Source organism: Tiliqua scincoides, chromosome 15 (genome assembly GCF_035046505.1).
Source record: "Tiliqua scincoides isolate rTilSci1 chromosome 15, rTilSci1.hap2, whole genome shotgun sequence".
NCBI lineage: Eukaryota > Metazoa > Chordata > Lepidosauria > Squamata > Scincidae > Tiliqua > Tiliqua scincoides.
The window spans coordinates 2,689,379-2,744,388 of NC_089835.1; the positions used below are offsets into that span (position 1 = coordinate 2,689,379).

At 48.5% G+C, this 55,010-nt stretch overlaps 2 protein-coding genes, 1 long non-coding RNA gene and 1 pseudogene across 5 annotated transcripts; 2 read left to right on the forward strand and 2 right to left on the reverse strand.

The window, feature by feature from the left end:
* Nucleotides 1-1,603: 1,603 nt before the first annotated feature.
* On the forward strand, nucleotides 1,604-18,552 carry NAA40 (N-alpha-acetyltransferase 40, NatD catalytic subunit). 3 transcript variants are annotated; one of them, XM_066610183.1, is made up of 8 exons: nucleotides 1,604-1,761; nucleotides 8,205-8,300; nucleotides 10,897-10,949; nucleotides 11,238-11,333; nucleotides 13,616-13,774; nucleotides 14,119-14,202; nucleotides 14,849-14,926; nucleotides 16,352-18,551. In XM_066610183.1, exons 1-8 carry the CDS (start codon nucleotides 1,756-1,758, stop codon nucleotides 16,491-16,493), a joined length of 714 nt encoding a protein of 237 aa, XP_066466280.1. In that variant the 5' UTR covers nucleotides 1,604-1,755; the 3' UTR covers nucleotides 16,494-18,551. The 3 variants fall into 3 exon arrangements, with proteins under 3 accessions (XP_066466280.1, XP_066466281.1, XP_066466279.1); XM_066610184.1 differs by lacking the exon at nucleotides 14,119-14,202 and having other exon boundaries at nucleotides 16,352-18,552; XM_066610182.1 differs by lacking the exons at nucleotides 14,849-14,926; nucleotides 16,352-18,551 and adding an exon at nucleotides 14,967-15,354.
* On the reverse strand, nucleotides 9,097-9,216 carry LOC136635372 (5S ribosomal RNA; annotated as a pseudogene).
* Nucleotides 18,553-22,301: 3,749 nt separating the features above from the next.
* Nucleotides 22,302-39,590, reverse strand: LOC136635080 (actin, alpha cardiac muscle 1-like). The gene is made up of 7 exons (XM_066610180.1): nucleotides 39,461-39,590; nucleotides 37,758-37,898; nucleotides 32,202-32,526; nucleotides 30,467-30,628; nucleotides 29,338-29,529; nucleotides 25,474-25,655; nucleotides 22,302-22,804 (listed from the first exon to the last, which is right to left on the reverse strand). Exons 2-7 carry the CDS (start codon nucleotides 37,884-37,886, stop codon nucleotides 22,661-22,663), a joined length of 1,134 nt encoding a protein of 377 aa, XP_066466277.1. The 5' UTR covers nucleotides 37,887-37,898; nucleotides 39,461-39,590; the 3' UTR covers nucleotides 22,302-22,660.
* A 6,477-nt stretch (nucleotides 39,591-46,067) lies between these two features.
* LOC136635084 (uncharacterized) lies at nucleotides 46,068-49,309 on the forward strand. Its single transcript, XR_010793376.1, has 2 exons — nucleotides 46,068-46,262; nucleotides 48,964-49,309. It is a non-coding gene; the product is annotated as an uncharacterized lncRNA (long non-coding RNA).
* The last annotated feature ends 5,701 nt before the right edge of the window (nucleotides 49,310-55,010 follow it).

The window sequence follows — 55,010 nt, forward strand, 5'->3', positions numbered from 1 at the left end:
ACTGTGCTAATGGGGCATGCACTGCATCTTGTAGTAGGGCAGCAGTCACAGAGGCATCCTTAAGGTATGGGAACATTTGTTCCCTTACCATGGGGCTGCATTGTGATCGCACTGGGGTGGGAAAATTGGATAGGTTTGGGCCCTTATTTATTTCAGGTGCTGAAACTTTTGGGGATGGAGAACCACTTTTTTTTTTGCTCATTTTGCCATGCAACTGCTCTGCAAACTATTATTATTGAAGGTCTATGTTGTTGTTGTTGTTGTTGTTGTTATTATTATTAGAGGGTGGCCAAACTGTGACTTGCAAGCAACATGCAGCTCTTTGATGTATAAAGTGCGGCTTGCAGAAATATGTTGGCTGAGCTACTTTTTGCATCACAATTAATAGTAAAAGGTAAATAAGAATTTTTTTGAGCGTTATAATTATTACCAGGTATAAACTGGGAGTCTACTGGATTATAGCCCAATCCTATCCACACTTTCCTGGGAGTAAGCCCCATTGACTCTAATGGGACTTACTTCTGAGTAGACATGCATAGGATTGGGCTGTGCATATGCATATTAGTTCATGGTAAATAAATATTTTTAAGAATTTAAAGGTGTCTTGAATATGGCAGCTCTCAAACACCTGAAGTTTACTGTATCTAACTCTTACGTTACACAAGTTTGGCCACCCTGTACGTATGATATATAATTATTAATGGTACATGTTATTATTACTAATAATATTACTAATACTGTTATATTATATTAATAATACTAATTATTATTATGACTAATAAATTTGGTATTAATGATAATATATAACACTATATGTGGTATTGTTGTATCTTGAAGTAGAATTATTATATTTTTGAGGCAAAATTTTTGAGGTATTATATTTTAGAGGTGAAACATTATTCTATTTTTACCTCACAATCTATGAAATGGTAATAATAATGCCACATATATTATGATACATTATTGTCATATATATAATATATGTGAGGAAGATGAAGGAGTGCAGAATAATGTGCGGTATTTATAGGTATTTATATGTAACAATATATGTGGTGTTGTTGTTGTTGTTGTGTATTCTGAGGTAAAACTAAAATTTCTGAGGTCTTCTACTGAAGGAAAAACACCTCAGACACGCAGTGACGCGACACACATTATGCCGCCCGCACTGCTCGCAGCGCCGCCTGCCCACTGTCCTGGGAGCGCCCCGCCCACTTCTGGCGCCGTGTGTTTGAGGCACATCACAGCGTGTTGCGGCCTTCGAGGGCCCCGCCTGTGCTCTGCACCTGCGCTGGGGGCGGGGCAGAGACCCGCTCAGGCTCAGGCAGGCACCGCCCCTTCTCAGCCGCCTCGACCAGCGCTGAGGGGGAGGGCGGGACGGGGCCAATCAGCGCGTAGACCAACGGCGCCGCCAACGGCCGCAGCGCGCGCCGCTCTCCCGGCGGCCCCCCTTTCGCGCCCTTTTTCCGCCCCTCCCCTCGGCGGCCGCGCGCCGCCCCCTCCTGCGCGTGCGCTCCGGGAGACGCGTCCGGCGCCCCTTCCGCCCTCTTCCCTGCCCGCAGTGCGCGGTGCGCATGCGCGAGCAGCCCCGCCCTCCCTCCACCTCCACGCCGTGCGTCAGGTGCTCCTCGGCGCTCCCCGCCCTCCCGCGGCGCTGGGCTCCCGCGCAGGCGCAGTAGCGGTACGCCGCCCCCTCCCCTCTCGCTGCGCCCCCCCCGGAACGGGCTTGCGAGGAGGCTTGGGGGGGTCGTGGTCGCCATGGGGGTGAGTCAGGCCTAGGCTGGCAGGGCGGGGGGCCCCTGGGAAGTGGGGGTGGGGGCTGCTTGGGGGGCAGGCCTTGGGGGCCTGCGGAGGGGGCCCTGGGATATGGGGCGGGGGGCTGCCTGGGGGTCCTGGGAAATGGGGCAGGGGCTGCTTGGGGGCAGGGTTTGGGGGGCCTGCGGAGGAGGCCCTGGGAAATGGGGCAGGGGCTGCTTGGGGGGCAGGTTTGGGGGCCTGTGGAGGGGGCCCTGGGAAATGGGGCAGGGGATTGCTTGGGGGGCCAGGGTATGGGGGGCATGTGGGGGAAGAAAAGTTTGGAACTGCTGATCAGCATGGACGTCTATGAGGTTGGAATATGGGGGGCTTTGGCTTAATATGGGGGGTGGGAAATTTGGAGTTGGAGGAAGGAAAGTGGCCGGAAATTGGGGGGGAGCAGATATGGAGGTATTATGTGGGGGTCCCACTTAGGACTGATATGATCCCAGAATCTGGTGGGGGGGTGGGATCATGGAGAGGGGGGCATGTGGAGGGGCTGATATTGGGGGATGGAAAATTATGTTAGAAGGAGAGAAATGGCGGGTAATGGGGTGGCGGAGTTAATATTAGGGGTGGTAAATATTGGGGGAATTAAGTGAATTGCAGTGGGAATGGGGACTTGGAGTAGGGGGCTACTACTTAGAGTAGTAATTTGGTGAGGGTGGTAGGAAGTTTGGGTGTTGGAGGGAGAGGAATAAGTGGGGGTAGCAAATCTGGGGGTATTAGGGTAATTATGTGGGGGGACCCACTTCCGACTGATACAACCCCAGAATCTGATGGGGGATCATGGAGAGGGGGAACGTGGGGGGGCTAATATTGGGGGGATGGAAAGTTACATTGAAAGGCGGGTGGAAGGGTTAATTTTGGGTGGTCACTAAGTAAATTGTGATGGGGACTTGGAATAGGAGGAGGGACTAGAACAGCCATTTTCAACCACTGTGCCGCGGCACACTGGTGTGCCGCGAATGGTCCCCAGGTGTGCCGTGGGAATTTGTTCATTTATTAATAGGGCCATTGGGGGATGTGAGTCCCCCACCAACAGCATGGTATGCCATGTCAGTGGTCAAAATACTGATGGTGTACCTTGACCATTTTAGTGCCCTTTTGGTGTGCTGCGAGATGAAAAAGGTTGGAAATCACTGGGCTAGAAGTTAATGTGGGGTGGTGGGAAGTTTGTGTGTTGGAGGAATAATTGTGAGATATCTGGGGTCAATTTCAGGGAGCAGTCATGATCATTATGAGGTGAGTGGAAATTAAGGGGGAAATCTGGGGTGGGGGAAAGAGTTGGGGTGGTGAAAAGGTGGGGGGTGGAAGGGGAGAGATAAGGTGGGGGAAACTCAGATTGTTGGGTTGATATTGATGGGTTGTAAAGTAACTGTGGGATGGGGAGAAACTTTGAGCTGGGAAAAGGAAAGATGTGTATAGGGTGAAAAGGTTGGTATTGGATGAAAGTTGAAAAATGGGGGGGATAGTATGAGGGGTTGATGTAGGGAGGAGAAGATTCAGGGGTCTCATGGAGGATGTGGTTGTGCTTGAGATTAGTTTCAAGGGTGGACAGTTTAGTGTTGGTTGGGAGGTGTGGAGCAGTTTGGTCTTGGCATGTATTGAGGTAACTATATTTTTACTATATTTTATACTTTATGTACTATATTTTAACTACGTATATTTTTAAACCTACTGTAGAAAAACATGCCAGGAAGCCTAGAGCCATGGTGTTAATAAAGCCGCCTGGGTCCCTTTGGGGAGAAGGGCGGGATAGAAATACAGTTTTATTATTATTAATTATTATTAATAAAGGGAATATGTGGAAGTGGGGCTCACTGAGGGTGGAATCAAGGTGGAATTTGGAGGGGGGAAAGGGATGGACTTGTTGGAGTTACTTTGTAGTTATTTGGCAGAGAAGACTTTTGTGTTTCAAGCTGCACAGCAGCGGAAGGCTGGGCTTGCAATGGTAAATATGTATTTGAGAAGGATTTTATGTATCAATAACTTTTTCAGGCTCTTATTACTTGACATATAGTTCTTTGTAACACCTGTAAGTACACCAATTCCTTCCTGCCCACAGAACTATAATGCACTTTATTTAGCAGAACTGTGTGCCCTTGTGTGATGTGCGCGTTTGTCCACATGGATGAAATTGCTCCTTTCTGTCAATTGTATGCTTGTCTTGCACATTTAACACCATTTATTAATTGTCTGACTTTATACTTGACCTTTATACTTTATACTTTGGAGGCCCCTGGGTGGATAGCGGTCAGTTATTTATCGCATGCAATTATACCACAGTTTTATAAATACAAGGTTTCCAAGTACACAGTTTGGGTTAGGGCAGTGGTGCTGACACCCCAGCCTGAGAGCCTCTGCCCCCTTAAGGGGAGGGGAAAGGCAGTGACGCAATCCCCAGGAACGCACCACTGCAGGAGGGCTTTTTTCTAACACATCTAACCTACTGGGGGTCAAGGGGGTGCAGGGAGTTCCATGGAGCACTCTGCAGGGCTCCCCACGTATTGTAAAAAGTGAAAATAGCAATTGTGACCCACTTGCGATCGGGTTGCGATCGCTGTCTTTTCCCGTCCCTGCAAAGACTTATCTCTGGAGGTTTGCTCCTGTGACATTTGAGAACCCGCTGGGTTAGGGTGTGTGTGCTTAGAAACCCATAAAGCTTCCTGGTTCACCTTCCTGGTCAGTCACTCTCTCTCAGCCTCACCTACCTCACAGGATTGTTGTGAGGACAAAAAGGAGGGGAGGAGCCATGTACACCATCCTGATTTCCTTGGAGGAAGGGTGCTATAAAAATGTTTTATTACAGTGTTTCTCAGTGTTTGTCCTCCACCCTACCAGGAATGGTCCACCTAATCTAAGTATCTCTGGAAGTAACTGGTGATGACATCATCCCTAGTTACTTCTGGGTTGGGAAACAAGATGTGACATGACAAACACCAGTAAGAGGCTCAGGGTGGAAGGGGAAAGCATGTTTGGAGCTCTGCTCACCAAACCTCCTCCTGCTGTTTCTTAATGCCAGGCAGTAGGTTTCCAGGGGTCCTACAAGTACCACCAGACACCACCTCAAGTACCGCTGGTTAAGAAACACTGTTTTGTTATATACAGTTTATTTTGTTATATAGTTTTTGTTTTGTTTACATATTTTGTTTATATAGTTCTAAACAAATAGTTTATTTTGCATCATTTACTAGTTATTTGTTTACTGGTTATATTGCTACCTGGCCTGTCTTCTGTTCATTGTGGCATATGTGAGCCTCCATATATAACCTCACAACAGCCCTGTGAGGTAGGTTATGCTGGTCTCTTATTTTATAGGCTCTGTTCTGCTTGAAGTCTTCCTTCTAATTTTTTATATAAAAACATTGAATTGGAGAAAAGTAATCAAGAGAAGGAGATTAGTGGAGGTAAGGAGGAGGTGATGGCTTGACCCACAGACGATAACCCCAACTTCCATCTCATTTGATGGTGGGGCCTGTGGCCCACTGGGAGATCTTGCCATTACTCTGGTTTTCCTCAGGTGTCTCTCCCTTTGCTCGCATGCTTTCAAGGTTTGGATGTTGATGTTGGATGTTTGGAAGTTGAAACCTTGAAAAGGCCTGAAGTTAGCAGCAATCATGCGGTTGTTTTATATAAGAGTTGGATGTTTCTAACTCGTGGATAGAAATTATTTCCCTTTGCTTTCAGTTAGCTGGGTGACATTTAGGGGTCTGGTATCCAGAATCAAGGTTGTGGGGGACACAGACGGCCATAGAATTCAAAAGCATCAAAGTGAATTTTCTCTTAAGAGACTGAATCCTATTCAACTTTCCAGTGCGGCTGCAGCCACAATGCAGCCCTGAGGAAAAGGACCAAACCTGACCTTACCTGGAGGAAGCCTCAATGACTGCCCCCCTACCAGAGGATGCAGCTTATGCCCCATGAGCACAGCTGCACCAGTGCTGGAAACTTGAATAGGATTTGGCCCTGAGTCAGTCTTTTTGTTCTGGCAGATGCCATTAGTTATGCCGAAATGAGGGTATACCCTTCTGGGACATGGCCCCTTAAAGGAAGGGTGGGGGAAGCCCTGCCTGCTTTTGAAACATGCTGCACATTAGGCTTGTCAGTTGCCACTTTCCTCTTCGTCCGCAGGGGCAGGTCTAAAGGGGCAGGTGCAGCCGCTTTTGCTGGAGCTTGGCAGATCTGGGCACTGGCCTGGATGGGAGCCCGCCTGAGTGTCTTGTATCCACTGCCCTGAGTTCCGTGTTAGGAGAAAGGTGTTAGGGTAGAACGCATTAACTGATTATCAGTAGACCTGTGACCAGGTGGTGCAGCAGGAAGACCTGAGATCCAATTACCATTCATCTGCAAAGCTCATTGAGTTATTTTGGGCAAGGTGTGCATGTGTGCACCTACCTCGAAGGGTTGTTAGGACAATAACATGGGGGGAGGGAGAGAGACCTTTTTAGGCTACCCTGAACAATTTGGAGGAAGTGCAAATAAAAATTGCCTCTCACTATGGTGCACAGGGGTTGCTTTCAGATCCCCGGGGCAAGGAAATTCCTAGAAACCAGAAGAGATTTGGTTCTGGTTTCTCCCCTCTCTGGTGGGTGATGTTCCCCCAATGACTGGCACAGTGTAAGCTGGTGTGTTGATTTGAAGCTCACAAGGGACAATTAAGAGTTGCAGTGATTGAAAGCTTTTCCAAGCTAATTGAAATCCTCCTTTCTTTGTCTTTGGGTGGTGGTGTGTGTGTGTTTTTAAAGTTCTTACTGTGCCTTGCTATAAGTTAGCAAGTAGTTTCTCCCCACCCCCCTTTTTGGAAAGTGGCTTTGGGCCCTGCCTGAGCCAGGCTGTTGCAGACAACAGCATCGCCAGCTGCCTGGCAGTCTTCCTGTCCAGATTTCCCCTTGCTCTGCTTGGCTTCTGAACTTTCCAGTCAACCATGCATTGGGGAGAAAAAAAACTGGTGTCCTCGACTGAACTTTAGTGTGGGTGGAAGGGTTGTGTAGAGGTTAAGCACGTCCTTTTGGCTCTCAACCACCATAACTCAGTGACTCACCAGCCTGGCAGGACTTTACAGCTCTTCAGAAATAAGTCTCTTTTTTTTTAGCAGCAATATTTCCAAGTTGGATTTTTCTTGGCTCGCAATGCTGCAGGTGGGGGGGGGGGGACTTGTGCAATGTAGGATGCAGTTCCACTAAGTGGGAGCCCTGGATTCTGTTCCATGTGGATTTGGTTCCCTGTAGCTCTTAGAGGGCCACATCATGCTTTTTTCTTCCACTCAGCAGAAGCATAGTCCCTGTGTAGCGAAAACGGAACCGCCAAAGGAGCCCAGTCACACGTGAACTGAGGCTTCTCGGCATGGCCTCCCGTTTCTTAATGTCAGTTGTGAGGTTGGTGGGTTGTGTGACCACATTCAGAGGCTTGCCATGAAATGCTCAGTGGTGGTGGTGTTTTTCTTTTAAAGACACAGAGTTTAATAGTTAATAAGCTTTTATTAAAAGGCAGTTTATTAAAAGTCAGTTGGGTGGAGTGGACCAGCTTCAGTCAGTGGGGCTGTGAGTTCAAGCAGTTCTTGCCTGTCCGGCTGTGGTGTTTAAACAGGGGGCCACTATCCCCTATTAGAACAACAATCCCTTTTTTTGTCTCCCTGCCCCCATGTCGGCATTATCCATGAGTACCTTGATTGAGATTGAGAGTACCTCTGTTGTGGGAGAGCCTGGTAGTGGTTAGAGCAATGTAGTAGTTAGAGCAATGTGTTTCCCAGCCAGGGTCCCATGTACATTCTTACAGCCTCCCACCTCTGGCACATCACTTTTCCTCTCTCTTGCACCAGCCAGCCATTCTGACTGCAAACTTAGGAGTATCCTTGGATAACTCACCACCTGGTTTTGTTGTGCAATACATCTTGCGGCCATCCATGCTGAATGTTTTTTAAAAAACGATCTTTATTTGTGAGGGGTGGTATACTGTGTACAGCATTTTGGTTTTTGATCTTGCAGGGAGAGGGGATTGGGGCCTCAGCCAAAAAGGAACTGGAAAGCACTGTGTTAGAATCCTGTCTTAAACCGGGAAGACCTGGGTTCAACTACTGGGTGACCTTGGGGCAGTCACTCTCTCAGCCCGGGCAATCACATGCAGGTATTGTCAGGATAAAATGTAGGTGGGAAGGAGTAGATAAAACACTGTGCTACCATGAGGAAAGATGAGAGGAAGGATGAGAAGAAGTCCTAAGTGTAGACCGTTCACCATTGTCAGCACCTTCAGCCCCTAATGTCAGTTGGGGCATCCAGGTAACACTGTGTGCTTCATAAAGCATGTAGTCTCTATGGGGGGGGTAGTGAAATACCGAGTGCTGTTCACCTGTGTTGCACATGGTTGACCCTGGACAAGATCTTGCATTCACCTCTCTCCCCTTCTCGTTCCAGAGGAAGTCGAGCAAAGGCAAAGAGAAAAAGCAGAAACGGTTGGAGGAACGGGCAGCTATGGACGCCGTCTGCGCCAAGGTGGAGGCCGCTAATAAAGTGAGCTGTGTTTTTCTCCCTTGCCCCCCTTTCTCATGGAGACAGTGCGATAAAGCAGGGTGGTGGTTGGCAACCTTCAGTCTGGAAAGACTATGGTATAAGCCTACAGCACCCAGTATTCCCAGGTGGTCTCCCATCCAAGTACTAACCAGGCCTGACCCTGCTTAGCTTCCGAGATCATGGTATAAGCCTACAGCACCCAGTATTCCCAGGCGGTCTCCCAGCCAAGTGCTAACCAGGCCTGACCCTGCTTAGCTTCCCAGATCATGGTATAAGCCTACAGCACCCAGTATTCCCAGGCGGTCTCCCAGCCAAGTGCTAACCAGGCCTGACCCTGCTTAGCTTCCGAGATCATGGTATAAGCCTACAGTGCCCGGTATTCCCAGGCGGTCTCCCATCCAAGAACTAACCAGGCCTGACCCTGCTTAGCTTCCGAGATCATGGGATAAGCCTGCAGCACCAGGTATTCCCAGGCAGTCTCCCATCCAAGTACTAACCAGGCCTGACCCTGCTTAGCTTCCCAGATCATGGTATAAGCCTACAGCACCTGGTATTCCCAGGCGGTCTCCCATCCAAGAACTAACCAGGCCTGACCCTGCTTAGCTTCCCAGATCATGGTATAAGCCTACAATGCCCGGTATTCCCAGGCGGTCTCCCATCTGAGTACTAACCAGGCCTGACCCTGCTTAGCTTCCGAGATCATGGTATAAGCCTACAGTGCCCGGTATTCCCAGGCAGTCTCCCATCCAAGTACCAACCAGGCCTGACCCTGCTTACCTTCCAAGATCATGGTATAAGCCTACAGCACCCGGTATTCCTAGGCGGTCTCCCATCCAAGTACTAACCAGGCCTGACCCTGCTTAGCTTCCGAGATCAGACGAGATCGGGCATGTGCAAGGTAACAGTGACCCATATCAGAATCCCTGCTCAGTCTCAAAGCTAATGGGGGTGACCTTGATCCAGTCACTCCCTCTCACCATGTTACTTCGAGGGTTAAAACAGAGGAGACCCTGATGTTTTTTATGTGGTTCAGAGCTGTGTCAATGAACTAAATTCCTCTTTGCCTCAACAATGAAAAAGTAAGAAACAGACAGGTGGGTGGGGGAGCACAGCTGCTCTACAGCTAAGAAAGCCATAATGAATAAGAGGGGGGAACCCTCATTCCAAAGTTAATTTATGTTTCAGCTTCCTCTTTTCTTCAGTGTGCGCTGTGGTGGTGGTTGAAAAGCAGTCTATTAATGTTTTAAAGAAAAATGGTAATAAAAACACTGAAGAAAAGGGGAGCTGTTGTGAGCTGCCTTTTTGCATGCAAGGCTGAGATCCTACATATGTTGACCTGAGAGTCAGTCCTGTTGAACACAGTGGGGTTGCTTGTAATTGTGCTGTTAGATAAGGCAGTGGACCTTCTTGGAATGACTTGAGAAGTGGTGACTGACTGAAAGAGGCTGCAAGCGTTCTTTTTTTAAAAACGTTTTCTAAATTTAAAAGGATATTTCTTAGCTGAGATTTAACTCATAAAACCTCAAAGTCAGTTATAATATTTGTAAAGATCCTCTAAGCCATGCGTGACACACGACCAGGGACGCACTGGCAACCCATATCAGGACATCATTCACCTGCTTTCAGTGGCTCCTGCGGGTTAGGGATAGATGAGAACCAACAGGTCAGATCTACAGGGAAGTAGATTTAGGCTAGATGTGAGAGAGAATTTCCTAACTGTAAGAGATGTCAGGCTCTGGCAGGTTCTCCCTTGTTGGAGGTGTGCCAAGCAGAGCCTGTCAGGTACAGAGCCTATGCACACAGAGTGTGGTTCTCCAGGACTTTTGGTCATTTGGCACCAGCTGCCCATAGAGCATATGTCCCCTGTTGTGCTTCCTAAGTTGATGCCAGTTGGCTCCCTGTCTGGTATTTTAGCTCCTCAGGTAGGTCCAGAGAGGTGTTCCAACTCTTTCTCTAGTAGTCACAAAATCCTTGCACCCTGCTTGAGTTTGGGGAGTGCCCACCTTTGGAATGAGAAGGCTTTAATTTGATCTGACAGTGCTGGGGGAAGTGAATTACTGAGGTACTTCCAAGCCTTTGAACTTCAGCAGGGTTAGGGAGATAAACGCTCACCATTTTCCGATGTGGCAACATGCTTTTCTCTTTGGCCCTTATTCTCTTGCCTGCCATCTGCTCCACACATGCATGAGAGCTAAAAACTTTCTCTTCCTCCTTTCAATGGTTTCAGTGGGGCAAAAAAAGGGATTTTTTTCTTCAAAAAAGTTGGGGAAGCAAGAAGAAACTGTAAACTCCTGAAGGGGTCTTCTTTGTAGACACCAAGAGACCTCTAAGACACCTTTGTAGCTCTCTAAGAGAGCTGAGGTTGCATAATTCAGGTGTTGCATCTTCTGTGAACTCAGTGGTAACCTTTTGGCAACTCTCTCAGCCTCAGTTTTGCCTATCTGCAAAATGGGCAGAAGACGACGTGCCTGACAGGGCTGTTCTCAAGGAGTACCTCACAGTAATGCGTGTCAAGTGCTTGAAAGAGGTACCAAAATGCTAATTGCTGCTTTATTTATGTCTCTGACTTTCTGTGGGTTTTTTCCCTTCCTCACAGCTGGGGGACCCCTTAGAAGCCTTCCCAGTTTTCAAGAAATACGACAGGAATGGGTGAGTACAAGCTAGCTCTTTTGTGGGGTCAGTGGTATTTGAATCCTGATCCCAACTCCCACATATTGGAGCCGTGACCCTCTGTGGTAGTGAATACTGAACATGTCTCTCAATTTGCACCCACAGCTGGTTGCAATCTTTATATGCTCTTTTCTCCCTCCACCCACAGACTGTACCTGCCATCTTATGCCTTGCAGTCAACAGATTTTGGCTGCAAAGTGGCACACTTGCTGCACCCCACCCCATCTCTAACTGTGTCTCTTTTCTGTCGTTCTTGTCTTCTTGCAGGTTAAACATCACCATCGAGTGCAAGCGAGTCTCCAGCTTGGATGCGGCCACACTCGACTGGGCTTTTGAGCTAACCAAAATGAACATGCAGACTTTGTAAGGCTGGAGGAAGACTTAGGGTGGAGGGAGGCAGTGGGCAGCCATGGGCAGAAGGGAAAGTATGTCTGTTTCTCTAGTGGAGGACTGTAACTCAGTGATAGAACACCTACTTTGCATGCAGGAGACTCCAGTTTGAAATCTGGCAGCATCTTCAGGTAGGGAAGTCTCTGGGAAAGACCACCCAAAATCTGGGGGTGGGGGGCTGCCACCTGTCAGCGTGGACAGGACTGAAATGCACCAAGGGTCTGACTCCATTGGTGGAGCAGCTTCCTCACAACTCAGTGGTACATCACGTGTACCACCTTCCTTATGAGGAAAGGCTACGGCGTTTGGGCCTCTTCAGCCTAGAAAAGAGACGCTTGAGGGGGGACATGATTGAGACATACAAAATTATGCAGGGGATGGACAGAGTGGATAGGGAGATGCTCTTTACACTCTCACATAATACCAGAACCAGGGGACATCCACTAAAATTGAGTGTTGGGCGGGTTAGGACAGACAAAAGAAAATATTTCTTTACTCAGCGCGTGGTCGGTCTGTGGAACTCCTTGCCACAGGATGTGGTGCTGGCGTCTAGCCTAGACGCCTTTAAAAGGGGATTGGACGAGTTTCTGGAGGAAAAATCCATTATGGGGTACAAGCCATGATGTGTATGCGCAACCTCCTGATTTTAGGAATGGGTTAAGTCAGAATGCCAGATGTAGGGGAGAGCACCAGGATGAGGTCTCTTGTTATCTGGTGTGCTCCCTGGGGCATTTGGTGGGCCGCTGTGAGATACAGGAAGCTGGACTAGATGGGCCTATGGCCTGATCCAGTGGGGCTGTTCTTATGTTCTTATGTTCTTATGTACGTGCTTTGCTTACGGAAGACGCCAAACTATCTCCCAGTTTAAAAGGATCAACATCTTGGAGAGAGCCACTGGTAGTTAGAATAGACAGGACACAGCTAGAGAGACACATGGTCCAACTTTACTTCATTTTTGTTTCCACAAACATTTATATACAGGTGGCCCCCCCATTACCATGGATCTGGTATCTACAATTTCACTTCTCTGTGGATCTGAGGGTCCCCCACATACACCTGTACCTTTTCTCCTTTAGTAAGGTTTGCAGCATGTGTGTCCTGCTTCCTGTTAACATTTGGTAATCTCCATGTCATGTGGAGGCTGGTAGCCGGCGTGCCACATCTTCAGTTAAGCAGGAATGTTCCTTGGTTAAGTAAGCAGGAAATGTCCAAGCTATAGTCCCTACTAAAGAAAAATAAAGGTGATGGCTGTGGAAGCGGGCAGAATGGCTATTGTATTTATACAGGGTCCACTTTTATCCACAGTTTCCATATCCATGGGGGTGGGAGAAACGGAACCACCATGGATATGGGGCGATGCCTATACCTCTTTTCAGCAAAGAAGTTCACAAAGTGGTTTATGTAGTAATAATTAAACAGGCCCCTTGCCCTGTCAGTAAAAAGAAACTGAAGACAAGCTAGCAAAGAGAAGGTGGACAGCTGTTCTTCCCCTGCTAAATGTAAGAGATCCCCCTCTTGGAAAAAGATACCTCTTTGTCCAGTGAGTTGGGCAATATATCTTTTGTTTGGAGTTCTCTCACTAGTGAGGCAGAGGAACCCTTCCCGACTATTTAGAGGAGATGCAGGTGAGAGGGACAGACTGCAGTGTGGAAGGAGATCTGCTCAGACCCTTTGTGGCCTTGGTGAAAGAGAGAAAGAACCAGATGCGACCCAATAGGCATAGCTTTCAATTTGGATAAGCAGCAGACTTGCGCTCCCTGTGGATGTGAAGCAGAGGAGGTGAGTCGCTTCTCTTTCTAGTTTGCTGTTGGCTCTCTCAAAGGCTCAAACTAGGATCTCAGACCATATCAGAAATTTCTAGTCTGAAATTTCAGCAGAAATTTCTAGTCTGTATGCTGGGGAAAAGGTGAGGAAGGGAGCACCTGAGACTCACAACTTTTCATAAGCCAAAGTAGTGAATGATTCAAGCAGCTTTCTCATGAGGAAGCCTACACCATGGTTTCATCACAAGGAAGCTGCTTGAACTCGTTACTATGTCATATCTTTGAAACTAGATGTGATAGGGCAAAACCGATGCCATTTTTTTTGAATCAGCACCCCATATTTGTATAAAACCACCATAAATTTTCAGAAAAAGTTTTTCTGACCCTCAGTTTTGCAGGTATATAATGTTATAGCAAGTACTTGCTGTTTGTTCCCAAAGAGAAAGGGAGTTACTGCCTTATTTTTCTTCTTGTGTTTTTGCTGCCCCAAAGATATGAGCAGAGCGAGTGGGGCTGGAAGGACCGGGAGAAACGGGACGAGATGACGGATGACCGTGCTTGGTACCTAATCGCTCTGGAAGACGGCTCTGTCCCCGTAGCATTCTCACACTTCCGCTTCGATGTGGAATGCGGGGACGAGGTTCTCTATTGGTATGTATTGTGCCTGGCATGTTATTTCTCCTGCCACTTTGGGCTGCCTGGCATCTCCACAGTCAAGTCATGTGTGAATGAACCGAATGAGGGGAGCTTCATTTTTTTGCGCAAACCCACTGTATTTTTTTCCAGGTACAGAACAGAACTTGTGTGTGTGTGTCTTTTAATCCAAATGTTGAAATGATTCTCCAGCAAGGAAGGCCTGAATGAGAGAGCGTTCCAGCATTGTCATGTTTTAAACTCTGAATTACAAAATGTCAAACATCCATGGGCAAGTTTAAAGCCTTTGGCCAACTTGCCTGGTCCCTTAATGTTCGCCCTTCCCCTCCCTCTCTTTCCAGCTACGAAGTGCAGCTGGAAAGCAAAGTGAGACGGAAAGGACTGGGCAAATTCCTCATACAGATACTGCAGCTGGTGGCAAATAGGTAAGTTTGGTGCTGTCTGGCCTGCACCTCCCTTTTGGCCTGTCCAGTTCAGAGTGGCTGCATTCTGCACTTGCAGGGTACATGCAAAGGGAATGCATTTGTACAGCGCTTTTTTGAGGGTTGAACTTTGACCATAAGAGGCTTACACCCCATACAAGGGCTCAAGTGATGTTGGACCATAACTGTTTCTGAATATGCAAAGCACTTCAGTTATCTTTGATGAATTCCTTGCAACCACTCTTAAGCAAGAGGTGTTAAGCCCATATCGCAGATTGGGAAGACTGAAGTCGAGAAGTAGTGCCTTGCCTAGGTCACCTTTGTCTGCAGGTGGGCTGAGGAAAGATTTCAACCAGGGAGAAGTCCAGGTTTGCTGTGCCATCCCTTGTCCCCACTACGCTACACTTGAAAGGGGCGGCCTTATAAACTTCCCAATGGCATAGAATTAGGCATTTGTTTAAATGATTTTTTAAAATGGAGACATGCAAGAAGCTTTGCTGACATCAGCCTCTCCCTCGTATTTACTTAAAGTTTTTGCACCCTGTTCTTCAGCTGCAAGGCTTCCCCAGATTGGCTAAAAGAAAAGCATCCTATGGGAAAATACACATTGGAAAAGTGAGTTGGTGGGTTTTTTCTTTTTTTTCCTTAGCACACAGATGAAGAAAGTCATGCTAACAGTATTTAAACACAATCACGGAGCGTACCAGTTCTTCAGAGAAGGCTTACAGTAAGGAGCTGGTATAATTCTTTCCCTCTTTTGAATGTAGGAACCCAGGCGGAGTGGGACGGACATTCCTTTCCCATCGGTCTTGGCTACTCTTCAGGCAGAGGGTGGGTCACACCATGGCTCAGATCAAATGCAACAGGACAAAACTAAGGCTTGTGGGCTTGTCCCCGCCCTTTCCCCTATATATGCAAGAGGAAAGACCAAGGGAACTGTTACTTGTTTGTGTGTGGGGGGATGGTAATAAGGACCTTTTGTGTAGCCCGGGAGTGGGCAAACATTTTGGCAAGGAGGAGCACATCATCTCTCTGATGCTGTGACGGGCCAGGAAAAAAAAAAAGAATTTACATTTCAAATTTGAAATTAATTTACGTAAATGAATACATTAGTGACAGCGCTTATATGAATGAATTTTACTGAGCTCATAACACTTATAATACAGGCATGTAAAACCACATGTGAGAGATGAACTGTTTGCCACACACCTCTTGCTCAGTGAAAACATGCAGACCAAGCCAGAAACACATGGGTAGGCAGTGGGTGGGCTTAAAATAGTGTCCAAGGGAAAGCAGAAAACACATGGAGACATGAATTGATGTGCCTGGGCTCCAACAGTCTCTGATGGGCCAGAGGCTTATTGGAGACTGGGGGCTCCCTGCTGGCCAGGTTGGGGGTCCCTGAGGACCAGGGTTTGCCCATCCCTGGGCAAACTTCACATGTTTCTGAGCACTTTCTGAGCAAGCTTCACATGTAATGATGGAATCCTTTGCAGCAGAAAGAATTTGTTATCCTCTTACTGCTGATGGGGAAAATTGAGTAAGAGGGAGTGTCTTGCTTCAGGTCACTTGGCAAGCTCATTTGAAGTAAGGAGAAATTTGAGCTGGGGAAGCTTTAACTTGCAGCACCATCTCTTAACCACACGCACAAACACACACTCACGTGAGTGGTCACGTGGGATAAGCCAGCTCCAGTATGGGCCATACTGGCTTCAGTCAGGTAGCCCCACATAGTGTCTAACATGACTACAGTGAAGACTGCATGTGTATTTTTATAAAATATGTACTGTGACTTCTGTCACAATTTGAGTGGCTTACAAAAATATTTTAAAATCAGATTTTAACAATAAAAGACAGGGATTAAGGTTTCAGCGTACAATGGTTTTAAATTTCCTGAGCAAATAAATGTCTTTGCCTGTCATCCAAAAGACGGTAAGAATGGTGCCAGGCAGGCTTCCTCAGGGAGTTTTCATGAATGGAGCGCCACAGTCAAGAAGGCCCTATTCCTAGTTGCCACCTAACTTGCCCAAAATGGCAGGGATGAGGGGGATGTGAAGTAAGGCCTCCAATATGAGCAGAGTCTGAGTCGGTTCACGTAGAGCATATTTTGGGTGGCGGTTCCGCCTTCCTTTTTCCTTTTCTCGCCCGGCAGGTTTGAAATCGATGATACCTCGCCCAGCATGTCTGGCTGCTGTGGGGACGACTGCTCCTATGAAATCCTCAGTCGAAGAACAAAGTTTGGCGAGAGTCAACATGCCCACCCCGGCGGTCACTGCGGAGGCTGCTGCCACTAAGGCTGCCCTTTCCTGCTTGCTGCCTCCAAAAGAGCCCGGTTCTCCACATCAGCCTGCCTTTCTCTTTGGTTTCCTGTGCCTGATCCTGCCCCCTCCTCCTTCCCCATCCCACTTCTCACTCCGTGCCCCAAGACAGGACACACCGAACTCTGCTATCGCATCCTGAGTCCCAGGGTGAAAGACCTTCCTCCATTCAGGAGGTTTTAGAAACTGAAGTCATACCTCACTGTCAGGCCCAGCGTCGGATCCTGCTTCTCCTGACCTTAACTGAAGGCACGAATCCAGACAGCAGGTTTCTTGCGTCCACTTCCAGCAATAAGGAAGTGGTGATCGCCTAGGGTGAGCGGTAGGGATAATTCACTTTCCGGGCTTAAGGGTGGAGGAAGAATGGGCTTTTAAAACTGAATTCCATAGAACCATTATTGGACTGGGTGATCTTGAGAACGCGACTTCCCTTCACCTGTCTTGAACTTTGCCTCTGCACCTGCTCTTTCGCTCCTTTCTTGATTGTCGTAAAGTTTGGGACTGCTGTTTTGCTGCAGAACTATGACCTGTAGCAAGTTGAATGTGACCTCCACCTCCTTCCCCTAGAGTTTGCTGGGATAATCTTGTCTCCTCCTGTCCTGTTGTTGTGTTTTGAGACTAGCTCTTGCAGTAAAGGGACTCGGTGCAGACCTCCATCACAGAGAAGCCTCCATGTCATGCGGTAGCTCCTGGAGCCGTTTCTCCTCCCTGTGCGCAAATGGTATTGGGGATGGGGACACAATATTGGCCTGAACAAATTGCCTGTTCAGCTTATTCTCGGCGAGTCTCTGAGGGTGTACCCTTGCTTTGTTGAGCTCCTCTGTTGGTGAGCTGCACGGCCAGGCCTGCCTTCCTTGTGACACTACTTTCAAAAATTGGTCTGCACACTTTTTTTAAAAAAAAGAAGTTGCATTCAAACCTTTCTGTTTTTGTTGACCGAAAGATCCAGGTGAAGATGGTCCACAAGAGCATTTTGCTTTCATGTTGGCCCTTTCTCACCTCTTCCAGGTCTGACATGGCACTTACAAGTCTTGAAGCACAATCCTATGCTTGTCTACTTGGGAGTAAGTCCCATGGTCCTCAGTGGGGCTTACTCTCAGGAAAGTGTGCATAGAATTGCAACCTTAGTATTGTTGGTCAAGAGGGTTGCTTGAAGACATTCCCCAAAGTCTTTGTGGTGATCACAGCTTTATTGTCGGTGAGGTAGTTGGAGGTGGTAGTTAAGTTGCCACCCTTCACAGGGTGTGATGATGCATTCAGTATAGAAGATCCATTTTGGGGCCCAGTCACTCAAGCCTGGGAATAAGTCCTCACAGCAGGGGGGGGGTTGGTTCTTTCCCCCTCCTGTTGGCGTGCACACAACTGTCCCTTTGCTTGAATGTTTCCTGGTTGTGTGTACTTATTGTGGCTTTCCTAGCCATTCTGCGTTCCCGGCTCTGGTGTGGGAGCATCTTGGTTACTTGAGAACCACCAGTTGCTTTCTTACCTCAGTGGCTTGCTGGGGACTTTGGTTTGTCTCTGATCCCCTGACACCTGCCCAGATCACAGCTACAGGTGTCGCCCCCTCCTCGCTCTGCTGGCAGCTAGAATGACAGTCTTCCAGGACTCCTTTCCACAAAAAAAAGTGCATTCCCGCAGCCACAACCTCAGGGCCTCACTTCTATCTCAGGGTGCGTGTTGTTGCCTTTGCCCTCCGTCAGCAGGAATGGCCAAAACGGGGGCTCCCAATCACAGCTTTGACTTGAGTCTTCACTGTGTTTGGGGCTGCGGCCCCTGCGCTCTGAATGGCATCTTGGCAAGCAGTCCCGTCGTGTGGGAAGTGGAGCGTCGCCTTTTCAGACTTGGGGATCTTTTAGTAGAGGTGTTTGACAAAGGTGTTGCTTACCTTACTCAGAAGTAAGTCCATTTTGTTTAGTAAGGCTGTAATCCTGTCTTACCAGAAACAAACTCCTCTATCAAGTGTGCCCCTCTAAGGGAGAGTGTGCCAGGCTTGGATGGGGTGGGGGGGAGCAGCAAAGATGGCCAGCTTCTTGAACCAGGGGGGAGGGGCAAAGTCTCTTCCGCCATCATGATGCTGCTGTCTTGTTTTTCACCGTCTTGGCCCAGGAGAATCCCATGCAAGATGAAGAAGGGGCCAGGAGAGAGTCGTTGCCGCCTTGTGTGAATCCCTTCGCTAAGAAACAAGGTGACTCCCTGCTGTCAGCAAATGCTGACCTGGCTCACAGTAGGACAGAAAAGGGTCACATGCTGCTTTTGATTGGGCAGGAGCCCCTCAGGATGCAAAAGTTGTCTGGGAGACAGCAACATTGTCCCAGAGGCCTCTGGGGCAACCTGCCACTTCACAAAGGAAGCTGTGTGGGATCGGCTGCATTGCTGGCTGTTTGCAGGTAGTGTGGACTGGATCCCTGCTTCCAGGAAAGGAGAACCACCTCGCCAGGTATGAAATGGGGGTCAGAGAGATTGGAGCCAGGTTGCCACCCCTGAACGAGACCCTCTGGGCAGCCACTGTTGGAGCAGTACTGTTTGCTGTGTTTGGGTACTCTTGCCGCTGAAACTTGGAGCCCAGCTCTGCAGAGCTGCAAGGAATGTGGTGTGAGTAGGACCAGGTTGAGGTCAAGGCAGGATTTCTGCTTGCCTGGAACCATTTTGCCTGGAACACAGGAAGATGCAAGGCTGTGCATCTTCCTCTCTTTGTTGCTCTTCCTCTCTTCCCTTTTGAGATCAGAGGACGTTGAATCCTACAAGCCTTGCTTAACTGCGGGCAGTGGGTTCAACTGTCATGTGCAATTTCATTTCCCTCCCTCCCTCCCTGCCACCTCTTTTTGGCCCCAAGTCTCCGTGTTCTTGTTTTCACTGCCATCCCTAATTATGGGTTTCTGGTCTGCTTAAAAGAAAGGTATGGATTGTAATCTGTTTTCCCAGGAGACTATTCCTTTTTTTCCCCTTTTTTCTAAATATATTATTGGACTTTTTAAGAGTCTCTAAAATAAACCAGTTTTGGTTGTGTGTTTTTGTGGGTTTGTTTTACAAAAGAAATACCATGGTTTGATTTGTATGGCAGGGGCCATTGTCACAGCTTCAGTAATGCCTTTTTTAAACTATGGGTAAACTCATTTTCCCCATAATGAATGTCCATTTGATTAACTTGCTACATGAACATTTTACATCCTTTCTCAATCTCCTGATACCTGGATTTCTCCTCCAATCAACATCAAGGGAAAATTAATGGTTTGTTCACTCCTGCTTATGTTTTTTGGGTTTAGTTCTTATGTTCTCCCAATCTGGCATGCTTTAGTGCTTTATATCTTCCCCCCCCCCTCCCCGGGGCTTGTCTCCTTCTCTTCATTTCTCTGCCCTCTTGTGTGTTTGTTTTCTAGGACGAAGTTTAAGGTAATTTCATTTCTTAGCAAACATTTTCATTTGAATCAAAGGGAACAATCTGACTTTCTTTCGGGGTGTTATGTTTTATTTGTATGTTTTTAAAAAAATAAACACTTCTGTCCAATCTCCAAAGGGGTGCTGTGTGCACGTGTGAATGAGTGTGCTGTGACTTTTCACCTGCCTTTGATGATATTGGCTGCAGTTTGGCCTCTGTTTCTTGCATCATAAATTTTGCCTACTCTTCGCATCATCCCAGAAAAAAGTTGTATATAAACTGCATTGAACTCCGTATTCTTAGTGCTTTGACAAAGACTATAGATTTACAAATATGTATTTTTCTTCCAAGTCTTTAAGCAGCTTCCAGCCCGTCATAGTGAGAGCAATACAGAATGCATTCTCCTTCAAAAGACACTTTCAGATTCCATAAACAGTGCCCATCTTCCAGGGCTGGCCTAGATGATACACTGGCTTTGGGGCTCCCACACCTCTCTGCTCAGTCACCGCCATTTCCCACTTCCTGGTTTGGAAGAGGAAGGAGAGGTGGAAGTGCACTTTCTCCTCCATTTTCCCGCTATTTCTCCCTTTTCCAAACTAGGGAGTGGAAGGAAACAGAGGCTGGCTCATCGCCAGGGAAGGGTGTGGAGCATTTGGCATGCTGCCTCAAAGGATGGCAGGTCTTGGGCCAGGCCTCCCCATCCAAGTTTCTCTAAACCAGGGGGTCTCCAAACCCCGGCCCGGGGGCCAGATGTGGTCCGTGGCCAGCCTCTGATCCCCTGAGAGCCTCTGACCCAGTTGACCAAACGCAACCAGAGTTGTGCTTGTGGGGTGGGGAAATGGAGGTCCATTTAAGTGTGCTTTATTTCTTGGGCTGTGTTGGTGCTTAGAGAAATCCAGGGCATTTGAGTCCATTCTTTCATTCATCTAAATTCCATCTCTAATGCATTTATTTAAATTTTATATTTAATTTTTTTCCCGGCCCTTGACACTGTGCCAGATATTTGATGTGGCCCTTCGGTCGAAAAGTTTAGAGACCCCTGTGACTCAAGGAAACCAGTTCTCCCTCTTTCTCAGTCTGCCTCCCCAACCTTTGTTGTGTTTCCTCTCCTACTGGCACAGTCAGTACTGTCTCATGTCATACTTGTTCTCGAGGCGGTGCAGTGATTTTCTTTTAATTTCTTAACCTCGTGTACTTCTGCACACCTGGGGAGTCTTCCCATTGATGTAGAGACCTCTACCTGGCTTACAGGTAGCCCCATCTTTGCTTTCAGTCTGAGAGCGATGGCTGAGTCTGCCACCTCATAGATTGATACTGATGCCAAGATCTGCTCTTGTGCTGCTTGCGTGCAAGTTTGCCTGCTTCATGTGTAACTTTTGAGTAATTGATTCTGCAGTGTTTCTCATGTGTCATCCTTGTTGTGTGAAGAGGCAAAGAGCTCTGCAGGCCACAGCAGCCTCATCCTGTGGCAGTTTGCCTGCCCTACTGCTCTGAAACGTATTTCTAAAAAGAAGATTTATGCCTCCCCCCCTTTTGACCTCAAACCATCTTCAAGGTGGCTTACAGCAGATTGAAACAATGTGAGATGCCCGACACCTTCTCTGTCAGTAGTGGGGTGATCAGGGAGCTCGTGGGCAGGGAGACAGTATTTACAGGCCTTGACATTTTAGCAGCCATGAGCACTACACACTTGAATGGCAGACACATGGGGTGCTCTCTGTTAGCACCTTAAATTGGAACTCCCTACTGCCGAAGACTTGCAATACCCCACTTTCTCCTAACCTTTAAGTAGATGCTCCCAAGTAACACTTGTTTCAGCAGGTCTTTGAGGGATGGAGGAGGGCTAGGAGTGTTCAGCCCCCCAGAGACTTGGTAAATTGTATTGTATTGGCAACCTTCAGTCTCGAAAGACTATGGTATCGCACTCTGAAAGGTGGTTCTGGAACCATGGGTCTAGTGTGGCTGAAAAGGCCAATCCGGGAGTGACAATCCCTTCCACACCGGGAGCAACTGCAGTCTGTCCCTGGTCTGTCTCCCTGGCTATGGGCCTTCCTTCCTTGCCTCTTTGCCTCAGACTGTTGGCCAAGTGTCTCTTCAAACTGGGAAAGGCCATGCTGCACAGCCTGCCTCCAAGCGGGCCGCTCAGAGGCCAGGGTTTCCCACCTGTTGAGGTCCACTCCTAAGGCCTTCAGATCCCTCTTGCAGATGTCCTTGTATCGCAGCTGTGGTCTACCTGTAGGGCGCTTTCCTTGCACGAGTTCTCCATAGAGGAGATCCTTTGGGATTCGGCCATCATCCATTCTCACGACATGACTGAGCCAACGCAGGCGTCTCTGTTTCAGAAGTGCATACATGCACTTGGTAAAAGGTGGACTCAAAAAGGATCAGTCTTCCATCATGTTTCCACTGTAAAAAGTTTTTTATTTCTTTAAGGCTTTGGAGGGGTGTGGGAGAAGTTAGTGTGTTTGTGTTTCATTCTTAATCAATAAAAACCTGTTTCTAAAGATGAAAAAGTGTGGGACTTGAGCTCTGATGCTTGAGCTCAAGGTGACGGCTGTCTTGCAGTAGAGAAGGCACACAGTGGAAGGAGAGTCCGAGGTGCCAAAAAGTCTTCTACAACCTTTCCCCCATTTTATACTTGTGAGTAAACTTCCTGACAGTGGGTGGTATCTGGGGGGCAAAGGAGGAGCAAAAGGCATTTTGGGCTGGGATGGGGGGATGGTAGTCTGGGCATGAAATGAGAAGCAAGGAGGGGAGAGAGGGGTGTTCAGAAGCACTTCCTGTGGACGATAGAAGGGCCTGCTTCATCATATTCCTGTTTGCTGATCCACATCTGCTGGAAGGTGGAGAGTGAAGCCAAGATGGAACCGCCAATCCACACAGAATATTTGCGCTCAGGTGGGGCGATGATCTAGAGCAGAAGACAAATTGCATCAGGTTGATTATGTTCTCACCTAGAGGGAAGGACCCCGTTAGCCCCACGTAATCCCCTGGGTCAGGGGTGCCCAAACCCCAGCCCTGGGGCCACTTGCGGCCCTCAAGGACTCCCAATGTGGCCTCAGGGAGCCCCCAGTGTCTAATGAGCATCTGGCCCTCTGGAGATTTGTTGGAGCCTGCACTGGCCTGACACAACTGCTTTCAGCGTGAGGGCAACTGTTTGACCTCTTGCATGAGCTGTGGGATGAGGGCTCCCTCCCCTGCTTGCTGTTTCACATCTGTGATGCAGTAGCAGCAGCAAAGGAAAGGCTGGCCTTGCTTTGTGCAAGGCCTTTTATAGGTCTTGAGCTATTGCAAGACCTTCATTCATTCATATAAGTTCATCTTTAATATATTCATTTATGTAAACTTATGTAAATTTATTCAAATTTTAAATGTAAATTAATTTTTTTTTAATCCGATCCCCGACACAGTGTCAGAGAGATGATGTGGCCCTCCTGCCAAAAACTTTGGGCAGCCCTGCCTTAGGTCATTGGTTCTCAAACTTCTTAGCACTGGGACCCACTTTTTAGAACGGCAATCTGTTGGAAGTGGTGATATTAACCTGGAAGTGATGTCATGGCTGGAAGTGACACCATCAAGGAAAATTTTTAACACCCTGATACGACATAATCAAAGCAGTCAATTAAAGTTTACATTAAGTTAAGTTTAACTATTTATTTAAAGTAAAGAAGAACTCTCCTAACCCTTCTAAGCCATTGCTGGTCTCTTTAAAAAGCATTCTCCAAACATGCCAAGAGCTGCAATCCTATCCACACTTACTGAGGAGTAAGCCCCATTGATTGTCATTGTAAAAGGTATATACATAATCACCTATTAAAAGTACAGATCTGTAACACTTCCCCAAATGCAGTCACATACCATGGTAGCATCAACTTGGATAGAATACAAATAAAATACCAAAACGAATGGGGACCCACCTGAAATTGACTCGTGACCAACCTAGTGGGTCCCAACCCCACAGTATGGGAAACACTGCCCTAGGTTGTCTTTTAAATTTTTACATCCCACTTTTTCAGGACAGCTGACTCTGCCTGAAGCTATTCCTGGAGGTATTCCCCCTGCCTTTTATGCTGTATGTTGGAAATTCATTTCCCACCTTGAGTTTTCAACCCCCCTCCCCAGCTACAAGCCCTTGGCTGCATCATTCTTGGTTCACACTAGGCTTTCCAACACAGCATTAATCGTTGCAGAACCCAGAGCTCAGAGCTAAACTGTATATGGACAATAGGGGACTGGAGTGATTGCTGAATTTACATTGTCTCTTTGACCTGCTGCATTTCTCTTCCAGCAAATTTGGGCTAATGGCTGTTTGCATTTGTGATCTGCTCTGGTCCTCTCTCAAAAGCATACTTTTTGCTGGAGAAAGGCAGGAGCCAGAAATGCCCTTGGGCCACGCACTCTGCCAAATCAAAACTGGCTTATCTTTTGCAAGAGGGGGCAAGGAGTCAAATAGGCCAGTGTTTCTCAAACTGTGGGTAAGAACCCACTAGGTGGGTCGCGAGCCAATTTCAAGTGGGTCCCCATTCATTTCAATATTTTATTTTTCATGTATTCGACTTGATGCTCCCATGGTATGTGACTGCATTTGGGGAAATGTGACAGGCCTGTACTTTTAACAAGCTACTCTGTATATTCTTTTAACAATTATCGTCAGTGGAACTTACTCCTGGGTAATTGTGGGTAGGATTGCAGCCTAGGATTGGTAAAAATCTTCCCGCTTGATGACGTCACTTCTGGTCATGACATCTGGTGGGTCCTGACAGACTCTCATTCTAAAAAGTGGGTCCCGGTTCTAAATGGGTGAGAACCTCTGATATAGGCTGTTGAAACCCAGCCTCCAGCAACAGGATATCTTATTCCACCCCCTTACTGGCTTGTGGGGCTCCAGCAGGCTTTGTCTACCAGCTTCAAGTAACTTATAACCACAACTAGAAACTTGCTCACTTTTAAAAAAATAAAGCTGACCTTATTTGCCAAATTCTTCAGCCAACTGTCATGTTCTGTGGCCTTTCTGTGCTTCTGCAGCATTGTACTGGGGTGGGGCTGTAGCTAGGGCTACATTCCTATGCAGACTTCCTGGGAGTAGGCCCCATTGAACACAATAGGAGTTCTGAGTAAACCTGCATAGGACTGGGCTGTAAGTGGTATATATAGCCTTGCTTTGCATGCAAACTGTCCTGGGTAAAATCCCTGGCAGGATTTCCACGTTAAACCAGGAAACCTTGAAGAGCTGCTGCCAGTCAGTGCTAGACAATGCTGAGCTAAAGGGAGCAAAGGCCTGACTCAGTATGGCAGCTGTCTACCTAGTTCAATGTGGAGGCATGAGTTTCCCTAGGAAGAGATTGGCAGGGCTGGCATCTTCACCAAATTGAGCCCACCTCAGAACAGAGTTGTTGGGTTTTAAGCACATCCACCTTGCGGAGGGGATTCAAGGTGCCCCAGAGAGAGAAAGCACCGAGCAAAAAGTTGCCTTTGCGGAAGGAGGGGCCCATTGAACGTAGAGTAGCTTCTCCTTCCTGTACCGTGTTTGGGCCTCTCTCAGAATGTTGGGATTTACAGCCACCCACATGCAGCTCTCACCTTGATCTTCATGGTGCTGGGGGCCAAGGCAGTAATCTCTTTCTGCATCCGGTCAGCAATGCCAGGGTACATGGTAGTGCCACCAGAGAGGACGTTGTTGGCATACAGGTCCTTGCGGATGTCTATGTCGCATTTCATGATGGAGTTGTAGGTGGTCTCATGGATGCCTGCAGACTCCATGCCTGGGCAGAAGGTCAGATGGTGAAATTGGACTCCCTCCCTCCCTCTGTGTGTGTGTGTGTGTGTGTGTGTCTGTCCTGTGCATGGTGACATGATTGTGTCTGTTTCCAGGGCTGGCCCTCAGAGGAGCCCCTGTGAGGTCTGCTACTCTGTCCTGCTTTTGCACTTTCCAGAGAGGCAGCTGGGAGGAAGCGGGTCACTGGATCAGGTGCTTGACCTGATCCAGATGTTCTTATTACAGCGATGTGTCCTTGGCAGCACATGGGGGGGGGGATCTGGCTGCCATTTTCTGGTGGCAATTAAGGAACCCCAGTCATACTGCTGTCACTGCCCCCCTCCTCCATGCTCCCTCCCACGTAGAGAGGCAGGGAAGGGAGAAAGGAGGATACATACTCCCCCCCCCATATGTATTACTTCAGAGAATCTTGTCTGGGAATCGACATCCCAAAGGGCCATGGCGTCTTTTGGATGCAGTAGCCACATTTACTGCGTTGCCATCCTCTGTTTTGCCCTTCACCGACTGACCAGTTAAGCAGGGACTTGACTCTGAACCAGCTTGCTGGACCGGGGAGCCCACTGGACTCCCAAGAGTGGGGAAACACAAAGGGCTCAGGTGACCATAAGTGATCACTCCAACAGTGACAACCAGAGGAGTACCTATAAAAAGCCAGGTCATGCTCCCCCCATAAACTTGCCTTGCACTCTCCAATAGCACCCTAAACGCTTGACCAAAGTCGAGCATTCACACATCTTTCTGGAGGGATTCCTCACGAGCCCTGTGTGGTCCTGCCATGCACAGAGGAGCTTAGAGAAAGGAGGGTGTGTGTGTGTGTGTGTGTGTGTTTCAAAGGGTGGGAGAGCTTTTAAGGAACGACATCCACAGAAAAGAATTCTTCTCCAAGGCCAAAAGTCAAAGGGTTTTGCCATGGCCTATGCAGCAGCTGGCAACAGGAGAAGGTGCTTATCTCAAATAGGAGGTGCTCTCCTAGAATTCCTGGCCTATTTTGGGTGGGAAAAGACCAACCAGGAGCCCTGCCCTGGAGAGGCCAGCTGTCCTCTCTGCCCACCGCCAAAGCCCCAGGGCCTTTTCAGAAGTGGAATGTGTACCCGATCAGTTTACTGTCTGTTTACCCGATCAGCCTCGGTCAGTTTAATCAAGCCGCCCTCTCTCTGCTTGTTTCCCCCACAATTCCTGATGCGTCTCCAGTAAGGTTTAGCATTCGTGACATCCTGTGATATTTTTCCCCCAGTCTTGAAGGAACAGCTTGACCTTTTGGCCACTGAAGCACTGTGCGCCCTCCCTCCCTGACACCTCTTTTAAGTGCCACCCTGCCTGGCAATCGTCTGTGTCTTGATGGTTCCGTAAGCAACAGCATCCCTTTCTAAAGAAACCAGCTGGGGTGATTGTCTTTCATACTGATCAAGGCATAAAGGGTGGCAGAAGGGAGCTAGCTTGCGAGGGGGCTTGGAGAAGGGAGAGGGGTTCAAACTTCATGAGTGGTGTGGGCAGAGCAAGTGGGAGGTACAAATGTTACAACATTTGTACAACAAATGTTCTCTTCGTGAGTACAAAAAGAGTGAGTTTTTGGAAATGATAGGCTAAGGCCACAATCCTAACCAATTTTCCAACATTGTCATACGCAGCAACTGTTACCCTGCACATGCCTGATTTTGTCTGATCTTGGAAGCTAAGCAGGGTCAGGCCTGGTTAGTACTTGGATGGGAGACCGCCTGGGAATACCGGGCGCTGTAGGCTTATGCCATGATCTTGGAAGCTAAGCAGGGTCAGGCCTGGTTAGTACTTGGATGGGAGACTGCCTGGGAATACCGGGGGCTGTAGGCTTATGCCATGATCTTGGAAGCTAAGCAGGGTCAGGCCTGGTTAGTACTTGGATGGGAGACCGCCTGGGAATACCGGGCGCTGTAGGCTTATACCATGATCTGGGAAGCTAAGCACGGTCAGGCCTGGTTAGTACTTGGATGGGAGACCGCCTGGAAATACTGGGTGCTGTAGGCTTATACCATGATCTGGGAAGCTAAGCAGGGTCAGGCCTGGTTAGTACTTGGATGGGAGACCGCTTGGGAATACCGGGTGCTGTAGGCTTATACCATAGTCTTTCCAGACTGAAGGTTGCCAACCATAACTGCAATGCAACTCCGAGGTAAGGGAACAAACATTGCCTTAGCTTGAGGAGGCCTCCGTGACTGCCCCCCAACTGCAGGATGCAGCCGATGCCCCACTGTCACAGCTATGCCAGTGCTGGAAGGTTGGTGAGGATTGCACCCTTAGTGCGATTTCATGTGAAATCCAGGGTACATATCTGTGTGCTTGTCATTATAGCTGAGATTTGGCGCTCTGCATGACAAGCTCCTTAACTTCAAAATGTACCACTGTGTCCTGGGTTGGCCCCCAGTCATGTCTCTTATCTGATGAGATTGCCAGCTGCCTCTTCCCACTCCCTGGACTGGAGAAAAAAGTGGGGGATGGAGTGGACACTGTAGCCCACCTCCCTTCCACTCTGTCCCAGTGTTTCTTTTCCACTCCAGGGAGTGAGGAGGAGGGGCAAGTAGACAGAAGCAGGTGCATGACCTTGCCTCCTTCTGCTTCCGGGGCTGTAGCCTCAGCTGGCTTCACAAATGCGCCACTCTAATGACACTAGGCATCCTGATGGCCAAGAATTGGAAACATCTTTGGTCAATGCTGCAACGGGGAGTAGTGAGCCCCGTTGCAGCAGATGCCAGAAAAGGAAACCTTACAGGTAGATTCTTGTGTTGCACACGTTGGGGAAACTGAGCCCACTCGAGATTGAATGCCGCATCTCAAAAAAGACATAGTGGAAATGGAAAAGGTGCAAAAGAGAGCGACTAAGATGATTATGGGGCTGGGGCACCTTCCTTATGAGGAAAGGCTACGGCGTTTGGGCCTCTTCAGCCTAGAAAAGAGACGCCTGAGGGGGGACATGATTGAGACATACAAAATTATGCAGGGGATGGACAGAGTGGATAGAGAGATGCTCTTTACACTCTCACATAACACCAGAACCACTGGTGTTAGGGGACATCCACTAAAATTGAGTGTTGGGAGAGTTAGACGAAAGAATTTCTTTACGCAGCGTGTGGTTGGTCTGTGGAACTCTTTGCCACAGGATGTGGTGCTGGCGACTGGCCTCAACGCCTTTAAAAGGGGATTGGACAAGTTTCTGGAGGAAAAATCCATTATGGGTTACAAGCCATGATGTGTATGCGCAACCTCCTGATTTTAGAAATGGGCTATGTCAGAAGGCCAGTGCAAGGGAGGGCACCAGGATGAGGTCTCTTGTTATCTGGTGTGCTCCCTGGGGCATTTGGTGGGCCGCTGTGAGATACAGGAAGCTGGAGATACAGGAAGATGGGCCTATGGCCTGATCCAGTGGGGCTGTTCTTATGTTCTTATGTCACATTCATTCCTGCAGTAGGCAGGAGGCCTCTCCAGGTGTGCCTGCCTCCCTTGCGCTCTGTGCCTCCCTTTCTCAACCCAGGCCTCTCCTGGAAGTGCTGGTCTGGACAGAGCAGGAGCAGCACCTCCTGCAGCAGCAGGACCAAGTACCCCTCTCAACCTGTGACATCACCAGTTGGAAAGCACTGCTCGAAATCCCCTCGCCAGACCTGCCCCCAGCTTGCACTGCAGGCCTTCTGCTGCCTTACCAATAAAAGAGGGCTGGAACAGGGTCTCTGGGCAGCGGAAGCGCTCGTTGCCAATGGTGATGACCTGCCCATCGGGGAGCTCGTAGCTCTTCTCCAGGGACGAGGAGGAGGCGGCCGTGGCCATCTCGTTCTCAAAGTCCAGCGCCACGTAGCCCAGCTTCTCCTTGATGTCACGCACAATCTCCCGCTCGGCTGTGGGAAGGGGGAAGGGGTTCGTTCAGCCAGTTGGAGTGCGGCCCGCTCTGTGGAAGACGGACCTCATCCTTCTGGGACAGTAGCTGAGCTGAAGCACGTCTCAGCTGCGTGAATCAACCGCACTTGGAATTGCGGGGGAGATTGGAACACACGTAAGCTGCGCTTGGAAGAGCAGGCGCGACCCTCGGGTGTTTGGAGCCGTGTAATTCTTTGTAAGGGTGAGAGCTCTAATTCAGTTCTTCGATACCCTAATCTCCCTATCACACCAGCTCTTTTGAGACAGGTGTGGGGCAGTGCTGATGCTAGGGGGGAAGCCCTGTGCTGAGGTTCCTGCTGCTGTCACATGGGGTGCTGCCAACAGTGAGTGTTCAGAGCTTCAGACCAGCTAAGTGGACCCTCTGGATGTAGCTACTCAGCCTGTTCCCCACCTGGTTGACTCCGACACCACCCCTGCCGCTGCGGAAGGTAGTTCAGCTCAATCCGAGTGACTCTACTTGTGCTGTTGGCCCTGCTGTGCATGGTTCCACCCCCCTGTGAATATGGGGTGGGGGGGGTCCCAATCAGGACTGAGGAGGGTTTAAACCCAGTTCCCTGCTGCAGTCCCAATTTGGGTGCTTGATGTGGGGAAGAGAGTCCATTCTGTTGTTCTAATTGGAGCATCTCTTTTTCCAGGGCAAATTGCACAGCTATAGGTCCTGATCTCGACTGGGACCACAGGCCTCAGCGTCCTGATCCAGATTATGGGGCTCTCCACCCCCCCCCAACCCAAAAGCAAGGTGGTCAATGACGTGATGGAAGTGTGGTGTATTTTGGAGTTGCCTCATCCGGTGACGCCTGCTCTCCTCCACCCCGCAGAGCGTCCTCTCTTTCCTCCTGGCCTTCTGGCGCCCTCCCTTGCCGGCCAGTTCTGCCAGCCCTGTGCCAGCTCCCTTACCTGTTGTGACAAAGGAATAGCCACGCTCAGTGAGGATCTTCATCAAGTAGTCGGTGAGGTCGCGGCCGGCCAGGTCCAAGCGCTGGATGGCGTGGGGCAAGGCGTAGCCCTCATAAATGGGGACGTTGTGGGTGACGCCGTCCCCGGAATCCAGCACAATTCCTGCAGAAGGGGAAACCTGGGTCGGGAGAGAGCTAGGGCAGGAAGGGAGGTTGGAGCACTACAACAATTTTAGAGGCGGTGGAAAGGCTAGGGGGTGTAGCTCCACTGCCTGCCTGTCTCTGGTTCCCTCTTCCACTCTCCCTCTCCTTTCCCCTGCCTTTTCCAGGTCAGGCTGAAGAGGAAGAACATGGTGCTTCTCAGTTACGTGGAAGGGTGTTGGCTGGCAAATCATCTTCCCAAGTATTTCTCCTGCAGATGTGTGCGTGCAAAGCGTGCACACTGAATATGCCAGGGGAGCATGTATACAAAGTCCCTTGACTTCCTCTCCATAATCTGCAGAAACCTTAGTCAACATGAGCCCATTTTTTACAGCTTAAGCTTGCACAAGCTAGCCTGCTACTCAGGGGCACTTGCAACCCAGGAGTCTGCTTCATGCAGAGTCCAGGCCTTGGTCTGTCTGGTTCAGTATTGCTAAACATAAGAACATAAGAACATAAGAACAGCCCCACTGGATCAGGCCATAGGCCCATCTAGTCCAGCTTCCTGTATCTCACAGCGGCCCACCAAATGCCCCAGGGAGCACACCAGATAACAAGAGACCTCGTCCTGGTGCTCTCCCCTACATCTGGCATTCTGACTTAACCCATTCCTAAAATCAGGAGGTTGCGCATACACATCATGGCTTGTACCCCATAATGGATTTTTCCTCCAGAAACTCGTCCAATCCCCTTTTAAAGGCGTCTAGGCTAGACACCATCACCACATCCTGTGGCAAGGAGTTCCACAGACTGACCACACGCTGAGTAAAGAAATATTTTCTTTTGTCTGTCCTAACCCGCCCAACACTCAATTTTAGTGGATGTCCCCTGGTTCTGGTATTATGTGAGAGTGTAAAGAGCATCTCCCTATCTACTCTGTCCATCCCCTCTCCCTATCTACTCTGTCCATCCCCTGACCAGCAGCAGCTCTCACCAGGGTTTTCTGCAGAGGGTCTTTCCCAGCCCTAAACCACAGCTGCGATACAAGGACATCTGCAAGAGGGATCTGAAGGCCTTAGGAGTGGACCTCAACAAGTGGGAAACCCTGGCCTCTGAGCGGCCCGCTTGGAGGCAGGCTGTGCAGCATGGCCTTTCCCAGTTTGAAGAGACACTTGGCCAACAGTCTGAGGCTAAGAGGCAAAGAAGGAAGGCCCATAGCCAGGGAGACAGACCAGGGACAGACTGCACTTGCTCCTGGTGTGGAAGGGATTGTCGCTCCCGAATTGGCCTTTTCAGCCACACTAGACGCTGTTCCAGAACCACCTTTCAGAGCGCGATACCATAGTCTTTTGAGACTGAAGGTTGCCAACACACACTTTCCCAGCCCTACTTGCCAGGGATGGAACCTGACCCTTTACAAAGCAGCTGCTTTAACCAGGACGCTTTCAGAGTAATGCACCAAGTCCAGTCCTTGGAGCACCTCCAACTACAGCAGAGAAATTCCTGCCTGGAGAACGGCTGCCTGCCAGAGTTGGAGCCTGAACTGAACTGAACTGACCAACGGCCTGACTCTTTTAAGGCAGTTCCTCTCTTACCGGTGGTTCGGCCAGAGGCATAGAGTGACAGCACAGCCTGGATGGCGACATACATGGCGGGCACGTTGAAGGTCTCAAACATGATCTGGGTCATCTTTTCCCGGTTGGCCTTGGGGTTGAGGGGGGCCTCGGTGAGCAGGGTGGGGTGCTCCTCGGGGGCCACCCGCAGCTCGTTGTAGAAGGTATGGTGCCAGATCTTCTCCATGTCATCCCAGTTGGTGATGATGCCGTGCTCAATAGGATATTTCAGGGTCAGAATGCCTCGCTTGCTCTGGGCCTCGTCTCCCACATAGGAGTCTTTCTGCCCCATGCCCACCATGACGCCCTAGGAAGAAGTGGGGAGAGGGCTTGAGCTGATCAGAGGGATGGCCTCCTCTGCGTGCAGGAGGTATCGAACTCAGTCCCTACACCACCTCCAGCTGGGAAAGGACCTTTTCTGAAACCCTGGGAAGATGCTGCTGGCCAGTGCTTGACTCAGCCAGTTCCCCACCTGGCTGAATCCACCCCCCCCCCTTGTGTGGAAGGTGGTTCTGCCTGACAATGCTGAGCTGTACACACCGAGGGTGAGAAGGCAGCTTCATACGATGCCACTTGGTGCTTAATTTCTGGGGGGGAGGGGGAGAAAAGAGCTCTGTTTTGAATTGACTCTGTCCTTCCCATAAGAACATAAGAACCTAAGAACAGCCCCACTGGATCAGGCCATAGGCCCATCTAGTCCAGCTTCCTGGATCTCACAGCAGCCCACCAAATGCCCCAGGAAGCACACCAGGTAACAAGAGACCTCATCCCAGTGCCCTCCCTTGCATCTAGCATTCTGACATAGCCCATTTCTAAAATCAAGAGGTTGCGCATACACATCATGGCTTGTACCCCATAATGGATTTTTCCTCCAGAAACTTGTCCAATCCCCTTTTAAAGGTGTCCAGGCTAGACGCCATCACCACATCCTGTGGCAAGGAGTTCTACAGACCGACCACACGCTGAGTGAAGAAATGTTTTCTTTTGTCTGTTCTAACTCTCCCAACACTCAATTTTAGTGGATGTCCCCTCAAAAGTAAGGACTACTCAAAAGTAAGTCCTGTTGTGTTCAATGGGGCTTACGACCAGGTAAGTGTGTGTAGGACTGCAGCTTGAGCCACTATGCTATATCAGCTCTCATCAAATCCTTGCACTGAGTCAGGCCATTGGCCTGGTATTGTCTATCCTGCTTTTCCAACTCAGGCAAAGGGCCTTCCCAGCACCTGCTGCAGCTATTCCGTTTCCATTTGGACTGGAGATACCAGGAGGTGACCTTGGACCCTAGTGCATGATGAGCCACCAACGTGCAATCTTAACATACTTCTCTTGGGCTTTATTTGAACAGAGGCAGTAGCTGCAAAAATTGTCCTCCACTCTCCGTGCATTGACTCTGCCCTTCTTTTCATTCATTGCATCTGTTGTATTATCTTACTGCTGTTTAGTGTGGTTCAGGACTGGCCCATACATGAGAGTAGCAGACAGTTCCTTTGGACAGCAGAGTGACAGGGGCATCTGCCTGCACCCTCCCCTCTCCACCATAAGAACATAAGAAGAGCCCCACTGGATCAGGCCATAGGCCCATCTAGTCCAGCTTCCTGTATCTCACAGCGGCCCACCAAATGCCCCAGGGAGCACACCAGGTAACAAGAGACCTGCATCCTGGTGCCCTCCCTTGCATCTGACGTAGCCCATTTCTAAAATCAGGAGATTGCACATACACATCATGGCTTGTAACCCGTAATGGATTTTTCCTCCAGAAACTTGTCCAATCCCCTTTTAAAGGCATCCAGGCCAGTCGCCATCACCACATCCTGTGGCAAAGAGTTCCACAGACCAACCACACGCTGAGTAAAGAAATATTTCTTTTGTCTGTCCTAACCCTCCCTACACTAAATTTTAGTGGATGTCCCCTGGTTCTGGTGTTATGTGAGAGTGTAAAGAGCATCTCTCTATCCATTCTGTCCATTCTCTTTTTCCTAGTTCCTGGATTCGAGGAGAGGGAATGGACCCAATGCAAGGGAGGGCACCAGGATGCAAGTCTCTTGTTATCTGGTGTGCTCCCTGGGCATTTGGTGGACCACTGTGAGATGCAAGAAGCTGGACTAGATGGGCCTATGGCCTGATCCAGTGGGGCTCTTCTTATGATCAGAAGGGGAAGTGTGGAGGAAGAGAGTGGCAGACTAGAGTGTCTCTGATAGCTGATCACTCTTCTCCACATTTCCTGTTCTGCTCTGTTCCTCTTTCTTTTGGAGGCCAGGGACCAGGAAGAGGAAGACTGGGGGAGGGGGGATTTGTGTGTTTGATTTCTGTGAAGATTTTGGAACTTTCTGCCTGAGGCTTAAAAATCTCTTAAAGCCCTGGGGCCACCTACGGCCCTCAAGGACTCCCAGTCTGGCCCACTGGGAGCCCCCAGTCTCCAATGAGCTCTGGCCCTCCGGAGACTTGCTGCAGCCCACATTGGCCCAACGCAACTGTTCTCAGTGCAATGACCAACTATTCAACCTCTCATGTGAGCTGTGGGAGCCCTCTCCCTCCATTGCTTTGTTGTTTCATATCTGTGATGCAGCAGTGGCAGCAAAGGAAAGGTCAGCCTTGCTTTGTGCAAGGTCTTTTATAGGCCATGAACTATTGCAAGACTATTCATAAGAACATAAGAACAGCCCCACTGGATCAGGCCATAGGCCCATCTAGTCCAGCTTCCTGTATCTCACAGCGCCCACCAAATGCCCCAGGGAGCACACCAGATAACAAGAGACCTCATCCTGGTGCCCTCCCTTGCATCTGGCATTTGACATAACCCATTTCTAAAATCAGGAGGTTGCGCATACACATCATGGCTTGTACCCCGTAATGGATTTTTCCTCCAGAAACTTGTCCAATCCCCTTTTAAAGGCGTCTAGGCTAGACACCATCACCACATCCTGTGGCAAGGAGTTCCACAGACCGACCACACGCTGAGTAAAGAAATATTTTCTTTTGTCTGTCCTAACCCGCCCAACACTCAATTTTAGTGGATGTCCCCTGGTTCTGGTATTATGTGAGAGTGTAAAGAGCATCTCCCTATCCACTCTGTCCATCCCCTGCATAATTTTGTATGTCTCAATCATGTCCCCCCTCAGGTGTCTCTTTTCTAGGCTAAAGAGGCCCAAACACCATAGCCTTTCCTCATAAGGAAGGTGCCCCAGCCCCATAATCATCTTAGTCGCTCTCTTTTGCACCTTTTCCATTTCCACTATGTCTTTTTTGAGATGCGGCGACCAGAACTGGACACAATACTCCAGGTGTGGCCTTACCATCGATTTGTACAACGGCATTATAATACTAGCCGTTTTGTTCTCAATACCCTACCTAATGATCCCAAGCATAGAATTGGCCTTCTTCACTGCCGCCGCACATTGGGTCGACACTTTCATCGACCTGTCCACCACCACCCCGAGATCTCTCTCCTGATCTGTCACAGACAGCTCAGAACCCATCAGCCTATATCTAAAGTTTTGATTTTTTGCCCCAATGTACATGACTTTACACTTACTGACATTGAAGCGCATCTGCCATTTTGCTGCCCATTCTGCCAGTCTGGAGAGATCCTTCTGGAGCTCCTCACAATCACTTCTGGTCTTCACCACTCGGAAAAGTTTGGTGTCGTCTGCAAACTTAGCCACTTCACTGCTCAACCCTGTCTCCAGGTCATTTATGAAGAGGTTGAAAAGCACCGGTCCCAGGACAGATCCTTGGGGCACACCGCTTTTCACCTCTCTCCATTGTGAAAATTGCCCATTGACACCCACTCTCTGCTTCCTGGCCTCCAACCAGTTCTCAATCCACGAGAGGACCTGTCCTCTAATTCCCTGACTGTGGAGTTTTTTCAGTAGTCTTTGGTGAGGGACCGTGTCGAACGCCTTCTGAAAGTCCAGATATATAATGTCCACGGGTTCTCCCGCATCCACATGCCTGTTGACCTTTTCAAAGAATTCTATAAGGTTTGTGAGGCAAGACTTACCCTTACAGAAGCCATGCTGACTCTCCCTCAGCAAGGCCTGTTCGTCTATGTGTTTTGAGATCCTATCTTTGATGAGGCATTCCACCATCTTACCCGGTATGGATGTTAGGCTGACCGGCCTATAGTTTCCCGGGTCCCCCCTCTTTCCCTTTTTAAAAATAGGCGTGACAGTTGCTATCCTCCAATCTTTTTAGAATCTTTTATATTCATCCATATAAGTTCCATCTCTAATGTATTCATTTATCTAAATTTATTCAAATTTGAAATGTAAATTAACTCATTATTTCCCAGCCCCCTGCAGTGTCAGAGAGATGATGTGGCCCTCTTGCCAAAAAGTTTGGACACCCCTGTCTTAAAATACACGATTGGCTGGAGCAAAATTTTGATTCTGCAACTTGTGTCTTTTGAGAACAAGGCAGGTGATGGTCATCTCAAGTAAAATCATTTTTTGCTGTGGACATCATTGCAGGACTGTCCAGCTGCGGCTTGGGGAGGGTCACAAGAGCAGTGGGCAAAGCCTCTGGAAGTCAGGGAGTGGTGGGTGGGAACTATTCCTGTGTTGGGATGTCTCATCTGAAGCCATAGCCAAGCAGCTGTCTCAAAGGTGTAACTTCACCCAAGGGAAACCTGACCCTCTTGGAACTCCAAGAGGCAAATTATCTCTCAATTATCTCTTGATAATTCCTGGCTGGAATTTGTCAGGGACTTCCTCCCCCCCCTCCCCTCTGTGGGAATGATCTTTGATTACCTCTCCTGCTCTTCCAGGTCAGACTTTTTTGGCTTGGGGAGAAAGGGCAAACAATCCACACCCACTCTTCTCCCAGTCCTGGGCTAAGCTGAAGAAGGGGCTTCATAGCTTTGGAGAAGGCAAATCCCAGCTATCACCTAATGTCAAGCCCATCATCACATAGCTTGTGTGATGCGTGCCACTAAAATTCCAGGCCATGGTGGCCACCACCAGGGAAAGCTCTCCCTAAATCTTGGAGAGGACTACTTTAGCCAAGGGCTGACTCCAAACATAGGTTCTCGAATCGCAGGACTGTTCTGTCCCATTGATGGACAGTTGCTAAAGACCACCTCATAAGTAGCCAATCGCTGCCTCCTCTTTCAATGTGTTACAGTGGCTGTTTAATGTTTTGATGATTGAATTTGGTTCAGAAGAAGAAACCAGTTTTTCTTGTCTCAGGGTTGGCTGCCAAGGTGGCCTTTTGAATGGGGAAAGTGTCTTCCACTCATGGAAGGGGTACAAAGCTGGATGGGCCCATTGGAAAATTGAAACTGTATGGAGGGCCATTGAGTATTTCACTTTTTATCTTTCCCCAGCCTTTGTTTTTGAGTCAGAGAAATTCTGGGCCCGGGGTGGGGGCCCCCGGAGAGAGGGGACGTTTGCTTTCCTTGTGTTTTCTCTTACAGCCAGTTCTCTTGGGACACATAAGCTTGCTCATGCTCCATCAGAGCATAGATGCTCAGTCACCATGTGCCTGGGTCTTTTCCCTGGTTGCCGTATGCAGGATGGATACTTGGTTATCTTATGTTACCTGGTGTCTTGGGCGTCCAACGATGGAAGGAAAGACGGCCCGGGGGGCATCATCGCCAGCAAAGCCAGCCTTCACCAAACCAGACCCATTGTCACACACCAAGGCGGTAATCTCCTCATCATCGCACATGGCGTTGGCTCACTGGGGAAAAAATGGATGGTTAGGGTGAGATCCTAGAAGCAACCTGAGCTGACTTTGTTTCCTTCTGGACAGAGCACTCTGCCGACCGCATCTCCTGCACCAATTCAGGAGGCACAGAGAAGAAGGGCACTCCTGTGGATTTAATCTGGTTTCCCTTCCCAGTGTGATTCAATCAGGATTTGAGTAGGTCATTTGAGGTTCATCAGTAGCTGCTCTCGGCAGAGTCAGGCCCTTGATCCATCTAGCGCAGTATTGTCGAGCACTGACTGGCAGCAGCGCTCCATAGTTACAGACATGGGTTTTTCCCACCCCTGCTTGGGGATGACAACAGTGATTGAACCCAAGACATTCTCTGTGCACCTTAGACACGTGACTACTGAGCTGCCTTTCCTCCTTTTCTGTTTTGCTTGCCCTAGAATCGACAAACCCAAATTGTTGGGTGGAATTGCTATGAATCCTATCCAGTCTACCTTGTTTTTGTCCCCAGCCACAAACATAACCCAGGGCCCAATTCTATCCAGCTTTGCAGTGCTGATACAAATGGGGTATGTGCTACATCCTGCAGCTTGGGAACAATCACAGAGGCCTCCTCAAGGAAAGGGAACATTTGTTCCCTTACAAAGGGGCTGCATTGGCACTGGGAAGTTGGCTAGGATTGGGCCCACAGTGTCTCATGGCAACAGAAAAATGAGCAGGTGCGCTGCAGCTGAAGCTCTCGTGGGCTTCATCGATGCCATCAAAGATGCTTGGAAACTGTTAACAATGACATAATATTGTATGATTATTTTAATGCCCTTTGTTTCTAAAATATGGTGGTTGTTCATTGCATCAGCATGAAAAAAGGCTCAAGTACACAACAGTTTCTGCTACAGTAAATGTCTGAGACTCCAACAGTGCAATCCTATGCATGTCTACTCAGAAGTAAGCTCCATTGAGTTTAGTGGGACTTACTTCCAGGTAAGTGGGTATAGGATTGCTGCCCAAGTGTCACAAGACTTTTTCCCATTCAATGAGAGAGTTGAATTTTCCCCTGAAAAGCATTCATAGCTTTAATAGGAAGAATGAATGCATTAAGACTGCAATTCAATGCCTTTTTGTTTTCTTGGGAGTAAGCCCCATTAACCCATTTCTGCCCAGCCCACAGGTGCACACATTTGATCCCTGTTGGGCAGAAATGGCTTAAGCCTTAATGCATTATCTTCTGCTAAAAGACAGCACAGGAACTTGACCTTACAACCCCTCACTCCTTTTTTGTTAATCACCGCACTACAATGGCCAGACTGCTCTCTCCATCTCCTTCTAGCAGATGGGCAAAGATGAAATGAAATATTTTGATAGTGCAGACCCACCCCCAACATGGCAATTAAGTAATTAAGTCATTTCTGCCCATATACGCAACAAGGATCCAATGTATACACCTGTGGGCTGGGCAGAAATGGGTTCAATACGGAGTGTAAGAGAGGGGTCGGTTTTGATGCATGTTGGTTTTCTTTTGTTTCCCCAAGTGTAGGGCTCTGCCCCAAAGAGCTTACAATCAAAAACTGACTCCCAAAAGTACTCACCCGCTCCTGCAGCAGAGAGAGAGAAGCAGCAAGGAAGGGAAGAAAAGGAAGCAGAAGGAAGGGTAGCTGTGCTTAGGCTTGTTTTCCAGAGATTTATAGCCCTCACCTCCCAACTCTTTGGCCCTCCCCAACACCCGGCAGCCTCTCTCACATCCTGCCTGCCCCTGCAGAGGTTGGGGACTTTTCACGCATTCCATATTTGGGCAAGTTCCAGGCCACCTGTCACTTGGGCCTTTCATGGACATTCATGGCTTGAGTTGCTGGAGAAGGCAGGAGGATCTACCCACGTGCCCCCAGCACTGTTGCTTCTCTTCCCCTATCCTATTCTGCAGCCCTTGAAAGGCCAAAGCGGGGCGGGGGGGGGGGAGAGACCCCCTGCTTGAAGTAACCATGGCAAATGTCATTCCTTGGCCATGTACGGCAGTAACACCCTTACCGGAGAATCCCTCAGTATCCGGACAAGCCAATAAGGGTCACTGGACTCTCCTGATTGGAGGTGATGGAAGGAGGGAGCTGAGCACAGGGTTATTTGAGAGGACAAGGGAGAAATGTGGGAGACAAGAGCTGGAGTCTGGGGTCAAGGGTTGGGTGTCAGGCTGAATGAGTACCCCTAATGAATCACAATGGTACTAATACAGGACCGAATCAATGAGGAGGGTAGACCTCCTTAAGTCATATGCAGAGGGTTCAATCCCTGACAGCATCTTCAGTCCCTTCAATCCCTGACCAATCTTCAATTTTCAACCCCTTCAATCCCTGACAGCATCTCCTGGTAGGGCAGAGAAAATGTCTTGCTTTGAAACCTTTGAGAGCTGCTGCCAGCCTGTGACACCAACACAGACTAGAGCAGGGGTGTCGAACCTACAGCCAATGGGCCGAATGGCCCTGGAAGCAGATATCTGCCCCCCCCCATTATAATTGGGCTCTCCCAGTAGGCTCTCTCATATCTTGAAATTATGAACAAGATTTGCACCACACCCTACCTCCTCGCCAGATCTTCAATACACAAGGTGAGAACACAGTGCCTGTTTCTGGCCATCATGTGCTTCATGACGTCACTTTGTGCTTCATGATGTCACTTCCGGCCCTCAGCAGGCACCACGAAACGAACACTAACCATCCTCTGTGCAGTTAGACCTGCATCCTACAGCCCAATCCTAGTCATGTCTACTCAGAAGTAAGTCCCATTAGATTCAATGGGGCTTGCTCCCAGGAAAGTGTGGATAGGATTGGGCTGCTAGTTCCCTCCCTTCCATCTGGCATTCTGAGGTAGCCCACCTCTAAAATCAGGAGGTCGCACATATCCACCCGGCTTGTAACCTGTGATGGAGCTTTCCTCCAGAAACCTGTCCAATCCTCTTTTAAAGGCGTCTCAGCTGGATACAATCACCACATCCTGTGGCAAGGTGTTGCGCAGACTAATTACAGGCCAGGTAAAGAAATATTTCTTTATGCTTGTTCTAACTCCATTTTAGTGGATGTCTCTGGTTCTGGTGTTGTGTGAGAGGGAAAAGAACATTCGTCTATTCACTCTGTTCATCCCCTGCATAATTTTGCATGTCTCAGTCATGCCCCCCCCTTCACTTTTGCATAGGAGCGGGGGAATTTCAGCAGTAGCAGCTTGTCATCTCATCAATGGTGACTTGGAGAGGTACAGCCAGTTCAAAATGGCTTGAACTGAGCTCTGGAGCTACGTTTTAATCTTGTCTCTGGGAATAGATGGCTGCTGCCAGGATCTCTCACCCCCTTCTTCCTTCTCCAATCCAAGGAGGAAGGGCCATAGAGGTGGGTGCTCCCTCCCAGTCTTCTCCCTTGAGGCAGCTCTCTCAGTTGGCCTCATGGTTGGGTTGGCCTTGCCTTGAAAACTGTGAGCAGTGCAACATCTTGACTCCACCTACCCACTATTGAATACACTGACTTCAAAGGTAGGTCAGGGAGAAAGGTCTCTCCCCCCTGGGGCTTAGCTGGCACCACCTTTGGGGCCTAGCCAAGATCTCTTGAGAGCTTTTAATCCCACTTTTACCAAGGGAGTCCTCCTGTGCCAGCTGCCCTGGGCTTTTGCTGCCCCAGCATTTTTAAAAGAGCAGCCTGGGGATGCCACAGATGTCATCAACTGGTCCAGCAGCGCACGATGTATAAGCGGTGTTTGTGTGGGTCAGTGCCAACCCCACATCTTAACACGGGCGCTCAGCTGCAGCATCTTAGAGTGGAAGTGTGACTCTAGAGTGGAAGTGGAATAGGACAGGTGACTCTGGATTTAATATGGTGCGGTACTCAGGACCTGGTTAGAGATGTCAATGTTATGGAGCCGTTGGGGAACAGCGATCATGCTGCGATCCATTTTGACATGCATGTCAGGGGAAGAATACCGGGCAAATCTCTTACAAAAACCCTTGACTTCCGACAGGCGGACTTCCCTCAAATGAAGAGGCTGGTTAGAAGGAGGTTGAAAGGGAAGGTAAAAAGAGTCCAATCTCTACAGAGTGCCTGGAAGGTTGCTCAAATCAATCAATAGAGGCCCAGCAGAAGTGTATACAGCAAAGGAAGAAGGGCTCCACTAAGTCCAGGAGGGTACCCGCATGGCTAACCAGCCAAGTTAGAGAGGCCTTAAAGGGTAAGGAAGCCCTTCCGTAAATGGAAGTCTTGCCCTAATGAAGAGAATAAAAAGGAACATAAACTGTGGCAAAAGAAATGTAAGAAATGTGATACTGGAGGCCAAGAGAGACTATGAGGAACACATGGCCAGTAGCATTAGGGGAATAATAAAAGCTTCTTCAAATATGTGAGAAGCAGGAAACCCGCCAGAGAAGCGGTTGGCCCTCTGGATGGTGAGGGAGGGGAAGGGGAGATAAAAGGAGACTTAGAGATGGCAGAGAAATTAAATGAGTTCTTTGCATCTGTCTTCACGGCAGAAGACCTCGGGCAGATACCGCTGCCGGAACGGCCCCTCCTGACCAAGGAATTAAGTCAGATAGAAGTTAAAAGAGAAGATGTTTCAGACCTCATTGATAAATTAAAGATCAATAAGTCACCAGGCCCTGATGGCATCCACCCAAGAGTTATTAAGGACTTGAAGAATGAAGTTGCAGATCTCTTGACTAAAATATGCAACTTGTCCCTCAAAATGGCCACGGTGCCAGAAGATTGGAGGATAGCAAATGTCACGCCTATTTTTAAAAAGGGAAAGAGGGGGGACCCGGGAAACTATAGGCCGGTCAGCCTAACATCCATACCGGGTAAGATGGTGGAATGCCTCATCAAAGATAGGATCTCAAAACACATAGACGAACAGGCCTTGCTGAGGGAGAATCAGCATGGCTTCTGTAAGGGTAAGTCTTGCCTCACAAACCTTTTAGAATTCTTTGAAAAGGTCAGCAGGCATGTGGATGCGGGAGAACCCATGGACATTATATATCTGGACTTTCAGAAGGTGTTCGACACAGTCCCTCACCAAAGGCTACTGAAAAACTCCACAGTCAGGGAATTAGAGGGCAGGTCCTCGCATGGATTGAGACCTGGCTGAAGACCCGAAAACAGAGTGGGTGTCAATGGGCAATTTTCACAATGGAGAGAGGTGAAAAGCGGTGTGCCCCAAGGATCTGTCCTGGGACCGGTGCTCTTCAACCTCTTTATAAATGACCTGGAGACAGGGGTGAGCAGTGAGGTTTGCACACAACACCAAACTTTTCCAAGTGGTGAAGACCAGAAGTGATTGTGAGCAGCTCCAGAAGGATCTCTCCAAACTGGCAGAATGGGCAGCAAAATGGCAGATGCGCTTCAATGTCAGTAAGTGTAAAGTCATGCACATTGGGGCAAAAAGTCAAAACTTTAGATATAGGCTGATGGATTCTGAGCTGTCTGTGACAGATCAGGAGAGAGATCTTGGGGTGGTGGTGGACAGGTCGATGAAAGTGTCGACCCAACGTGCGGTGGCAGTAAAGAAGACCAATTCTATGCTTGGGATCATTAGAAAAGGTATTGAGAAAAAACCGACTAATATTATAATGCTGTTGTACAAATCGATGGTAAAGTCACAACTGGAGTATTGTGTTCAGTTCTGATCGCCGCATCTCAAAAAAGACATAGTGGAAATGGAAAAGGTGCAAAAGAGATTTATAGACTAAGATAACTGGGCTGGGGCACCTTCCTTATGAGGAAAGGCTATGGCGTTTGGGCCTCTTCAGCCTAGAAAAGAAACGCCTGAGGGGACATGATTGAGACATAAAAAATTATGCAGGGGATGGACAGAGTGGAAAGAGAGATGCTCTTTACACTCTCACATAACACCAGAACTAGGGGACATCCACTGAAATTGAGTGTTGGGAGGGTTAGAACAGACAAAAGAAAATATTTCTTTACTCAGCATGTGGTCGGTCTGTGGAACTCCTTGCCACAGAATGTGGTGATGGCATCTGGCCTGGATGCCTTTAAAAGGGGATTGGACAAGTTTCTGGAGGAAAAATCCATTATGGGTTACAAGCCATGATGTGTATGTGCAACCTCCTGATTTTAGAAATGGGCTATGTCAGAATGCCAGATGCAAGGGAGGGCACCAGGATGAGGTCTCTTGCTATCTGGTGTACTCCCTGGGGTATTTGGTGGGGCAGCTGTGATGGGCCTATGGCCTGATCCAGTGGGGCTGTTCTTATGTTCTTAAGCGAATCGGTTTCCTTCCGCAACTTCTGCACTCCTGTAGGTGGGGGAGAGAGATGAACAGAGAGCAAATGGCCCAGGGTGAGGAGTGACATCTCCGTCAGGATCATTCCATTGACACCCACAGAGGCACATGAGCCAGGAATAGCTGAGGGGCCCTGGCGAGAGCCATCTGTTATGTGGGAAAGGTTATGGGGAACGAGCAGTGCCCCTGGCCTCCCATCTAAGGCTGGGTGAGTCAGTGCGGAGCAGGGGAAGATGAGGGAGGGGCCTCCATCCTTGCTGCGCTAAAGGGTCTGAGCATGGAAGCCCCCCTGGATCATGCAGTCTCTGAACATTGGCCTCAGTCAAAATGTGTAGCCCAGCCTGGCCCAAAACCTGGTGCCCGAGGCAGGCACCAAATGCTGCCTGCCCAGGCACAGAAAGTCTGGCCAGTTGGCTCCCTTCAGTGCACATACAGGCCTCCATGCGCCTTGGCTGGATAGTGAGGTGCAGTGCTTCCTCTCTGGTGCAAGTGTAGCTTTCACTGTGCACCGGGACGAAAAAGTGCATCCTGCCTTCTTTCACACCCAGCAGTGACTGCCCTGCTGGAAACGGGTATGAAGTTGTCTATCGAGAACACGCCTGCCACCTCCAGTGCAAGTGTGCAGTGCTGTTCGTTCAAGTTTGGCTCTTAGCTGTCTTCTACCTGGAGGAGACACAGCGGCCTGTGCAGCTGTCGAGTGTCACATTGCCAGTGTGTAGCACAAGGGCACCTGGTGCGTGTTTACTCAGAACTCAGGCTGGAGGTTCTGGGCTCTCACTCCCAGGTGGGTGCGCCTCGGGCTGCAGCCTTAGATCTCAGGCGCCTGCAGGAAAATTGTGCGTCTGCTGTGGGGAGGAGGGGGAAACGGTGGTCCTGCGGTGGCTGGGCGACCCCACTGAATTGAACTTCCCCAGCCTTCTTTTCCCCAAGTGCAGTTCCTGAGCAGGTTTTTTAAAAAGACTGATTATATAATGTCTTTATATAATATAATATAACTATATCAATATATAATAATTACTTCTTTAATTCTATAGTTAATAATTCTTTAAATGTATATAGTGAAAATATACATTATATTTAAATATATACTATATATTGTTAGATATAAAATATATAATTATATATTATAATAATTATAAATAAAAAAGAAATGATATATAAACATAAAATAAATATATACATATATAAACATAAAATAAATATATACATATATAAATATATAATAAAATAAATGATATATAAACACACACATATAAATGATATATATACATACACACATACTATATATAATTTTATTTCTATGTTTTTATAATATATTTAATGTATTATTTTAATCATATATAAAATATATTATAAAATATACTAGTACAAACATAAAATAAAATATAATAATGAATATAATAATTATATTATATTTATATTATAATATATAATAATAATAATAAAATATAATGTAATAAGAAATATAAAATAAAATATAAAAAATACAATTATATATAGTATGTGTGTATGTATATATGTACAGGTGTGTGTGTAGGACAATCAGCGCCTCCATGATGATCAGTGTCCCCCTCTCCTTCTGACCCATTATAAATATATAGAGTGTGTGTATGAATATATAGAGTTACACACTTCATACATAAGTATATGTGAGTGTGCACATACATATATATGAGTGTGTGTGTTTACACACTATATATTTATGATGGTTCAGAAGGAGAGAGGGGGGCATTGATCGTCCTGGAGGCCCTCAGGCGGAACAGATGTGGGGCAGGAGGGGTAGTGTGTGTATGTGGGGGGGAGAGTTGGTGGGGGGCGACCCAGAGAACTGGCCCCCCCTCCCCCCTCCGGCGCCGACAGAGCTAAGCACAGGCTAGAGTCAAGCTCGGTGGCCACGCGAGGGTGCTGCTTCCAGCCCTCCCCTTCCCCGCCCCTCCCCGCGTGGCTTCCGCCCGCAGAGCGCGTTGCCATCTTGCCGCGGCCAGTCTCCTTGGGCTGCCCTCGCTGCTCGCCGGCATGTCCTTGCAAGCGCTGCGCAGCGGGCTGCGCCTGCCCGCCCTGCTCGCCCGCCCCGCCGCCAGGGGCATCACCTCCAAGCCCCCCCGGGACCCCATCGGACCCATGGTGAGCAGGCGGTGCTGGGGGGGGGGGCGCGTCCTTAACTATACTTGAGATAGTACGATTAGATACTATGGGTGTGCATTTTATACCTGCACAAGGGCACAAGCCTGACCAGGTCTACTCAGAAGTAAGTCCTGCTTTGTTCGGTGGGGCTTACTCTCAGGAAAGTGTGGATAGGATTGCAGCCTAAGAGAGCTGCTAGCTGGATGATACACAGGGCACAAGCCTGACCAGGTCTACTCAAAAATAAGTCCTGCTTTGTTCGGTGGGGCTTACTCTCAGGAAGGTGTGGTTAGGATCACAGCCAAACCTACATGCAACACACACACACACACATAGAGAGAGAGAGAGAGCAGCCATTTTCAACCACTGGGCCATGCCACACTGGTGTGCCGTGAATGGTCCCCAGGGGTGCCGCGGGAATTTGGGAGAGGGTCATTTATTAGTAGAGCTATTGGGGGATGTGAGCCCCCCACCAACAGCATGGTGTGCCTTGTCAGTGGTTAAAACACTGATGGTGTGCCTTAACCATTTTATTGCCCTTTCAGCATGCCGCAAGATGGAAAATTTGAAAATCGCTTTATAGAGAGAGAGAGAGAGAGTGCGTGCAAGAGAGTGCACTGCTGCCAGCTGAGGGCCCGATCCTATCCAACTTTCCAGCACCAGTGCAACCGAAATGCAGCCCCAAGGTAAGGGAACAAATGTTCCTATACATTGAGGAGGCCCCTGTGACTGCCTCCCTACCAAAGGATGCAGCACATACCCCATCAGTATGGCTACACCAGTCCTGGAAAATTGGATAGAATTGGGCCCTGAGTTGAACCCTGGTGCATCCAAAGCAACATTGCCTCTTAGAAGCAGGTAGATCAGAAATATACGGGAGAAGGGACAGGACAAGGTGTACAAGGGTGGATGGGGTGTGGGGTGTTGGAAACAAAAGTTTGGGACCAAGAATAGTGTGGAGCTGGGGTAGGGTGGTCTAGTAGTTTCAAGGACCCAGAGGGGTTGTGGGCTGAGGGGCAAAGGCTTCTGATGACTGACTTCAGAATCTCAGGTTGGGGGGGGGGGTCAAATCATAAATTTGATTTCATTCCAGGCTCATCATTGTTTTAAAATCAGACACTGAACAGAACTAGATACATTTTCTGCCTGGAGTGTATCAGAGTCTCTTGTTTCCTTGTAGCTTAACCCATGAAATGAATACAATAATAGCTATTGATCTTGAGAGGAGGAAAAAAATATTTTTTCAACCTCTCAGAGGAGGTTGTTTGGTTCTGAATTTTTTGGTTCAGCTGTTTGGTTCTGAATTTTTTGGAAAGCTGTTTGTAGACCAAGTGCACCAAGAACAAGAGAATAAGCACAGTTTGGAAGCAGAGAGCCTGATTCTCCAACCACTGCTTTTGCGTGGAGGGGCCTGATTCAGAATGGACTCTGCTAGCCCGCCATGTTGTTTTAAAGGGTGGGCCCAGGGTGCACAGCTATTGTTTTGGGTCTGGGTATTTAACCGTCCACTTGCATCTGGCCAAGAGAGAGATTTAGGAACACTGCTTAAAGCTGCTGCCTACTAAGACCGATTCTCGGTCCACCTAGCTCAGTTCCGTCAACACAGGCTGACTTTGTCCAGATTTTTTTTTCCTGCCCTACCTGTCAGGGATTGAACCCAGGACCTTATGCATGCACAGCTACTGCTCTACCTCTGAGCCACAGCCCAATCTTTTAACATATATTTTGTGACCTGCGTGCATGTAGGATGTTGGCAACCTTCAGTCTCGAAAGACTCTGGTATCGTGCTCTGGATGGTGGTTCTGACACAGCATCTAGTATGGCTGAAAAGGCCGATTCGGGAGTGACAATCCCTTCCACACTGGGAGCAAGTGCAGTCTGTCCCTGGTCTGTCTCCCTGGCTGTGGGCCTTCCTTCTTTGCCTCAGACTGTTGGCCAAGTGTCTCTTCAAACTGGGAAAGGCCATGCTGCACAGCCTGCCTCCAAGCGGGCCGCTCAGAGGCCAGGGTTTCCCACTTGTTGAGGTCCATCCCTAAGGCCTTCAGATCCCTCTTGCAGATGTCCTTGTATCGCAGCTGTGGTCTACCTGTAGGTCGCTTTCCTTGCACGAGTTCTCCATAGAGGAGATCCTTTGGGATCCACCCATCATCCATTCTCACGACATGACCGAGCCAACGCAGGCGTCTCTGTTTCAGCAGTGCGTACATGCTAGGGATTCCAGCATGTTCCAGGACTGTGTTATTTGGAACTTTGTCCTGCCAGGTGATGCCGAGAATGCGTCAGAGGCAGTGCATGTGGAAAGTGTTCTTTTTCCTGTTGTACATTTATTTTATTTTGCACATTTTTCTACTGCCCTTCCCCCAAGGAGTTCAGTGTGGTGTACATGGTTCCTCCCCTCCGTTTGTTCTTGCAACAACCCTATGAGGTAGGTGAAGTTGTGAGCTAGTGAGTGGCCCAAGAAGATTCATGGCTGAGCAGGGATGGAAACCTGGATCTTCCAGGTCTGACTCCCAAACCACTCACCATCCTTCTGGTGCTGGAGTGTTACTTGGGTTGTGTTCTTTTCCAGGCATCCAAGAAACTTGCAACTTGGGGTCATCAAACAAAAAGACCTGTCCAAACTGCGTTTGACATCTGGATCTACATCCTGTTATATTTCTTGTGCCTGAATGTTCTAGCTTTCATGTCTTCTCTTGTACAGGAGAGCTTCATCGCCTTCTCAACTTTCTTTGTGGCCTTCATGGTGCCCTCTGGGTGGATCCTGTCCAACCTGGAGTCCTACAAGAGTCGAGAATGAGAAGAGAAGTGGGCCAAATCCTGACCCTGGAGTAGCAGAGAGACCTTCCTGGACGTGTGGCTTCCTCTCTGCTGTGGACAGCCTGCCAACCACCTTTGCCCTCGCTCCGTGAGCACCAGTGTCCTGAGATATATTCTGTGCTATGGTTTCCTGGACCACAGAGGATATGGATCAAGACGTCTGTCTCATACTGCTAAACTCTGTCTAAAATACATCATGCTCTGTTAAATAAACCACATTACAGACCTCTGCTGCTGTTGCTACTCTCCTTTTGTGTGGTATTGATTTAAAAAATTCTGCAGACAATAACATGTGGTTATATTTTTATTTATTTACAAATTTATACCCCGCTTCATCTCCCTCCTGGGCATTCAAAGTGGCTTTGAATATTTCCACATTTATATCCTGCCCTTCCTGCCAGGGCAGAGTCCGTGGTGCCAGTCCCTCATTCTAGCCTCACAACAGCCTTGCACGGTTGTTGTGGGCGGGTCACCCAGTAAGCTTTCCAGTCCAACACTCTGATCGCTACACGCTAACATAATGAGAGGCCAAAGACCCATCTAGCCCATTATCTTGTCTCCCAGCATGACCCACTGGCTATGTTGGGAAAACCCAGAGGCAGGAGATAAAGGCATCCTTCTCCCTTGCTGTTTCTTCCTTGTAATGGTAGTCAGAAGCATGCTCCTGTAGAAACTGGAGGTAGCGCATAAGTATCGGGACTAGTAGTCATTGATAGAATTAATCTCCATGGATGTGTCCAATCCCCTTTTTCAAGCCACCCCCAGATCCTGTGGCAGGGAATTCTATAGGCTCATGATGTGCTGTGTTTAGCTGGCCATTCTATATCTCCTGGCAGCCAGCGTCATTGGGTGACTTCTAGTTTTAGGAGTGTGAGAGAGGGACAACAACCTCTTGTGCTCTCCACAGCACGCATCATGTCATGATCCTCAATCATGTTTCCTCTTCAGCCACTTTCTTCTCCCCCCCCCCGTCAAAAAGCATGTAAGGAGGGTGTTCCAGCTCATCTTGATTGCACTCTTTCCAGCTCTATGATATCCTTGATGTGTGGCACCCAGAACTGCACACAGTTTTCCCATGTGGCTGCACCATAAATTTATAGAGGAGCAAAAATTTCAAGGTAATTTTAGTGACCTCTTTGTTTCTCTTGTATAGCAGTGTTTCCCAAATGGGTTGTGAGCTGATTTTTTTTGTGGGTCGCAAAAAGTTTTGAAATATTAAAAAAAACAAAACTGCAAGCAGCCTTGTCTGGTTTGCAGAATAAAATTGTGAGCTGGAATGCTGACCTGTGATAGGAGATAATCTTCATATCCCCAAATTAAAATGTCACATTTTCTGATTTTCTTTAGAAATTGACATGCTATAGCAGGACCTCTGAGAGGAATTTTATCAGGAGGCCTTCATGCCCGTTGCACAAACTTATGTTGCACTATGGCATTGCCCTCCCCAGATGTCAACAAGTGTGCAAAGGACCTGACCTCTGCCAGCCTCATGGTGGGCTCGTTCATATTGGTTTCACTCCTTCCGACAGAGCTGTGAGGGTGAGTGTGCGGGGTGGGGTGGGGGGAATGAGGGAGGATTTTTCCCTCTCCCAAAGTGGTCCCAGACGTGGTGGGTGAAGGGCTGACCAGCCTAGGAAGGGGTAGATTTTTGGTGGCAGGGGGTAGTAACTTCCTGCCTGCCCCCAGAGCTGCCCCACAACAAGGAGTGCTACCTGAATTTCGACTCCTTGCAACCAACATTACCCGGCAGGAGCACTACTGTTCCCTTGGTGCAGGCTGGGGGGACCACTGTGACATTGTTGTGCCCTGGCTGGCATTGTGGAACTCTGGCTGGCAGGGGAATGCATTTGTAGCTGCATTTGTAGCTGTTCTCACACCATCCATCTGGGCAGGACTGGGATCAAGGCACTCCTCAATATCTAGGATGTAACCAGGCATGCAACCCAGAGTGCAGTCCTAGGCATGTGTCCTATCACATTTACCTGGGAGTAAGCTCATTGACTCTAGAGACTCCAGACTCAGACTGCTGCTGTCTGGAGCAGTTGTTGAGCTCCACTTTCATCAGATTGGGACCATGCAGACAGCCTTGCATTCCTCTTTGCCTGATTTGGCCAGCAGCCAAGGTATGTTTGCTTACTCATGAGTAAATGCGACCATGTGGCTTACTTTCCATAGGGCTCAATACATTTGCCTGCTTGGAGGGAGGGACTTCCTTCTTGGGGGTGTTTTTTGGGGGAAGCTTTCATTGGATAGGAACCCCTCTGGTGTTGAACCCCTCTCAGCCTGCCAAATCTGATGGACTAAGGCACGTTCACCTACTCGCGAATAAACGCGCGATATGGCTCAGTTTCACTTTCCATAGGGCTCCATGCATTTTTGGGTTTCCAGTTTTTTGGCTATAACTTTTGATGGAAAGGAAATAATTTCCTCCCGTTTTTTGCTGGAAATTTCGCATCCAACAGTATATGGCAGGGGTGCTCAAACCCCGGCACTGGAGCCACTTGCAGCCCTTGAGGCCTCTCAATGCAGCCCTCAGGGAGCCCCCAGTCTCCAATGAGCCTCTGGCCCTCCGGAGATTTGTTGGAGCCCACACTGGCCCGACACAGCATGAGAGCGACTGTTTGACCTCTTGCGTGAGCTGTGGGATGAGGGCTCCCTCCCCTGCTTGCTGTTTCACATCTGTGATGCAGTAGCAGCAGCAAAGGAAAGGCCAGCCTTGCTTTGTGCAAGGCCTTTTATAGGCCTTGAGCTATTGCAAGACCTTCATTCATTCATATAAGTTCATCTTTAATATATTCATTTATGTAAACTTATGTAAATTTATTCAAATTTTAAATGTAAATTAATTCTTTTTTCCCCCGGCCCCCGACACAGTGTCAGAGAGATGATGTGGCCCTCCTGCCAAAAACTTTGGACACCCCTGGTATATGGCATGATGGGGTTACTCCTAACCTCCGCGATGTTAGCGATGTTGGGTAATTTGTGGTGTCACCCCCCCAAGGCTGGTACCTGGGGTGGACCGCCCCCCCTTCCCCTCACTAGCTACACCACTGGTTTAGGTAAAGCATTTCAACTTCAGAAAATGGCTATTTAAATGCTATCTTAGTAATTAACATGGCAGTCTTATAAGATTCCACTATTCCGTGGTTCTCAAACTTTTTAGCAGCAGGACCCACTTTTGAGAATGACAATCTGTCGAGACCCACCAGAAGTGGTGTCATTAACCTGGAAGTGATGTCATGGCTGGCAGTGACATCATCCGTTCAGGTTTCAAACCTAAGCCAAGATCAAGCAAGGGTCCCATTACACAGCGCAGTCATGCTGTTGCATTGTTGTTGGCATCCTTCAGTCTCGGAAGACTCTGGTATCATGCTCTGAATGGTGGTTCTGGAACAGAGTGTCCTCTCCAGTGCGCGAAGCCTGGGTAAAGTAGGTATGGAGGATAGGCTGTTACCCATGCAGCAAATCCCCCCTCTCCACGTCGCTGAAATGGTCCAATGGAAAGGCAGAGGCCAATACGGTTGGTTCCAGCGACGTCGCAGGAGTTGCCAGAACGTGACTGTGTTCAGCCATGAACTGCCTCAGGGACTCCAGCTCCGGATTTTGCCTCGAGGTTGACTCCTGAAGCCTTTTCCATAACTGGATGTAGCCACAAGGCAGTGGAGGTTTGGGATCAGAGTTTTCCTTCTCTCATGAGCTGCCTTCCCAGGCTGACGAGTCCCATCTACCCGGTGTATTGTATTGTACCCGGTTGTATTGTATAGCTTGGAATTTAAACATTCCAGCTCAGACACAGAATGCAGACTTGGACCCTTTTCCAACCACACAGCCCTCCCGCCTTTCCAGCCTGCATCCCATTTCCCTCCCGAGGAAAGCACCAAGTCCCACTTGGAGTCCACCCTGCCCAGTACGTGAAATTGGCTTGCAACTCACCTAGTGATCCCTAAGTGGTCCCAATCCACATTTTGGAAATACTGCACTATACTATTACTCCCATATAGTGCATTATGCTTATGCAAAATGCTTCCTGTGTGCTGTATTGTCTTTTGTATTATCCCCATATTGTGGATGGGGAAGACTGAGGCTGAGAGGCTTACCCTAATTAGGCCCACCTAGTGCATTTACAGCAGGGGTGAGATTAGAAGGCCAAAGTCACCTGCAGCTCAGGTTCTGCCACAACATGGCACAATAGAAAGTAAGACATTGGAGGGCTGAAAGAATTGTGGCTTGCACATGACTCCATAGCAAGGTGAGATCTGAACAAGGGGCTACTCCCTGCTTTTAATATACCAGCTTTCTGTGATTCTTCCGTCTGTCCAAGGCTACGTGCACCCTGTGCTGAGGCATAAGGAACAGAGAGCAAGAGATTAGCCACAAGCAGTGCTGAGCCATCGTAGCAGCTATTGGGGGAGGCTTGGGTTTGAATCCTGCTCATTCGGTGACCTTGAGCCTGTCAATCTTCACCTACCTTCTCAGGCTACTCCTGGAGAGTCTTTGAAGAGCAGAATACAGTTCCAAGATTAAGTGAACATCGTACAGGGGAAAGTCTGGTGACATCATCTCATTTCTAGATTTCTGCTCACAGTTGTTTGGGCCAGTGCTTCTCAGACTGTGGATTGGAACCCACTAGGTGGTTCATGAGCCAGTTTCAGGTGGGTCCCCATTAATTTCAATGTGTATTTTATTTTTACTATATTAGACTTGCTGCTAGCATATTATGTGACTGTATAAGAACATAAGAACAGCCCTGCTGGATCAGGCCATAGGCCCATCAAGTCCAGCTTCCTTATCTTACAGTGGCCCACCAAATGCCCCAGGGGATTCATTTGGGATTCATTCATTCAAATGCAGTCATTTGGGGACATGTGACAGATCTGTGCTTTTAATAGGCTACTATGTATAGTATATATTTTTAGCAATGATAGTAAATGGGGCTTACTCCCAAGGGACTAGGATTGCAGCCTTTGGGATGTTTGGGGGATTTGGTTTTGTTGCATGGGGAGGGTGTTAAAAACTTTCTTGTTGAATGATGTCACTTCCAGCCATATCATCACTTCTGGGTTAATGACATCACTTCCGGTGGGTCCTGATAGATTGTCATTCTAAAGTGGGTCTCAGTGTGCTAATTTTTTTTGAGAACCACTAATTTAGGCTGTAGTTTGGCCTGGAAATGCATGCTACACAATGCCCCAGGCCTTTAAAAAAATGACATAGCATTAATTTATTTCCTGCCTTTTTGCAGAGATTCAAGGCTGCTAACATTACGGATTAAAAATATAATGGCAAAACAAGCTGCAGAGAGCAAGGAAAATGAATCATAGAATCATAGAGTTGGAAGGGACCCAAAGGGTCATCTAGTCCAACCCCCTGCCTAAGGAAGGAAATCATAGAGCATCTCCAACAGGTGCTTGTTGAGTCTCTGCTTGAGTATCTCCAGTGAGGGAGAGTCCATCACCTCCCTCAGCAATCTGTTCCACACCCTGACAAGCGCATCAGGAATTTTTTCTGATGTCTAATCGAAATCTCCTCTCTTGCAGTTTGTACTCATAAGTTCTAGTTCTGTTTGTTCCCTTCTTCCACATGACAGCCCTTCAGGTCTTTGAAGAGAGCTGCCATATCCCCTCAGCCTTCTCTTCTCCAGGCTGAACATGCCAAGTTCCCCCAACCTTGTCCTCCAGCCCCCTGAGGACAATGCAGTAATCAAGAGTTGATGGGGAATGCCTGCAGGAGCAAATATCTGTTTAACCTCTGAAATCATACAAGGGAGAGAGTGTGGTGAACCTCCCATGGGAGAGAGTTCTACAAAGCTGCTGTTTACTGAGTCAGACTCTTTCGCTCAGTGTTGTCAAGTTCTGGCTGGGATTGTCTCTCCAGCATTACAGGCTCAGAGCCCAATCCTATGCAGGTCTACTCAGACTTAAGTCCGGCTGT

Excerpts from the sequence above, each read along its gene's own strand:
- NAA40 (XM_066610182.1), top strand. Across the intron at positions 10,950-11,237 it reads AAGAAATACGACAGGAATGG|GTTAAACATCACCATCGAGT; the intron begins GTGAGTACAAGC and ends GTCTTCTTGCAG. Across the intron at positions 11,334-13,615 it reads AAAATGAACATGCAGACTTT|ATATGAGCAGAGCGAGTGGG; the intron begins GTAAGGCTGGAG and ends GCTGCCCCAAAG.
- LOC136635080 (XM_066610180.1), bottom strand. The coding sequence starts at position 37,886 with ATGTGCGATGATGAGGAGATTACCGCCTTGGTGTGTGACAATGGGTCT. Across the intron at positions 32,527-37,757 it reads TTGGACGCCCAAGACACCAG|GGCGTCATGGTGGGCATGGG; the intron begins GTAACATAAGAT and ends ACTTCTTCCTAG. Across the intron at positions 22,805-25,473 it reads CCAGCACCATGAAGATCAAG|ATCATCGCCCCACCTGAGCG; the intron begins GTGAGAGCTGCA and ends CTTCTGCTCTAG.